Source organism: Triplophysa rosa, linkage group LG6 (genome assembly GCF_024868665.1).
Source record: "Triplophysa rosa linkage group LG6, Trosa_1v2, whole genome shotgun sequence".
Lineage (NCBI taxonomy): Eukaryota > Metazoa > Chordata > Actinopteri > Cypriniformes > Nemacheilidae > Triplophysa > Triplophysa rosa.
In genome coordinates this window covers 15951916-16024004 of record NC_079895.1, presented here as the reverse complement: position 1 = coordinate 16024004, position 72089 = coordinate 15951916, and the positions used below count along the sequence as shown (strand labels likewise).

The 72089-nt window shown below is 39.1% G+C and overlaps 1 protein-coding gene and 1 long non-coding RNA gene across 2 annotated transcripts; both read left to right on the top strand.

Moving 5' to 3' along the window:
* Window positions 1–38303: 38303 nt before the first annotated feature.
* Window positions 38304–57339, top strand: LOC130555506 (uncharacterized). Its single transcript, XR_008963128.1, has 4 exons — window positions 38304–38636; window positions 38727–38849; window positions 40378–40438; window positions 46855–57339. It is a non-coding gene; the product is annotated as an uncharacterized LOC130555506 (long non-coding RNA).
* sox1a (SRY-box transcription factor 1a) lies at window positions 41047–44362 on the top strand. Its single transcript, XM_057335771.1, has one exon. The coding sequence runs from the start codon at window positions 42306–42308 to the stop codon at window positions 43326–43328; it is 1023 nt and encodes a 340-aa protein (XP_057191754.1). The 5' UTR covers window positions 41047–42305; the 3' UTR covers window positions 43329–44362.
* Window positions 57340–72089: the final 14750 nt, after the last annotated feature.

Genomic DNA, 72089 nt, shown 5'->3' with positions numbered 1-72089 from the left:
ATTATTATACAATAAGATATCAATATGAATCTAAATGAAAAAATAGTTATATTATTAGCCACTAGCCAGACCGATCAACTAACAGACCGGAAGTTAACAACCTTATTTTCATCATATGTTCATTTTTGAACAGATCTTAAAGTACATTAGTATTGTGTTGTTTAAAAATAAATATGAACTTGTTTTCTTTGCAGTATTTGAGATCTGCAAACATGGCATCTTTTGTTATTTTGACCAGTTTGTCCTAATTCAGTTTTCTTCAAACAGCCAAATGCAAATAAAAAACAATATTTTCATTTGGAATTTGGGAGAAATGTTGTCAATAGCTCACAGAAGGAAACAAAAACGGTAATTTTACTTAAACACTTACCTATAAATATTACATTCAGAAAAACTTAAAATCGTTTTGGATTTTAAAGATGTTTTTAAGATTTAACAATTAAGCATCAATATGCACAATTTTATATTTCAGGTTTAGCTCATGTTAGATCATTGCTCAAATGCAGATTTACTTATTTGGTAGATTTATGTGCTATTCTGGAAGTGAAAACCCCACAGGATGGATGTGGCTGCAGTGCTCAGTATGCAGCCCGAGTCAGACTCTGTGGTGACTCCTCAGTAAAAAAAAACAGCCGCCTCTGTTTTTATGCAGACCTTGATTAGTTTACTGTCGCCTGATTAGAAATTAATTAAAATGATGAAACCGACTCCAGGGGGGGGATGGAGGGACACTTTTAGGGGGAGGGGGTTGATGACTTTCACAAAGCCATTGTGCCTCAGTCCGAAGGGATGCACTGTGTGTGTGTGCACAATAATCAGAATAGCACTTATGCTTGTTGGAGTAAAGAAGAAGGTCGCTTATGTTGTGTGTGGTTCCCCTCCCCCAGCTTTTTATATTCTGTATTCATTTTCTCACTCACAATCAACATTTCCTCACAGAACTCTGCTTTCAGTTTACACCATGTCTTTGCACAATCACCCACCCACTTTTCCTCATGTTTTCATGTCTAGGGCAGCCTTCAGTCTTTCTTTTATTTCATCGTTGCTTTTTTCCTCGTTTCTATAGCAGCTGTCCATCTTCATCAGTTTTTTGATGATATTGTTATTGCAGTAAATGCTAATATAATATTTTACACACACACAATTTTAAAAAGCCAGAAACACAATTTTAAACATTGGAAATAATGTTCGTAATATTTTTATCATGATATCACAATTAACTGAGCATGGAGTCAATTTTTAAATACTTCAATTTGGTTTTTAGTTTTGGTTTGAAAGGACTTTTAACAAGCAAACAACTGGCAATAGTTTTTTCCCTTAATAATAATTTAACTGTTTCAAACCAACATGTTTTAATTGTTAATTTCATATTACATTTTTTTCTCATGCTCTAAATCGTGTTTTATCTTACTGGTAATATCCCACAAAACTATTTCCTCAATGACATTATCTTATAGGAAGTGACATCATTATGGATAGAAACACCTGCACAGACATTAGTAGTAAGTGTGCATATACAGTAAATTTCAGTCAATTCTGTGATATTTTGTGGTGTTAGCTGGTTTTTAGGTGTTTTGTTGTTGTTGTTGTTGTCTTGCTCTACACATTCTAGTGACGGTTCCATCAGACACGCGTGCCTGGCCCGAAGTTAACTTCCAGCCTGTTTATTTTTCGGTCTAGATAGTGGCTAATAATGTAACTTTTTGTGTTTCATTTTATTTAATTTATTAATATTAATTTATATGATCATTTTATTGTTTAATAAATTATTGTTATTATTGTTTTTTTTCACAAAGCTCAAATTCACAACTTAACAAGAATGATGCAGTTGTTTTTTAATTCCATTATACTCTACATATGTATTTTTGCAGCTTTGTGTGTGTAGCACGTGTGGTGTGTGTGTGCGAGTGAAGATGAGTGTCTGCACTTACAACTACTGTACAGTAAAACTGCAGTCTAAACACACGTAGCCCTGAAACACAGGTAGACCTCAGATTAGACCTGCAGTTAATTATCAGAATTGCTGTAGACAACCCTGCTAACATTATGTAATGATAAACACTGTGCCATATTAAGGCCTGATAACATCAGTGTTGTGGATAGCAAGCAAATTGCCGCTCCATAAGCGATTTATACAGCTGTTGCATTTCTGCATTTCACAGATGAATGAACCTGTAATTGGAGACTAATGAAGCCCGGAGGGGCTGTGTGGCGCAGAGCGCTCGCTTCTCTATTTATTTAACTGTGGACTCTTCAGATCAAAAGGCTCCTGTGTTTACCCCATGGCTCTGTGGATCATCTTTTCAATTTGGCCTGACAACCGCTGAACAGCAATCCCTCAGAGACAGACTCGCTCGCAAATAGGTGAAGAGAGAGAGATAGAGTAGTTAGAAGCGAGCGTGAGTGTAGGAGAGGGAATAGAAAAGGTGGAGGAGACAGCCGTGGTGGGCGGAGCGAGACGGGGAGAGTATTGTTTTATGACAGGAATTTATTTGATAGAAAAACAGAGGATTTGTCTTGAATTGTTTGGTGTATTGACGTGCCTGTCATGGTGTCAGATTCTTTAGCGGTTCACTCGAAGGCTGCTGGGATTGATATTTCTCTCATTTCTGGCACCGAAACGCTCAACCGCTGGTTGCTGACTTAACGCACAAATACTGTTTTTAGGACCAAAGCAACTTTGTCTATGACAAAAAAAAGTTTAAAGATGTTTTGTGGGCATGACAATCATTAAAGGTGAATCTTTGGTGCTATTTTTTTAGGGGGGGGGGACAGGTGAAAGTCTGGCACAGTGGATATGATACACACACACATACACGCTTGTGCATACTGCTCCTTTCTCAGTGAGCTCCGGTGGTCTTTTATAAATGGGTGTGTAAAGCCTAATTGGAAAATGCTTTAAATAATTTCTAATTAGATTGAGTGTGGTTGTAATTGGTTTGGTAATCTCTGGATTAATTAGCGGTGCTGAGTAATGTGTGTGTGTTTATATGTGTGCGCGCATTTGTGCGAACGTGTATTTATGTGTGCGTGAATGGGTAAATGAATAGGCCTTGCAGGTTTCTCGCGGACCTCCAGCCACTCAAGGGGTTCTTTGGGAGGCGGAGGCCCCAACAGAGGCATCTTTGTTTGGGTTGTAATGCTGTGGGTGGCCCCACTGCGCCGAGAAAGACGCATTTATTTCCCTGCAGATAGAGCACTAAACTGAGCTTATCAAAATGCCCACAAGGCGCTCACCCACCTCGATCCACATTTTCCCTTCTCAAAAGTCCATCTAAACTCTATGTTAGTTTGAAATGGGAACGGAGTATTTTAAAACCAATCGTTTCATCGTCTTCAGTTTATGTCCTTGTGGTCTTTATTTCCACCCCTTCCCTGCTCATCGCTCTGGTTCTAATGGGCTCTCTCTCTTTCCTCTCCATTCCTTCTTTCCTGCGAACTTGGTACCCTTGTACACAGTGCTAAGTGGCCACTCATGCAATGGATGGAGGAAATGAGGTGAGCTCTGGATCTCTAGACCTCCCACCCTCTCATTACTCCGTTCTAAAAAACGCAGGAGAAGAAAAGGAGTTAGAGGCCTCTGGACACTTGATGCCTCAAGGCTCTTATTTGAAATATTGGTTTGTGAATTGATTCAAGCTCGAAATTCATGTGGAATTTAAAAATAACTCTTTACTGTGTTTTGCCTGATTTTCATTTAAATTCAAGTGGAATATAGTTGTATCCAGGGGTTAAATTGGACGTTTTTATGTGCCGGGGCTCTTTGTGGGATTTTGAGGGGTGTGTATACAAAGTTTATAATCTTATTAATTGACAAACTGTAAAGTGTAAATTGAGAGAGCCCTTTGCTATGAACAAAAAAATGCTGATCAAACTCATTCTAGATGCCAGCAGTTTACAAAGCTACATGTATAAAATCTTTCTGTAGGCCTGTGCCCTTTCCTTGTGTCGATATCAAATATCGTCATTTATTAATGTCCACAGAATTATATGTATGACCTGTGTATTTCCAGTACTTTTCTGTCAAAACTTCATACAACATTCACAATGATTGAGATCACCCACTGCTGCCGCACACACCATGAACAAACCGCTTTAAATGCTTGAATTTAATTAAAATGACATCATTTGGAAGTCGAGCCTTTCCTCACAAATAGCTCATTATGACTTGAAACTTTAAAACAACAGTGCGCGCTGGACTAGAAGCGGCGCCGCGCGTCATGTCTGCTGCAGATAGGAAACACAAGCATGCGTAGACCTGAGTGCATTCCAAACGGAATATATCTCCCTCCGAAGGGCCCTTCGGGAAGGAGACACTGTACAAAACGTCACTTAGTCCAAATAAAGAGAAAATTATGTTGTTTTTATTGCTCCTTTTGCCAAGTGAATTTTAAATGGACAATTGTGTTTTTCCTTCAGAGCTTACACATCAAGAGCTTTACTCTTCGAAGAGAGTAGGACATAGGGATGATCCCTTTAGAATGTAATGCTGGAAACGAGTTGGTCCCCGGCCCAATTTAACCACTGGTTGTATCCTTCTAGCATTCATGTTAGCACACTGGTTTCTACTGTATTATTTGTTACGTCTGTGTGGCTCGTAACATATTTCATATCATTTTTCATAATGTTCTCTTGTGTTGTCTATGCTCCTTACTGTTCTTTAGGTCTTTACTGTTCGTCAGTCTTGTGGTTCTCTTATTCGTTCACTCACACATCTACTGTGTATTTAAAGGTGGAGTGTATGAAATTTAATGGCATCTAGCGGTGAGGTTGCGAAATGCAGCCAACGCTCACTCCACCCCCTTTCGAAGCACTATGACAGCTGGCACAGCACTATATTTACGATCCCAGTCTAAATAACACGCGGGTTGCATTATCGTGAAATACGTATGCCAAAGTTCGATTTTGCGTGCATATGATACGCCTATTTTTGCGTGCATATGATACGCCAATTTAGCACGCGTGCATATTAACCGGCAATTTGTCTTATTAACCTGTCCCCAAACCCTAAACCTAATGTTAGTGTGCGTGCATATTATAACCCCTAACCCAAACCCTAAAGCTAACAGTATTATTTTAAATATTTCAGTGTTTCCTCTTCATGTACGTTTCAAAATGGTTGCTCTCCAGCGAGGTGCACGCAAACATTGGCGTATCATATGCACGCAAAATCGAACTTTGTTGTACGTTATTTATACGCAATTCATGAGACCGGGTTGATATTTACACATTTACGTTTATGGATTTGGCAGACGCTTTTATCCAAAGCGACTCAAATTGCATTATACTATACATTTGTTTCTAAGTATGTGCAATCCCTGGGATCGAACCCATGACCTTGGCGTTGCTAACACCATGCTCTAACCACAGGAAAGCACTAAGATGTCATCATGTTTTCGCTTCTTTGCCGAAAGAAATTACGTATTTACGAAACACCCTCTGTAGAGCAGTTTGTCCGTTTAGGGCTACTGTACAAACAACATAGAGAATTCCATGCAAGGGGACCCACGGTGTATGTATAGAAATAGCTCATTCTAAGGTAATAAAACGCTTCATTATGTAAGGTCTTTATACACCTCTGAAGACATAGTTATGTATATTATATTGCATTTCTGTCAGTAGATCCTCCTAAATATTACACACAGCGCCTTTAAAGGAACAGTTCACCCAAAGTGATTTACTCACACTAACGTTTCACCCTTGTAGTCATGTGATGCCGCAGCCTTTGTGTGCTGAACTGCCTGAAGTTGTAATAAATGAATGAGCAACGAATAAATACGCTTCTTAAATATGCAGTGACATAGACACCATATTTAGATATTTTAATAACATGAAACATTTTTAGAAGCTGGGAGTTTAATTATTTCAGTGCATTTTTTACTTTGACTAGTAATATGTCTGAATAATATGAGTATTCAAGTCGTTCCAGTAATAGTCATGGTCCTAAACTTTATTCATTTTCATAACTAAAGAGTATATCTAAAGGCATGTTTTGCTCTGCACTCGGCCTAACTTAATTCTGACCTCTCTGTTCTTTGTTCTAGATGTATATGTATAGATGTATATAGGGTATGGCTGCTCCCCTGGCCTTTTCCTTGACATTTATTGGGCCTGTGCAAGGACATGCCCTTTTCTCCATCTCCCCAGTTCCTCTCTGTTAATCGGAAGGGTGGTTGGGGGGGGTGGGTTTGTGGGTGGCGAAAAGCAGGCAGATAAGACCATTGTTTGGCCTGACAATGTCCTGATGATATGGCCAGAGAGGATCGCTAGCCTGCGCCTCCCTTTTCAGAGTCCGCCCGCCACCAGAGAGAACTCATTACAGCAGAGCAACCAGGTTAATTAGCTCACAGAGAAAAAAAGACAGGACAGCTGAGAGAAGGAAAGGAGGAGAGAGAGAGAGAGACCTCCGGGTATCTTAAAGGAAAATAGATTGACATCTGTATTTACTCCAGAATAAGTTTTTATAAACGGATTTCCCTTAGGTTGAAGGGTAGTGACATGAACGTATGACTGTTTTTTTTGCAAAGCATGAAGCATTGTGGCTAACATCTAGTTCTTACTGTCTGGTTGTCATACACTGCTAGCCCCCTAAATGTTTACATAAAATATGTTTTTTCTTTCAAATGTAATGTATGTCAGCACATATCATTATGCTTGTGTATTATTAGAACTGATCAACAGGGGGAGCTCTGCCACCCCTCAATTCAAAGCCCTTAGCTATAAAATACCTGCATTCAGAGGTCACACTGGATCACAGGGGGTAAAGCAGCACTTTTTATATATAGGCTGATATGCTGTCTCTTTGTGTCTGCTTGACAGTCTGTCTGACAGACTTTGTGTATGTTTGTGTGGCGTACTGTTGAATTGTGTTATGTAGTGTGTGATCCTCAGGTGTGTTAGGGAATACCTGAACTAGTAGAGCGTGAGCTAACTTCAGCGTCTGATTCAGAGCACATGCATTGTAGAGGAGAATGTTGTCACACTATATACAGTAGTTTGTCACAATAAGCGTATTTAGTAAAGTAATAGTCAGAAAAACACACAAAACAATTCACGAAGCTGCAAAAATGTAAAAGCTAATATATATGCGTGTAGCTCACTTGGTAGAGCATTGTGCTAGCAACGAAAATGCTGTAGGTTCGATCTCAGGGAACACACATTATGCACTAGATGCACTGCAAGTTGCTTTGGATAAAAGCATCTGCCAAATGCATAAATGTAAAATGTAAATGTCAAACAATTGTTTTGGCTAACAGAACTTACTTCCTATATGGGGTCATCAAATTTTGTCTGTCAGGCCAAGTGTTTCATCTAGGTCCTCTCAAAGTGCCTGTACATGTAAGCACTCACTTTTCAATATTTATGATGTCAGCTTTATTATACTTTTGCCTTCATCAGTACTCTCTGTAATTTGTATCACAGAGGGTGAGACACCTTTCAGCCAAGTCACTTTGGAACCTACATTAGAGTACATTACTGAAATAGGGCACGACAACAGGCACCTGCTCGAGTCCTCTATAATCTTTGTCAGATTGACTCTCACCTCTCTCTCTCTCCTATACAATACAATGAAGATGAGAGAGATCTAGTGGCGTTTCCCCCCTTCCTATATCATTATCCAATCATTTCCCATGTGTCTATGATCCTCCTGATGCAAACACACGCGCTCAGCAGATGTTGAAATGATAGAGTTGCAGACGGGCTAAACCACTCTCAGATGAGAGGTGTCTTGTCTTTTTTCTGAAAGTGTTTGGTCAAAATGCTTTTAATGCCGTTTAAAACGGTTTCATTTCAGATGCTGTGGGGAATTAGACATAACAGGCAGGGGTTGACGGAGACAGGTGCTTGCAAATAAAACAGGAAATGTATCTTTCCAGGGAAATAGGTGATGTACAGTATGTCATTGGCTTCATTAAATCCAAAGGCGATATGAAGCATTATTGGTTGGCTGCTAATTTTCATTTTGTCCATTGCTTTTGTACTTTTACCGTGTCAGAAAGGCAACGTTTGTCAAATGGTGGACATTATCTTCTACTATCAGACCAGAAAACCATAAACAAGACCCTGTTCAAACAGCTGATAGTAAATAATCCTCTCTGATCCCGGCATTTGCGATGTTTACGACTGTGTGTGTTTGCACGTGCCTGTAAATGAGTCTGTGTTTACTTACAACCACTGCATTGGTTCTTTACCCCGGTTAAGTTACAGGTTTGATGGACTGATTTCCTCTTTCTCTTCCTCTCTGCTTCCTTTCCCTCCTTACCCCCTCATCCTTCCCGCTCCCCCCTTCTCCTGTCTCTTCATTCTCTCTTTTCTTTAGAAGGAGCTAGAGGAGATGAGTGGAGCTGAGCGAGAGAATCCTCGTCCATTGTGTGTCAATCACAGTGTGTGTCATGGTCTCTCCCCTTTCTGGTGATTAGCTCTCTCAGAGCAGCTCCTCCGTATCTTCTCCAACAAATGCATCCAGTCTGCAGCCAGTCAGCGAGGCCTTGAGCGTGAGCGGTACACACACACACACACACAATCCAATTACTCACCCTTTTTGTCACACCCAGCTAACACCACACAACACACTAACCGTACCATAAATTATTTGACCGTGAATCGGCTGCAGTTCTCACACCATGACCGCAGAATGGGTGAGATGTTACTGCAAGAAATATCATGCGGTGTTACAGCGGATAGTGTGCTCTTTAACACTTCATGCAGTTGTTCGTACAGACGTTAGTCCATCGGATAGCTCTTGTTTTAAAAGCATGTACTGCATAGACTGTTTAATCGGATGCACACGCCTGGCCCGAAGTTAACTTCCGGTCTGTGTTTGGTTATTATATAACAATTTATTTTATATTTAATTATATGAATCATAATTTATATTACTATTTTATAGTATATTAATTGTATTAAATACATTAAAACTACTCAAGAGTTATTGAGTCTTTTGCGGAAGTTAAGTTTGGGCCATATAACATTTGCTTATGTTGTTGCCTCTGAAATCGTCTATATGACAAATGACATCGTGTCTGTAAATTCTGATTTGGGTGATGTTTAGTAAAAAGTTTTAGCTGAGTGATCAGGGCAGGCCGTCTTTAGCAGATACTGTATAGGACATCAGAAGAATTAGATGCTGGAGAGGTGATGGAGCCACTAAAATTTGTGTCTGTGGCTTCCGCTTTTATGTGGTCTGTCAGTGAAACTTTAGCGTTGGTAGGCACTTGGAACATCCGGATGAAATAGGTAGTACAGAAACACTTATCAAAATAGTGTTCTGTTGTTCTGTCATGGAGGTTTCTTGTGTTGGAAGCTGTGATGGAGAAAAGTTTAGCAGGTATTTATCTTGTCTTTTATAGTTTTACGTACATCAAGACTCAGACGAGTGTGTAAATTTTCTCCAAATGAACAACAGGCAAAATGATTTCTGTAATCGGATAAATGAACTGGCAAAAAGCCTACTTGCCCATTTAGAGAATTTGTATCTATTAAATAGGTACAAGGCTTTATTTTAGCAATTTATAATATGGCACGTCTTCTTAATTCAAGTGCCAAGGGTCAGGAACAGCTTTTTTATGTTTACAATGTCTCTTGGTTCTACATATTAACCTTTCTTTGCAGTACACATGGAAGAAACTTAACAGGGATGAGTAGGCTGTTCGAAGTGATTGTCTAAAAAATAGAATAATTTTGGAGCACCCCCTTGTATTGTTAATATAAGTTATAAAAAATACAGTTTTATTCCACATTAACTAAAGAAGAGTAAAAGCTTTTGTTTTCAGAATCTTGCAGACAAAAAAATAACTTAAAAAAAACAGGCAGGGAAAAAGTCTAATTAAATAAATATTTTCATGGTATTCCAAAACTTTTTATTGTTGTGAGCAGTTAAACATTGACGTGTACGATGATCCACTCATGTTCTCCGCTTGTGAGTTTGGCTGATGTTTTTAGGTTGAAGCTGAAATCTATACAGTAATCATGACCTGGGGCTAGAATTCCCACACCAGCTCTGGTGCCATCTTACCAATAACACAACAGCAGAAAATCTTCTTTTGTTTCCAGGTGATTTCTATCTTACATAGCAATGGGTGAAGATTATTGGAAGAACGCCACAACGAGGAGCATAAAAAAGAATTTACATAAACATTGTAATTTTAAAGTAAAAAAAGAGAAGATAAAAATGTTTTGACTATTGATGTTAGGCTACTTTGTTACAGTGCCTCTCAAATTTAGTCACCACATAGGAAATGACAATTTATTTGATTATGTAGTGAAGAAAAATGAACAAATTTTTGATATTTTGTGTGATATTTACTGTCTTATATCTTTCTCAGATGGATAATCAATTTAATAGGTATTACATTTCTTTTTATTAAATTTGCGGGAAAAATGTTTTTTCACTTTAGCTGATTTTGTCCCAATATGAAGTCCCAATATATGAAAAGAAAATATAGTCATTGAAAATTAAACATTATTTGAAAAGATAATTTATGCATTTTATATTAGTGTTTTTTATTATATTTTTATTCTCCCACAATTATTTATAAATACGATAACGAGAAGCAAGTTTTGTTTTTATCAAACTAATGCCCGATGTATTCCCTCTCCTTTATTTAATAAATTGTACTCCCTATCTTCTTTGAACTGAGTTAATAATTTAAGGATCAGAAAAAACAGCGAAAAGCGCATCATTATTCTCTCGTGAGCACCTGCATGGCAGTCAGTCACAGCTCGCGCGCGCTTGCTAATGACAGGCGCGCGGTTAAACGGGATCATGGCTCGCGCTTGCGGCGGGACGCTCGCGACGGAAGGGTTGCCGCCGCTGACACGGGAAGATTAGCCGCGAGCAGCACTTTCACTACACGCCGGTAATTTAGGTAATTTTATTGCAGGGTTTGTCTATCCTGAAATTACGGCGCCAGTGTCTTTGTGTGCGCTGTAATTTCCCTGTTTCCCTCGCCGTGATTGAAGTGAAATGGAGGCTACCGGCGCCCGTGTTTTCTCTCACGGAGAATAGCTGCCTCTCACAGCTTTCCCCTTTCCTCTCCACCTCAATCCATTCACCTCTCATCTCTTTTCAAGTGAGAAATACAGACTGAGTGCATGTGTGTTACTTCTCAGGACACCCAGACAGAGCACTGTAAACGACGAGGGGAAGGTTTGATAAACTAAACCCCTCTGAGCTTAAAATGACTTGTCTTGCTTTATTTTCAAACGATAATTAGTTATGATCTAATGATAATTAGTCATTGGGGAGGATATCTTATTTATAGATACTTAGTGCCCTATGTGAAACTATAATTAAAATATCGCAATATGTTGGCTATTTCGTGATGGTTTACAAAAATTTCTATAGTATTTTTATGTCCTTTAGGCTATCATATTGCATTAGGCCCTATTTAACAGTTTATTATAATTTTATTCAATATACTTCCATGTCATTGTTTCCAGTTTTGAGCTAAACCGGTTACTTTATTAAGAAATGGTGGTTGTGTGTGTTTGTTCTGTTTTTTTTTATTTTCGTTGCTAATTGTTTTAGTGTCATTTTCTAATCTAGTTAAATATCACATGCCCCAAAGCTCTATAGCTTTGGCCTCGGTGTAAAATCTGTTGTTGTTCAGGGACCACGAATAGTAAACCCATATGGCAGTTGTCCTATAACAAATAATGGTACAGGCCTGCATTTTGTCCTAATTGTGGCCAAACTGTTAAAGTCTGTTCAGGGTTTGAAAAGAGGTCTGTGACAAAATGTTCTGTTCTTTACCATGGAGACCTGGGTAGCACACTCTCCGTTTCTCTGGTAACCGAGGCCATTCTCCGTGGCGACGGCAGTTGAGCTCCCAGGGAGAGACAAAGGAGCGACCCGCACTGGTAATTTCTTATCTGGAAAAAACCCCATTAGTGCCTGAGTTTAACTGGAGCCCACTCAAATGTAAGGAGAAATTATTGGCATGCAGCCCTGCTGATGGGTGGGCGGAGGGATGGAGAGGCCTGTGTGTGTATGGGTGGGTGTCCTCCAATCCCTTGTCTCCTTCTTAACCATATCAAAAATGCACAGGCTCACACACAAGTTACTAACAGACTGTGCTGAAAGTGCATCTTATTTTCATTTTTTTCTAATAGGCCTCTTTGGAAAACGTGAACAATGGTGGTCCAGCGCTGGTCCAGAAGAACTTCCTGTTTGTGAACAAACATTTGAACAAAATACAACGAAAACAGACCATTTATAACCGATTCAGAATGTTAAACAAATATCTTGAAGAATTAAATATATATGTAGGCCCACAAAAAAAAAGAAAAAGAAACCGTAAGTGCTTCTGGAGCATTGTTTGCATTTGGCGAAATGGTCTATATAAATTCACTTTCCTAATCTAAGATTTTTGATTATTTGTTGTTGTCTCACAGTCATGGATGGAGATAATCTAGACTTTCATTGATATAATTTGTAATGACTGGTACCTTAGACAACTGAATGACTTTCCATAAAGCCATGATTAAGAGAGTCAAGTGGTAACTTTTCTCCCCCCTCACAGAAGTCCAGTGACCCCCTTCTGTTGAAATGGCACATTCCCCCTGCCTCTCCGCTGTGCACTGACAAAATCGTTTGGAGAATATCTCTTTCTCATTCTGGCTTCCATTCTCTCCTTCTCTCTCTCTCCCTCTCTCCATCCTTCTTCCACAACACACATATTCAGAGACAGTTATACAAACAGAGCATTTAGGATCAAGTAGCCATTAGTTGCTTTGAATGGATAGAAGGGAGGCAGGCCTGGATGGCCAGAAAACATTCTCACTCGGTTATTCTTATTTTACTCTCACACTTAATAGAGCTTTCTGAGATCGAGAACCTTTCTGTATGTGGAGAATGCTCACTTGAATGCCTCACTGTTTTTGAAGTGCAGCAAAGTGCATAAAGTTTATTTGGTTGTAGAAGTGTTTTAGAGATTGTTTGTTAAAATAGGCTTGGCATGATGCTCACTCAATGAAACTAGACTTATTTGATGTTTTATTATGGTATTTCAGATGTAATATATTTGTTTTTGTGTCAGTGTACAGTGTATAGCAGTGTTTGCTTAGTCTAATTGTTAAAAGCTACTGAAAACGTCGTACCCCTCATCTCCTCCCTGTATCCTCTGCACCCCCCTGCCACTACCCCCAAATTTCCCAAAGTGTATCATTGCCCAGCCTTATCAAAGTCCCACAACCCCTCTCATTAATATGTAGTCCAGACTGCTGACTCCAATGCATCATTGTCTAGCTGTAGAAGGCGGGCTAATCACTCAGCCCCTATCAGCAGGCGGACAGAAGGCAAGCAATCATGTCTGTCAGCCAGCAGGGAATCATGGGAGATCAGGAGAGGTTAAACAAGGCTGACAGACGTGATAATGGCGACTCGGTTATAAATTAAGATGTGACGATGATAAAGAAAGAACTGGCCAAAAACCTTGCATCATCTCTAATGCTCTCTTGGTGCGTCTGTGCACGAGTTTGTTGCAGCATCATCAATTTTCGTCCCCTCTGAACACATACTGAGAAACTGAATGAGACCGTCCCGAATCACGACAAACATCTGATGATATGTCCACAAGTTTGTGCTATCTGACGGGAGTCTCCTCTCTGACAGAATTGGAATTAGGAGAAAGCGGGGTTATGGAAAGAAAGGGTGCGGTAATGCGCTGTAATAAGTCGGGGACCATTTTGATTGCCGGTAGTCCAGTCAAGGCGCTATCTTCCTCTTAGATATAGAGGCAGGCAGCCGTGACTTCTTCCCTATGGTAGAGATGGACCGTTATCTGATGGGAAGTTTTTTTTCAGTATATCTGTGTAATTCCAGATAAAGAGGATACAGAATTGACATTTTCTTTCTGTAGCGCGAGAGATTAGCATTGCAGGACCTTTAGTAAAAGCTGACAGGGAATTAGGAAAAGCCAGGGGAAAGTAATCCATCCTTTATTTTCTTTTGTTGTGTGATAGTCTGTTTGATCATAGCTGTGAGTACATGTGAGCTATATGAGATGTTTCTCTGTAATTGATTAGCTTCCTGAGGTACAGAGGATTTCGCTCTGAGGATGATCACATCACTCAGGCTATTTCAAAGCGTTATCTCTACTCTCTCGATTTAGCTATATTTTTATACATGAAGCCTGTGTTGTCTGTGTATGTGCGTTCACAATAGTGTGTTTGTACATGTCAGGGGTTATTCCTATTTCCTATACTTCAAACCTTGTCACAACTGGGGTCAGGGGTTAAAGGGAGAGCATGGTGTTTCACGCCCCTCTCATCCTCCATTTGGCAGTAAGTACTCTCAGCTCACTCTTCCGCACCACCACACCTCTCTCACACACACTACGACTGACACAAGGGCTCTGCTACAATGCACACACAAACAAATACACATTGTTTGACCTACTCAATGGGGCTTTCTCAGGCTGAAATCAAAATAATTTGGCACTTTTCAGTCGCACCTGTCTCTTTCATGGGAATTTGTTTTACTTCACTATTTGTCTTTCTTCTTTTTACATTAGTGCTTGACTTTTTCCCCGTAAAGCTATGGTGATTGAGATGCTGTTTCGAATTAAAAGGCACAAATTCTGTGTCATGCAAGGGTTTTTTTTACTAGAGAGGAGAAAATAGATGAGGTAATCATATTTTAACAAATGAGAAATTGTCAACTTCATGTCCTCTATCCAAAGATGGGAAGTAATGAAGTACAAATACAATTCGTTACTATACTTAAGTAGATTTTTTGGTATCTGTACTTTACTTCACTATTTATTTTCTGACAACTTTTTACTTTCACTTCTTACATTTTTAAACAAATATCTGTACTTTCTACTTCTTACATTTTCAAACCAGACTCGCTACTTTATTTTAATCTGTATTATTTTTTGTCATGCGTGCCTAGCCTTCGTTTTAAACACGAAGCCCATTGGTTTATCGTTTCCCTGCATATAACGCGCCACAGTCATACGCTAGTCAGTACAAAGCTAACACGCACGGAGCAAGGCAACCGAAAGCAATGGATGAGACAGACGGAGTTAGCAGTGTCGACGTGGTCGAGGTTAGAGTCACCCATGGCCATATATTTGGGAGATGTTTGAAATTGTCTGCGTCAAAAAGGAAAAGAAGTCATTGCTTGGTCAGCTGTGAAAAAGGCGCTTGACATATGGCGTTTTTCCAGAAAAGTTTTTTGCAAACACTCTTCACTCCATAGGATTATAATGTGCTACAGATGCTGGCAGCTTCAATAAAGAAGTCAAATGTGAACATAGCCAACTTTAGTGAAGCCTCATGGAAATTAACCATGTTTTTGTGGTAGCTTTTGTTTTAATTGAAAAATAAATGAACTTAATTCACCATCAGTAGAGGATGTAAGGTCCAGTTACCAGCGTGACACTAAAGCAGGTAGTAGTAATGGCTACTTTTTACTTAAGTATATTTTAGAGCACATACTTTTTTACTTTTACTTGAGTAACAAGTTTAGTCAGTACTTCAACTTTTACCAGAGTATTTTTAAACACGAGTATCTGTACTTCTACTTGAGTAAGGGATGTGTGTACTTTTGCCATCTCTGCCTCTATCCAGTTATGGGATTTTTATTCTATTAGGTTGACTCAGTGAAAGGGATATGGATAGAGAGTGTCAGAACATCAACAGCAAATGGGATCAAGATACTTAATGCACGGCAAAACAGCACATTATTAAAAACATCTGATTATATACAGCCATTTAAGGTCATATTTTCATACATTTTTCATTTTTTATAAATAGAAATAATAGGAAACTTATGAAAACTATGGAATGACACATATGCACACTATATGAATTATGTTGAGACAAAAAAATACTTCTTTTGTAGCATCTTCAGTGTTACCCTTTGCCTATTTGCAAAAACGTACTTCTGGCATTTTATTAACCAGCTTCTTGTGGTCTCCCTGAGGTGCATTTTAAACAGTTCACATCTGTTATTGGCTCTTATTTGCTACTTTATCTTTATTATTTGGTCCTAGTCGTCTGTTTAAAACATTTTTTCATTTGTAATAAATAAATTTATGTGTTGGTACAATAACATTTTTCTCCACAATTTCAAATAGTCATAGCTTAAAGATAAAAAAAACATTTTAGTCAAGTGACCTTAAACTTTCAAGCGGTTGTGTGTTTAAATTACAAATGTCAGGAACCCAAAAGCCCCCCAAAATACCATTTCTATCCTAAAACGGACACAATAAAAGAAAGTCATAGGCTACATATATGTAACACATCTTATTTTTTTCTTCACATGTGAGAAGGTACTGTATGAGAGCCTCTATTCACCTTTACGGTACTGAAGGGTAAGGACAGTACAAAGCTTTGCGAGTCTTTACAAGACATTCATTAAACAAACTCCATGAATTCTCCATCTCAGTCAGAAATGAAAAATATTTCTTTAAATTTAAGTGTTACTTAAAGTTACAGGTTCTGAAATTTAATAGGAATGCATCTGTCCTTAACCTTAAAACATTGAAAGACTAATTTATTTTTTATTTAGTGTTCCTGTTAATTTTGAATTTACATAATAACCATAATAACACCAAAAACATTAACCTTTACATTATAATTAATGTCACAGGTATACTTAAATGACATCGGTTCATGTGTAATTTAAAATAGTTTGAATGCAGTTTTAAGCTGTGTTCATCTCAATGTAAATACTTTGGAGGAAGGAAATTGAACATTAAGTACATTCATTAATTAAAATCATATTAAACCAGTCAAGTAATAGTACTCTCATAGCCTTTGCAACCTTTTTTGTTCAGACAGTGAAATTAATTGACACTTTCAGAAACTCTGAATGCTTTTTCTGGTTCACTGAGCTGATCAGTCTAGGCCTAACTTAATGGAAGAGCTCTCTGTGAATTGGAATGTCAACTAAGCATCTTTATTGAAATAATGATTTTAACACAATAGAAGTTATGAATTTAATATAACTGAGCCCATAGCTTAATAAGCATTAAGATGTATGTATTGACCTAAAACGGCATGCTTAAAATTTTTGGACAATATGACCTACTTTTATCGTGATTTGTCCTGCCAAGCAAATCTACTTCTGGTCTTGGATAATGATTATTGATAATAAGTTACTTCAGTTTTAATGACTCCTTTGCTTCTTTTGGAAGCGAAAAAGAAGGAGGCATTAGCTAGATTTCCAGATTGCAAGGTAAAGAGAAATAGGCCAGGTTTCAACAGCTAGATTAAATTGAACTAAAAGAAAGGATAAAGGACATTTTTAAGAGCCAACTAATATTCTCATATTACTTAACAAATAGCTGTTTAGTGTCATTTTTATTTACAATATTTATTTACATTTTATTAACAGTTTTCAACCCTGTTTGACAACAGAAAAACGGAAGATAAATGTGTGATTTTTAGGAATAAACCTAGTGTACTATATACTGTATGTCTTTGTGAATAGGCAATTAATGTGGATCTTGCATTCTAAACGAGCACTTTGTATTTTGTTATATCTAAGAATTCACATTCACAAATAGCCCAGCCAGAAAAAAATCAGGATTCATAACCCAATGTCACATCTCTTGGTTTGAAAACTAAATTGTTGACAGATAAATGATCCCCTTGGAATATAGAGAAGGTCGCTACTAATGTAACAACCTTGCCAGCAAAATGCTGTTTGAAAGGGTATTGTCTATAGGGAATTCTCACTGTTAGCAAGAGTTGTTGGGACCTTGTTAGTCTGAGTGTAGCTGTGATTCATATTAGCAGGTTTCTCTTTAAATCATTTACCATGTTTCTGTTATTTATGTATTAGGTCAAACCACCCTTTTACAATTCCTAAATATTGACCAGTTCAGCCAATACAAACTTGCCAGCTGCATAAAATGTTTTAATGATAGTGTATATCCTCTAAACCTGTTTTAATGTATATCAATACACCATAAATCAACCTATTTGTTGTTACCCAATGCACACCCTATAAAAGACTTTACACCATGTTGCTTTGAAATTACAGTAGATGGATTAGGCAAATTCATCAAATTCATTCAAATTCATCCATTCACCTTAATAAATGTTAACTTGCAACAAACATTTTCCGATAGCTTAGCTTTAGATCTCTCAATCTGATACAGCCATAAAGGGTGAAAGCAATGCGAATACAGATGAATCAGGTTAATTAAGTCTCTTGCTATCTCTGAGCACAGTACAGTTAACCCTTGTGGCAGTATTGATGAGCAAGGTCTATTATTGACTATTGACTCGATGTTATTCCAATCAAGGGGTAATTACGACTCTAAATCCTGTGTGTTGGGATCAATGATTTGACCTTTGATGCATCAAACATCACTGTCTTTATTGGTTTAAGTCACAGTAGTAGGGGTGACAGATGTCCCGTCCCCTCCATGCTTAGTCTCAGACACCCTTAATCAAATTGATTGTTTTAGTTACATACGGAGAAACAACAAGAGGCAAAGGCGAACCTATCCGAGCTCAGTGAGCAGACAGAATAAGCTGTCAGTCCTAATCCTGTAAACCTGGTCTCTAGACACAGTGTATCAGAGGCAGCACCTGGGGAGCACAGCAATAGACAGCCAGTCAATAAAGTACGCTTGAGGTTAATCACAGTTTGGCTTAGAAACACTTGAAAATCTGAAGAGTAACATGAACGCCAATAAATAGATAACATTTATATTTATCTGCTTGCATTTTTTATTTTTAAACATGTGTGTTTATGCAAAAAGAGGTCGTTTTTAGAAGGCTGATATAAAAAGATGAAGGAAGTGCAGAAAGGAAAGATAAAGATAGAAAGATAAGATGGTGCAATGGGTTGAATATGGTACATACAGTACATTCTTGTGAGATAGGGAGGGTGAAAGGGGGAATAAGGAGGGGTACACATTTGAAAGAGGTCTGACAGAGGCTCCCCATCAGCAGCCCCAGGTGTCAGTTGGTGAAAAGGCAAAGATTCAAATTAGAAAAATTAATAACAGTGTGCTAGATGGGGAAGGAAAAAAACACATATTTTGGAATACAGCTGTGACAAGACCAGAGGAATTAGTACAATTTAAAGTGGTAATTGCTCTGCTAATTCCTCTGCTAATTTCTTCTTCAGTTTAACTAAGGATGATAGCATAAAAGCTTGAGGCTCAAGTTTAACCCTTTCAGAGTTCGAGTTTAACCCTCTCTTTCTCTCTCTCTCTCTCTCTCTCGCTCGCTCGCTCGCTCTCTCTGTAATTATTTCTTGGTCTTTCTAAATCCTTCAATTCCATCTATTTTATCTTGTCTTATTCTTTTTTAACCCTTCATGTTGCTTAAATTGGAAACGAATGTACTAATTATTGTAAAAAGCATGAAAATGAAAAATTCTGTCTTCATTTACCTACTCCCCCTCAAGTTGTTCCAAATCTGCGGAATTTTTTGTTCTGATGGGAAATTTTTCTTTGTAAATTTCTTTGTTCTGTTGTACACAAAATGAGATATTTTGAAGAATGTAGGAAAGCAAACAGTTCTGGGGCACATTTGACTACCATTGTAATTTTTCCTACTATGGTAGTCAATGGTGGCCAAGAACTGTTTGGTTACAAGCATTCTTCCAAATATCTTTCTGTTATTTGTGATTTGTTTGTCCTTGGTGTGAAGTTTTCATACCGTGACTGATGGCTTTCTGATCAGCCTTACGAACCATAGACTAATTGGTCTGAAAGGCTGATATGTATTGAATTTGTTTCTCATCAAGTGCTTGTGTTGCTGGGATTTGACAAGGAAACAATCAGCGAGCCTACAATGGAACACAATGGCTGTCTTTTAGGAGTCACATAATGCTTAAATTTGATTAAGAATAAGCTAAGTCACTTGGAATTCCCATTAATTTCAATATATTCTGACATGATGAAATCTGTGGTCTTTAAAAACAAATCTTTAATAATTATTACATTCAGTTTAGGTTGTTTCAAAGCATGCACAGTCCAAAAGCAATGTTTTATTAAAAGTAAAAATTGAAATGGTTTGTTTGGTGGACGACAAAAACAGTAAAAGACTGAACAAAACAAATGTAGCACTTAATACTTAAAGGGATAGTTTACCCCAAAATTTACAAACCCTCTTGTCATTTCAAACCTGTATGACTTTCTTTCTTTTGCAGAACATGAAAGAAGATATTTTGGTAACCAAACAACAGCGATACCCATTGACGTGCACTGGTTTTGTGTCCGTACAATAAAAGTGAATGAGTACCACCGTTGTTCGTTACCAACATTCTTCAAAATATCTTCTGTGTTCTGCGTAAGAAAGAAAGTCATAGAGATTTGAAATAACAAGAAGGTGAGTATTTGATGACAGAATTGTCATTTTTGGGTGAACTGTTCCTTTAAATAATCATTTTTAGCTGAGAAAATCCAAAATCACTGTTTAAATATTTAGTGTAAAAACAATCTTTTTTTTTTGCTTCGTTCACTAATGTTTTGTGCACCAAATAATGTTAAGTGAAAGACAAGTGTAGTGCTTTCCTAAATATGTTGGTTAGTCCTGATCCCATTGCTGTCATAGATTGAGATAAATGTTTGCACGAACGAAGGAAATGACTCTTGACACGGTTCCTGTGCGAGTTCAGGCAGTCACTTTAATTCCCATCTGTCATGGTTAGTTTCACAGTTGTCATCTGCTTTGCTGCTGCCCAGCGGTCTAACTGTAACCTTTAACCTGAATGCATTCTAGCTAAATCACATTAGCAGGCCGAGTGTTCTTTAGCTTCCCTTTGAACCAGCTGAGTAAGACATCTGTCCTGTTGCGTTCTACCTCAGCGGCCTCGCTTGTTTCTTCATGCTCCTTGTCTTATCTGATTTTATGCTTATTAGATGCCAGTGTGAGAGCCGGGAGCTACCGGCCAAAGTTCAGCTATACACAGTGGTGAAGTAAGATTTCGGCTGTCGCATTTCAAATGAGGCCGATTTGTTCGGTGTGACACGGCCTTTCTCTCCGACTTTATCTGTTACAAATGTCAGCGAGGAAACAACGGTCCTGATTCCTGCATGGCTAATTGTTGGGCCTTAATTAGCCTTGCAGAACAAGGTGTGCGGCACGCTGAAGATCTTCCTTTCACTGAGCTTTCAGAGTCTGTGATGCAGCCAGAGCCTAACAGCAGATGCCAATCTAAAGAACATGCTCTTCCTATTCAGGTGCATCTCTCGGAGGAGGGGGGTTATGGGTAATAGGATGGTGAATTGGTGGTGGTGGGGAGGTGTGCGTAAGTGTTAGAGGGGAAAAATAATAACATGTCCTCTAACACAAATTTCTGTCACATTGTGTTCCCGTCTTAAATCAAGGTTGTTGAGAACTCATTCAAAGCCCTCATGTTCATGGTTCAATTAATGGTATGGTTTATTTTTTTTTTTTTTCAAGTGCTCACCTTAGTCGGCTGCCTCCGACAAGGTGATTTACACGCTTCGTCTTCACTGCGCTAATATTAAAATCTCTATTTTATCTATGGCAAAAATGACTACTTTTATGCAATTATCTGTGTTCCGTATTATGTTCGACCTGCTTTCTGTGGCTGTAGTGAAATCGCTTAATGCAGACTGTTATGCGTTTAGGGAAGTTATTCATAAAGCCTCTTTCAGACGCCGTTTTATTCAGCTCCATAAATCTGCATGCGTTGAAGCTTCACCTGATTTACTCCTATATAAGAATATACTAATAGACGCAAAATTTAGCTACCTTTTCATCCGTCGCCTAGTAGCTGTTGTTGGTCGGAAAGGTAACATAGGCGGCGTTTGACGCCCAAACAATGACACGCACACACTTTGCTGTTCTGCATAGCTGGATGGCAGCTCTATTTGGTGTGGCCTGTGGCGCGTGGCAATTTTGCACTGCGTTACAGTCAATACTGATGTCTCCATCTGAAATAAACATTGTCATTATCGGTATTCACAATGGATTAAATTACCTCAAGCTTCTCTATGGCGGGGCTCAGCGCAGCGTCTTATTGTGTAGGTAACAATGGCTGCGAGATGCATTCGCCCGGCATTTATCACTACACCACTGACCTGTAGAATACCACATCTCCATTTTAACGTATAGTAGCAGTTTGTGACACACTTACAGTATGTGTGTATTAAGCCTTAAAAATGTTGCTCCTCAGGACTCAAACCAAGGAGCTTGTGTTGTTTATGTATTTGTACATATTGATACACACAAAGGTCTATGATAAGTTGCCCGGCGAAGCCCTGCACCTCTGACCCACAGTTTCACTTGTTCAAACGCACATCTTATCTTTTTTAGATTCATGCATTCCTGAATGAGAACATAATTCCTTGCTTTGGACTCTGGAGGGACCTGTGGAAACCGTGGCTTTCTCAGCCTGACTGTGTTCAGGAGCACAATGGTGCAGCGGTGCATATTCCACTCAAGGCCAGGGCACCGAACTCATTACGGGGTCACGCCGGCACATAATGGAAGTTTAGTCAAGGCCACATGACTGAGAGAGCGTGTGGGTTGAAACCGTCAACCTGAGGACGTTTACAGACGCAGCCTTCCACAGCCCTCCTCTCTCTTCTGAAGCTGAACCCAAGGACAGACGCCATTCAAACGGTGTTCTCAGAATTCACATTCAAACCGCCGGAGCTCTCAATTAGTGTTTAGCTCATGAGGGCCACCTTGAGCTAGCATGAGAGGAGAGGTGGGTTTCAATGTGTCCCGGCCGCACAATAGCCGGGTGAAAGCGGGGGCTGATGAAGTTGTGGCGTAGCAGAGGTGGGCTCAGAGACATCATATTCGCCCCTGCTTTGTTTTTTCCTTCTTTTCTTTCTTTGTTTTCTTCGTAGTTTGTAGTTGTTTCTCTGTCATTCATTATCACCATCTTTTACGTTCCAACCATGCTGTCAGCAAATCAATGTTGTTTGAGTGAATGTTGAATGATTGTCTTGGATATAGCAGTTATAGTATTACAGCAATGTGTAATGTAAAAGAAACAGGATGAAAATGTTCAAGTTTTAACCTTTTTTGTCAGTCAACTAGTTTTGTATCAGGATGCAGGTTTCGTGTAGATATCAATGCGTCTCTCAGAAAATCCAACAGTGACATTTTTAAAGCTCTACAGAACTGCGCTCTAAAAAGTCCTTTGTAGTGTAAGCTTAATATTATTGAAGGTCAAACCAAATTATTAACAACAACAAAAAAAGATCAGACTTCTTACTCTTTTCTTTACAAAAATATATCGCTGCTGTCCTTCTGAAAATCTCCATATTTTGTGATTTTTATTTTTTGCCTTAAATCCTTATTATTACTCACCCTTTATGTTCGTCACTGGGTTTTGTGAATATCTAACCAATAAAAAGTATTAAAAAGGGCTTATCAACATTGACAACAATCACTTCAAACGTACAGTGTTTATTCCATTCCCTGAAAAACCAACGTGATCTCATGAGAATTTGTATGTATTTTTCATAAAATGTGGTTCTACAAATGTATATTTACTTACGTTTGTACAAACAATAAAACACAAAACACTCGTATTTACACGTATTTACAGCATCTAAACGCACAATACTGACGTATTGATGACACATAAGACGTTAGTTATTTACATATCAACAACTTTACAGACTTAATCGCTGCATTAACATTTATTATATTGTATTTATTTGTCATAGGCCTATCGGAAGGACGGTGACGATGTCTGTTTATTTTACTATCCTGTCAATGTACAGTTTATTAGTTAAATGCTGTTTATTATCGTAGTTTTTTTTTCCTTTTTCATCTCCATCAGCATAGTCCTGCTAACCGTTTTTGGGTCATGACCCACCAGCTGATAACCAATGGTGCTGGCCATTCAAATAGGCATTCATTCCAGGTACTGAATTTTTGCCATTTACCAACAGAATTGGAGGAAAAAATCCGGAGAGAAACTGTGAAAAATGCAAATCTTATAAAGTAATGCAATTACATGTGGAGAGAGCCACATATGGTTTCCTCTATATTTATACTGTTCACCTCTCTTTCTCTGAATTAAAGGTATAGGCAAAAGCCAAGGCTTTCATCTTTCATCTTGTTTGTGTGTGTATATGGGATTGTGTAATAGTGCACGTACATTTATGTGTCTGCGTGTGTGTCAAGGAACCAATAAGTGACGGCTAATAAGCAGGCCTCTTGCTCTCTTCACCTCAAGCACCAGAACCATCCGCAGCTTTTCCCTTCTCGTCTCTCTCCGGCTTTCTCTCCATCCGTCTCTCGCTCACTCTCTCTCTAGCACCTGGCAAATATTATTCATGGCTACAAGGGCAGCATTTTTGAAAGGAGCAGTTCAAAGGCTTTGCCGCTGAGAGCAAAGTGAAGGTGTTTTTGAAAGACTGGAGTGCACTTTTGCGCATGCTGCAGCGCACGGGCCATTTCCGCTGATGAAATGGTGGGGGGGAGGGTTTGGGGTGCGAGCGGGCATGCGTCCGAGTGTCACGGAATGGACGATGGCCATGTAATAATAAGATGAAACTGAAGAGACAAAAGAAAACTTGGTTTTGAGAAGCCTGTAACTGTGTATGCCTGCTGGAGGCGGCGTTATTCTTCAGCTGCACGACCGCCCATCTAAGCTTATTGTTTGGAATTGTGACCGGGCCACTTTGGGAGTGAAACCAATCCTGCGCTGGGTTAACAAGCCAGCAACCTGCTGCTCATCAGGCCAGCTAATGAGTTCTCTCACGCAGCCCTATCACATGACCTTTAGGGTCACATGACCCATCAAGCCCTGTCTGCCTTTCCCTGAATCAACTGAATATTTCATTTAGCTGCAGATTAACACCAATCAATTAGTCATCAGAGCACGGGCCAGAATCAGTCACCTGGAATACCACGCTCATAAAAAAGTTCAAGGGTGAACCAGAGTGAAACAAGTCTGAGCTACAGCCTCTAAACCTCTGCACAAGTAATGTTGAATATATTAAACTAAAGTATAGAGCTGCATTCAGTGAAATGGTAAATCTAGTTTATATAAGTGATATTTGAGGTGGATATCTTTGTAAAGGATGTTTGACTGAGCAAAAGCGTACACATTTCCCCGCTAGTTCCCTCTCATATGGTTCTCCCCACTTATTAGTTAAGTTTGGTTACATAAGATGTGTGTATGCAAGCATTCATCAACTATTTATGTTGAATTAGCGAGGTGACTGCTAAGGGTCAACAGCCTGACTTCAGGATTAAGTGTCACCTTTTGCTGCTGGGCTGATCAGGTATCAGCGCTGTTTTCTCTGTTGCCCACACGTTCGCAAATCTGCTGCGTCTGCGGATGAGAACGAGAACGAGAATGAAAGGACAAAGGCAGAATTAGGGGGAAAACAAATGTTTCCTCACCTCTCCGAGTGTAGTGGGGGTGTGAATATGTGATTTGATGGGATTATGTGGATTTTTAAAATGAGAGGGGGTGGACTCAAGCCTCCCCGAAATCTTTGTGCATGTGCGCGCGTGTTTATTTTTTAACCTTGTCGCGTGGCACGTATATCCTGTGGTTTAACAAAGGATATGACATGTCTTAAACCAAAACATAAGAATGATAGCGTTGCAGAAAGCCCCAGAGATGGATTCTTCACAGCGAGAGAAATGCCTTTTCGAATTGAACCCTCTGCCAGCTGTATTGATTTTAGTCTGTTTTTTTTCTAATCCAGAAGCACTTTTGAAAGATTTTTGTACACTATTGAAAACAATCTCTGGTTGGAGATATATAACGGAAACACGGAAACATTAGTGAATTGTAGAGACCTTTTGCTTGAAATTAATGATGAAATACTGCTGTAAGATCTTTAATAGACTTGCAAATGTTGAGACTGCATTATTTCCATTTTTCATTATTTTTATCGTGATTTTTTTCCAATAAAAAGTATTGTAAAGAGCTTGTTAACAACACAGTGTTTAATTATTGGTAACATGTATTTTTATTTCCTGTAAAGTGCAGGTTTTGGAGATATTCAGGTGCATGGACATAATGTAAATATTGAGTTGAATTCAATTCAATTTTATTTATAGAGCGCTTTTTACAATCTCGCATTGTTTCTAAGCAGCTTTACAGGAAGAAAACCAAACAAAAAGAAAAACACAGAAAACAGTATATATAGTATACAGTATAGAAAGAGTAAGACCATTCTAATAAAGCAATATTTATGGAATTTACAGAACCCTGAGCTAATAATAATCTAATATCAGCGGTCACCCGGTGAGCAAGCCAACATGGCCCAGTGGCAAAGTAGAGAAAAAAACATAGAAAGAAACCAGTCTCAGGGGAGGGCCATGACTCCTCTGACATGTTACAGCTGCACTTTAAATAAAATAAATCAATGGTATTGACAGTCATGGATAAGACAATGATGTTCTCCTATGTTTGATTTCTCAGTGAAAGGCTGTTTGTATCTGTGATTCAGGTTGATTTATTGTTCTGTGTTTCTCGACGTTTCCTCATGGATGATAGAAGTGGTGTTGAGTGTCCCATTCCCAGGCTGTTGTAGGGTGATTACTGTCTTTCTGAACAATAACGTGGGAACCCGCTCTGAAATCTATCAGATAATGACCCATCTCTGTTAGAAGAGAAATTGCCAAGGAGTTTGCCTGCTCTTTGCAAATCTTTCTAATTTTTGGTCCTCTCGCCTCCTCTCTTCTCCTCTCTTGCTAATTTCATGTCCTTTATCCAGGTGTGCTGTAACGTACCTCCAAATAGTCCTTCTTTTCCACTGGGCTGGAAGCTCCCTGGGGAGGTGATCAGGTTATTAAATATGAATGGGAGAAGGGAAGGGGAGGCATATATTCCCTTTAATTTTTGTGTATTATTAAGCAGGTGGCTGAATATGATAGTGCTGGCTGTCATGTCTTTAATTAGGGGCTATTTTCCATCAGCTCAGCTTACAGTGGAGCTCTGCTGTTCATCTGGAGTTCACACGGCCTCTAGCCACCGCTCACCCATTTCATCCAGTTATTCCCACCATGGCTCCACCGCGTCCGTGAACATCTCCCCATCAAACTAATATATCACTTTACATACTGGTGCTCACTAATAGCCTACCAATTTTTAATGTTTTGTATCTGGTTTTATTTTGCTGAGCACTTCATTTAGGTTTTAATAGAAGGACAGTCATTTGGTGTAGTTACATGGTGGTTCACTCCCACCCATGATGAACTCGACTTGCTTAGGTCTGCTAGCTGTCAAAACAAATCAAAGCTAATAAAACGCTCATTGATCTCACTGAGGCCGTTCGGATGTTGCGTGTTCCCACCTGTTATCTTTTTGTCTTAGGAATATCACAGGGCCGATTCTCCGAGAGTGCCATGGGGGTGGCTGCTTAACTCTTGCTCGCAGGTTGTCACAACAGTCGTGAGTGATGGTGTTATTTTGTGGCTCTTGCTGTTGTTTATTGCTCGGTTTGGGGCATTTCTAATGATTGTTGTTATTCGGCTAAATGAGGCAGCAATAATTAGCGTGCGACTGATAATTAGACTCCACAGGGCTGTAAAAGAGAAGATGTTCAGAGATGGCGAAATACAGGTGGACTAGGCCGACTAGAGTCTTTGACAAGATCATTATTACCTTGTTATTTTTATGATGAACATATGTATCTGTGAAGTCTCCAATACTTGATGCTGACTAATGTGGGCAACAGGGAATTGTCTTCTGAAATCTGTCTTTCCGTATTTTCAAGGTGCCGCATCCATTGGGTAAAATTATAACTTCAATTTAAAGTATTTACAGGAGCACAGTTTGTAAGATTTATAGAAAAAATGTGTAGGATATTTTCTTTTATTAAAAAGAAACAAACAGCTTCAAACAGCAACGTGCATTTTTAACCAATGACAGCTATGCCAAAAAGAGATATTCTCAGCAAACAAAGCCTTGCGTGTTTTGTGCAATGTATTTTAAGTCATTTTTGGATTAAATTATATTGTGACATTTATGTGCTTGTTATGGCAACACATTGCTTTGTTTCGGATACAATGCTATTGTATGTGTTTGGAAGACTGGGAATGTAAGATAAGAGCAATATTTTAAAGGGGGATAGTTAAAATCAATATCCATCCGAAATATTTGAGGCAGTAAAACTTTAGTACTCATCATGCTGATTTCCTGCAACATCTTGCTGCCTTAAAGGAACAGTTCACTCAAAAAGGAAAATTTACTACATTTACTCACTCTCATGTTGTTCCGAATCTGTATACATTTCTTTGTTCTGATGAACACAGTGAAAGATACTTGGAAGAATGCGTGTAACCAAACAGTCCTTGGCCACCATTGACTACCATAGTAGGAAAATGTATTTATTCGGTTGAACACAAAAGAAGATATTTTGAAGAATGTAGGAAAGCAGACAATTATGGGGCACTTTTGACTACCATTGTCATTTTTCTCTCTATGGTAGTCAATGGTGGCCAAGAACTGTTTGGTTACAAGCATCCTTCCAAATATCTTTCTCTGTGTTCATCAGAACAAAGACATTGATACAGATTTGGATGGAGTGCTTGTCACACCAGGGAAGGTTTTGTGCTAAAGTCCATCACAACATTTCCTGACAGCTAAAAACGTCCCCTGATATACTGGAATAACAGCACTGAACTCTCCCCCTCTACTGTGTGGTTTATATTGGCTTCAGCATTGCAGTAAAAGATTTAAAATCTAACATAATGAAATGAGAGGATGGTAGCAAAATGACTCATTTACTTCTCATCTCATCTTCTTTCCTCTCCACCATGCCTCTCCTCTCTTCTCCCTGCTTCTCTTCTCCCCGTGTCTCGTCTCTCCTCTCCTCCCTCCTGCTCTCAACATTGTGTTGGTCTATCTGATCCTGGGCTCTTTTGTTGCTCTTTGAAAGGCCCGACCCGACACTCATTATTTTGTCCTTTATCTTCCTCTCTGACGCTCTGATTAGGGTGGTCGGGTTTGACAGTCGCCTCCACAGAGATCCTATCCATTACGCTGTCACCAAGGGTAGGGTGTGTGTGTGTCTGTGTGTGTATGCATTGGTTTGTGAGTGATAGTATCTGTGTGTGTGTGTGTGTGTGTAAAGTGTTAGTGAGAGAAAGCATGTTGCACAGGATTAAAGAGGTATATGTTTTTTATATGACTAGATATGCCTTCATCAGGGCAAAGATGGATAGAATAACGCTTGAGAAAATAGCTCAAGTAAATAATTGCATGCAGATGCGTATGTATGCGTATAAGGGGTGTTTTGCAGGCTAAGTGTGTACGATGTCAACAAAAAGTGTTGTGTGAGCATCAGCAGCCCATCTCCAACTAATTATGCCAACCTCCTTGTTAATTAAATCCTTGTTAGAGGTGGAAGCAGAGAAGCTAATTAAACTGCTCTCTCCTTTCAGAATTGCTGGATGATATAGAATCCACGCGCATGACTCGGGGAAACACACAGCGTTTGTGTTATGAGTCTGATGTGAACGTGTTTGCTCTGCAAGTGTTCTGGACTGAAGCAGAGCAGACTGTGTGTTTTTGTTCCCGCATCTCTTTCTCACACGCTCTGCATCTCTCTATTGCTCTCTCTCTCTGGAGGCTTCTGCTCGCTCTATTGTGTCAGTTAGTGGAAAAGGCAATGCGAGCCCACTGCAGTTTGCTGATGCAGCCAAACTATTTTGGGCTATCCTCTTGGTTGTTATTTGTTGTCAAATGACCTGGTCCTGGATCTTTTGTGTTCTCGTGCTAACTGTGTGCATGTTTGTGTGTTTTTTGGGAGCGACAGGGAGCGAAAGATAAAGATTTATTAATTAGAGATGTGTAACAGAGGCCGTTTTGAATTGTATGCAGTGTCATTTGGTGTATTGTAAATATTGTTTGTTTTTATGTAAATATTTGTCCTAGGGGGTTTATGGTAATTGGCCAGTGATGTGTTTACTGTCACCATTTATTGAGAATGAAGTTACTCAGTGTGTATTTTAAATGCGTGTCTGTTCATTCTTGCTAACTACACTGTAGAAGGTCCTTAAAAATGACCTTTAATGATGTAACTTAGTGCATTTGGAGTGGTACTGTCAATTTAAATAATATTTTGGACTTGCTTGGGAGACTAGCTAATTTAGATTACATGTAGTCACATTTATGTTACATAAAAAAACCTTTTAAAGTATAGGATGCCTATAGACGGTTTCAGACGCACACGCCTGGCCCAAAGTTACCTTCCGGTCTGTGTTTGTTGATCGGTCTGGCTAGTGGCTAATATTTTTAAATATTTATATTTTATTTAATTTATAACAATATACATTTTTTAAACGCATTTAAGTTTAGCCAAGTAACAGTTCTTCTACTTGTAACCCAAAATAATACGGCCTAGACATGCATTTAACTTGCTAGCTAATGTAATTTACTTATTTCTTTTGCTTGTTATATGAAATAATTTACAGGGACAGGGATTCTTTGCGGATGTGTACCGGAAGTTAAGTTCGGGCCACAAAGCATGCACAGTCACGTTTGTTTTGTTGTTTTTGCTTTGAAACCGCCTATACAGACATTTTCATGTTTGTAAAATGTATGTGGCTTTTCAGTAAGAATTTGTTTGGGTGTGTGTCTAACTGTTTGTAACTGAATCAGAATGTTAAATTAATATTTTTACGAGCTAACTATATAAAATAATTTATATATTTTTTTTAATGAAACCGGTAGTGGTTCTGGGCCAGTGTTTAGCCTACATCTTGCAAAGTGGTCTATAGTTACAAACACAAAGCTTTAGTAGTGTGCCTTGTGTTATTTCAATTTGTATTAATACTCTGGATCTTTATAACTTAGCTACACAATACTTTACCGGTGGTTGACACAAGCGTGTCCATTTTGAGTGACTAATGATTTTACGGAAAAAGACATCTGACTTCATGTCATAAACAGTAAATAAAAGCTGATGCATCTGTTTCTGCAGTCATTTTCAAACAAAACTTGCTATTATGAACAGCTTTTCCGTGTGGGTTGTTTTCAAGATTTAACATTGTTCTTATATCGGTTGTTAAAGCCATCTAACGGATGGACCGTACGGTACAATAATACAGAAGTAGACAGTGGAGATTTTATTGAAGGCATTAAAGTTGTGGCTTTATCTCTGTCTTTAGGTGCAGTTGTAAATAATAAGGGTCTTACGGAATTCAAAGACGTAGAAACAAATTAGTGCAAGCATTTCACAACCCAGCATGCTCATTTGTATAGCTATACTTTTATTTACTTTAACACCGGATTTGTGGCTTTTTACATTTATTTTCTCATCATGTGTAATGGTCTGAATGCCATTTCACTCTTAAATTGCATTATCATAATCAAACAAAACCAAATATAATAAACAATGTTCACCTGAGTTAATGGAATATGCAGTTTGTAGCAAAGTAATTATCTGGGTTTGCAGGAAATAAATGTGTTCTTCTACTGGATAGGACTGAAATAAATTTAAACATTAATGGGTCCCTCGATTTGCATCAAAATAGTGTGTTATTGTCCCTCAGTGTGGGCTGATATTGGATGTGCATTTCTGTAGTTCCAAACCCTCGTGATTTTAAAACGCATTGCAAGTTAATATGGTGATTAGAGGCCTTATCTGCAACATGGCCCATCTCATCACTTCTGTCAATGCCTGGTTCATTTAAAAAAAAAAGCATTTTAAAAACCCGGAGTGGGTAATCGAATGTAAGTGAATTAGTGGGTGGCTTTTTTCTCTCACAATTTTTACCTCTGCCAGTTGGTGGAAAATATAGCCGTAAGCAATATTTAGTGGGAGCTTTTTAGAGGACCAGGCATCTCGGGGCATCAGGGGGATTCTTAGAAGCTACTAGTCAATAGGAAACTTCAAGACATAAATGAGAAGCGAGAGAAAAGAGAGAGCGCAAGCACGGAAGAAAAGGGCAGGTGTAGGTAGGGGGCTTTGATCCACTCAGACCTCCTTTACAATGATGACCTCATTTCAAACGCTGGGAGTCGGAGAGGAGAGAGGAGGTGCTCACAGCTCACCCGCTGGACTGTTACGCACACACAACAGCACATTCACGCACGCTGAAATTGGTGGGGTACCGCATTGACCCTTTTTTCCAAAAATGGGGCAGAAAGGACCAAAGAGCATTAATTTGGCTCTGGGGAGGCCCCTGCTAGGTGACGGGTTACTCCCCGCTATCCTCGGGCAAAAATTGTGCCGCCACCCCGGGGAGAGCAGGGGTTTGGGGCAGAGCGCGAATAAGCGTGCTAGGTCATTGGCTGGTGTTGACTTTTTCGCTGAGAGGCTTTTCGGTGTGTGTTGTTAGCGTGTCGGCTCTAATTAGTGTTGTGTAGTGAGGGTTAAATGAGATTACACAGTCTTCAGACCCCGCTGCTCAGCTCATGGGCATGTTAAATAGCCATTTCACACACACACACACACATACATACATGCACACACACACACACACACACACACACACACACACACACACAGAGTCACAATTCCATCGTATCCCAGCCACTCACTAACGGTTTCTCCAGAGTTTGATTGTGACTAATTAGGTGCTCTTTAAGAGGACACTTTTGTTCCTTGGTGTGATTTCATTGCCAGTGGCGCAAACATTCGTTAAAAAACTTTTTCAAAATGTTGGATTAAAATAATTACATTTTAACAAAATGAGATTAATTTAATAAACCAATACAGTTGTTCCATTTCCAGCAGGTCAAAAATCTGAGAACAGTGGACTGGCTGGGTTTTTATGTATTCCATACATAGTTAGTTACAGTATTAGAATAATTAAAAACAAAGGTTCATGTTTTTAAGGATATCTCACTGTTAGATTTCATTTAACTCAGCAGAGTAATGAATGCATTACAAGCCGCATTAGTCTCATGCTGAAAATCCTCGGGATAACTTTGTTCTGCCTGTGTGTAATAAGATTAAGGTTATTAGAAGAGGTGTGAGCCATGACCCCATGAAGAGATGAGATGAGGGATTATGCCCCCTCCCTATTTTAAAATGAACTTTATTTCCGGCACTTACACACGATCACTGAGATCCCATTTTATAAAGATGGCAAATACACTTGACTGTGTAGAGCTCTGGTCTGCTTGGGTTCTTATTCAAACTCTGTACCTGCTGTACTCTCGAATAATAATTCAAGTGACACATTTTGTAATGTTTTGTGTTCTGTTCCAAAATAACCTCATAACAGATTAAAATGTTTCATAAAAATGTTTGACATTTTCCGAGGCTAATAATAATGACTCAAAGAATTGGTAGATACCCACATTATTTTGTTACAGAATGTTGTGTAATCTGGCATTAACGGCAAGTGTAATTAGCTGGTACAAAATGACACTTATCAAATAAAACAATTAAATAAATTCACATTACTCTAAGCACCTCAAATAGTTTGCAATGGACCCCCAAGGGATCCTTGGGTCAGCCTGCTTAAATTTCCTGACATTGACCATATTTACAGTAGACAGGTTTGGAATGATTTTAAGCAAAAATATTATATTTCTCAAAAAAGTATATAAAAACCTTTCATCCTTGAACAACAATTACTTGATTATAATTAATTATATAGCCTATAGAAATAGTTGTACACTTTTGATACATGTTAGAAATATAATGATATACTGTATTACCTTTGTAAGGAATACAATTATGTGAGCTATATGTTGAAAATGTTGAAAAGTTTACTATATCTTAACACCGGAGTTATGTAGAGGATCTTTAATGATGTCTAACTTGTTTTACATGACTCGGTAAGAGCTCTGAAGGCCGACGTGGCCTTATCCCCTGGAACAGTGTGAATGTGTGTAATTCTCAGAAAGTCAAGCATAGCATCCGTGGCCAATAATAGCTACAGCTGAGAGCACTGGTGCTAACAAGGCCTAAGTGGGAAAGTGGTTAACAAGGAAACCAACGCTCCATCTCTCTAATGCCAGCTCTGCCTTCCCCTTTTCCTTCCTCCCCCAACGCTCACCCTCCAGGAGCCCCTTATCCAGTCCATAGCAACCATTGTGCCTTTACCTCGTACTGAAAATGACACGTTTACTCTTGACCAATAGGAGTGGTGTAGTGTATTAAAAAGGCAAAGCATTGAAATACATTATCGCTCTAAGTTCATTTTTCACTCTTTTTCTGTGCCATGATTTTTTTGTTATTTCTCTTCACTTACATTTTCTTCTCTCTCGCTGTCTGTCTCTCAGCCGCTTTGCCTGTTAACGTGCCCCTCGTCTTCTTCCCCCACCTCTCTCTGCCTTTCTCTAGTGTTTGGGGGTCTTGCCTGATACCCATTAGCGTTAGGGCTTATTACCTGTGTAATGAGCGACACAGTGTCTAATTAGCCAGGGCTTGGAGAAACTGACATCACTCCAGCCCTGGAGCTGCCACTGCCATTAGCAGAGCTCCTCTAAGTGATCTGTCTGTGGTCTGTTAAAACCATTACATTCATTATGGATCAATCAAAGGAAAAGGTGTTGCGGCTAATTGAGGAGTGGAACAATGCTTAAAATCTTGCGGTAATTGATGGGTAAAAATGAAAATAAGAAAAACACCCCATCGATGTCGGGATAATGGGTATATACGCTCTCTGTGTGATGGATAGATTTTCTTGCATAATGGATGATTGGTTTCTGAGTGAACATCCTGTGTCTTTTAATGAAATTATCTTTCGCAATACCTTAACATGTTCAGTGAGAAGAGCTTTAGCTTTATTTTAAGGTTAGCTTAGTTAAGTTTTCCTTGTATAGCCTATATTCCTACAGTCTGTGGTGTTGTCTATAATTTATATTAGGCGTAACCTGTAATCCAGAGTTTCAAAATCATTGCATTTCTTATTATCTTTCTCATTTCAAATCCATGAATTTCTCTGGTCAATGAAACACAAAATGAGAATTGTTTCACTGAGAAAATAAAACAATGTTTTCAGGGATTTTTTTCAATTGTGTTTCAAGTCTGTCAGTCACTAACATTCCACCTATCATCTTTTTTTGTGTTCCAAAACAACCCCTGGGTGGACAAATGAACCCAGAAAATGTTCATATTTGACCCCACCATGGGATAAATCAACCCAGCATTTGGGGATGAAACAACCCATGTAAAAGGAACACTTAAAAAAAAAGTGGTTCTTGGCTCGTGATCATATGGGAACCACTTTTAGTGCTATATAGAACAATATTTTGGTGCTTCAGTGGTTCTTCAGCGGTTCTTTGAGATGACTGAGGTGCTATATAGAACCACTGAAGAACCATACAGGGGCTTAACAGGTTCTTTATACAGAAACGGTTCTATATAGCACCTCGATCACGCCAAAGAACCTCTGAAGAACCTCTGAAGAACCACTAAAGCCCCAAGATATATGGTGCTATATAGCACTAAATGTGATTATCCTATGATTACGAGCAAAGAACCACTTTCAGTGCTATATAGCACCATTTTTTTTGAGTGAATAGTTCACCTTCAAAATGAAAATTCTGATATCATTTATTCACCCTGTTGTCATTTAAAACCTGTGTGATTTTCTTTCTTCTGCAAAACACAAAAGAAGATATTTAGAAAAAATTTGGTAACCAAAAACCACTGGTCCCCATTGACTTCTATTGTATGGACATAAAACCACTCAATGGGAACCAACGGTTTTCTGTTGCCAACATTTTTCAAAATATCTTCTTTTGTGTTCTGCCGAAGAAAGAAAGTCATACAGGTTTAAAATGACAAGAGGGCATGTAAACAATGTCAGAATTTTCATTTTCATTTTGATTGTAAACTATTCCTTTAATTCATAACCCGGTTGGGTTTGTCCCTTTTTAACACAAATTAAGTGTTACATTTTCTTACCTGTCATTTGGTATTGAAGAGCAAGGCAAGATTTGGAAGGTTAAGGAAAGATTTGAAAGTATTGCATATAACCCTTTGAAACAGTGAGACATTGAAACACTTCACCAAGTGTCCAAAATGTATCAGCTCGCAGTGAGAAATCTGTCGTTTGGGACATCCGGCTCCTCTCTGCCACATTTTCTCTTTAATTTAAGAGATTTGGTAAGTTAGCAGAACCAAGGCTGCTGAAGTTGATATATTGATGGCAGGCTTGGAGAGGGTAGGAGGACCTCTTTGGACTTAAAAGCCCCCACACGCTTTTATATTTGACCCTACAATTTTTCTTCCCTTTTGGTCTCATGGCCTCATCTCTGTTTTTGTGTGTTAAAACTACAAGGCAGCAGACAGCTCTGGACAGAGATATGGGGAGCCATCAAAGCAGTGTTGTGACTGCTGTTTCATCTCAGTACAAAGGGTTATGCCGAAATGTGTTCCGCCTTTCAATATTTTTTGCATTTATGCTAATGATGCATAAATCAGCATGGTGCAAGAGAGCTTTTCTCAGCACCGCCATATGAGTCTGCAAACAGATGAAGAAAGTTATGGCATCAAAAGTAATTTCACATTTCACTGCGTCTATGCATGAATCTTTTTGACACTCAAAAAGTGTTGACTAAGTTCCAACCCATGAATATATTTTTTCAAATATTTCATATATGTACTTTTTCACATTTTTATCAGAGTTGGAAGGATGGCTAATGGATTCAGCATAACCTTGAAATACTTTAAATTAAAAGGAAAAAGAAGTAAAACCTTCTAGTTAACATTGAGTTAATTTCAAAAGTGTGATTGCTTAAAACAAGCGAATAATTCTATCCAGCTGAGCGATATCAACAAACTAATGAGGCCTGCTAGTGAAGAGTTGCTGTGTTTATTTACACAGTAGATGGAGATAGGGAGCCTGGGAAGAGCTGTGGCAGTGGGGAAAAAGGCAGGATTATTTGTAATTATGTCTGCCAAGTGTTTAATGCAACAGATTGGACACAATAGCGGTGGCAGAATCAGCTGTATATGAAGCCTCCATTATCCCGCAGTGGCGAAGTTGGGAGACAGATTGCCAGTGTAAGCAACACAGACAGGCTTGACACCTGCTCGCGGCTCTCGCGTCCGTGCCACCGCTGGGGAGAGGAAACCTGATTAACCGCGCTGTGCTAATAGAGAGAGGAAATTAACACAGCGGTATCCCAGTGAAGGAGAGCTATACTCAGAGAGGGGTGTTTAACCAGCGGCAGCCAGAAAAGCCATGGTGAGAGATTAATGAACTGTGCAGTGATGGAGCTCAAAGTCGTGCTGTTGATGGGGCTCAACAAGTCTCTGTTTGGGGCTAATGATTCTGTGAAGACGCTCCACTGACTCTGGTGTTGGATGGCATCGGGCTCCGCCGTGGAGAACATTTTTAGAACGGTTAGGTGTGGATAAACCTAATCACTGCCTGTTACCATATAATTACTTGGCATAACACTATTCATTATAATAGAGTGTATAGCTATTCACACTCGACCATAATGTTATGCATTTAACATATATAGTTTCCATTTTACATTTTTAGGTTATTTCAGTGTTTAATATAGAACTTTAAGTCTACTGAATGTGCAGAATCAGGATGACTATAGAAAAAATTACTGTGTGACTCTGTCTTTCTAATGCACTCTTTAGGTTGCTTGTAGGTATTTAAAAGTGACCTTTTTTTCTTTTTTTAATGATCAGGTATAAAATGTAGGTATCAAGCATTCTATAATGACAAAGACCCCCCCCCCACCCCAAATCACTGATAACCTTAAAGAGGTCATAACAGCGCCACACTCAATTTAACTTGGAGATTGAGAAGAACCTTGGAAAAGATGCTATTGCATATTTCCTGCAGATAGAAATCCCACAGACTTCCATGGATGATGTTTGCAGTCAAGTAAAGTGGGTTTGTGGAACAGCAATTTAAATGTTATCTTGCACATGCAGCCTGCACATATGTTAAGTGTTAGCCTCACTCCTCCTTCGTCCTTTATTTCCTACATTAAATAGCTTTGCAATGGTAATTTTAAGAATTTTGAGGGCTCGGAGTGACTGAATAGATGTCTATTGAGGTGGTCCAAGGCATCACAAGAGCAAATGCAATGTAAATATGTGCCCTCAGGTGGCAATGATGTTTTTTTTCTAAACTGCAACACAACAACTTTCCATTCCCTAAAAACCTGTCAGAACCATGTGGCGGCAACTAAGCTGTGTTAAATCTCAAAACTTTCACTCCAAGACATTTAATGTCATTGTTTTAAACTTGCTTGTGGATATCACAAAATAATAAGTGCACATTTGTTTAGTGAAATATTTTACTTTATAGTTTAACTATTAGTAAAAAAAACATTTGACTAGATTTTAAAATCTGCACGATTTACATGTGTAGTTCATGTTTTGCTCTTCAGATATCTAGTTTTTAATATTCATGCCGTGAGTCTGCTTGTGCCAGCAATAAGCCAGTATACAATCCTTCCTTGTATTTCCAGATGACGTCTATTTAGGTAGCGTGACAATGACCTGGGTAATGAAAGTTATTTAGTGTAATGCTCATTGAAGCAATGCAGGAGGAGACTGGGGGCAGACTTTTCACGTTGATGTCTGAGTGAAAGCTGCAGACCGTTTGTTCTGTGATTCGGTCGGGTCCGTTCTTCAAGTTCGTTTCTAAGGAGGAGAGACGCCTCGCGCCAGGGCTCCGCCCCCTCCTCCTGAATGCGCGAGCAGCTGCTTTCAAACCCAACTGCTCAATCCCATTCATCCTCGAGAGGGAACAAAAAAGTGGCTATTTATTAGAATACTTGTTTTGTATTGTTCCGCGTCACACAAAAGGGGCTTTATTATGTAAGAAGGAACCCTTTCGCCGGGAGAAACAATAACTTGAAATTGTCTTTAGAGTCTATAATAAATTTATTTTCTTGTCTCTCTCCTCAGTGTGTAGTGAGTGGTGGGACTGGGAGCTGGGTATGGCTGGCCTTGGCACATTAAGTGTAGATTTTTAGCAGGGATGGCGAACTGGCGAGTGGCTTTGTCTGGGTTAGGACAGCGATAGAACGGGTAAGGACGATTTTACATCAATGCAAACGAGGGACATTAGAATGTATATGCAGCATTAAAAGGATTTAGATTTTGCATTCTGTTTTGCGGGAAGCTTTATTTGTGGATATATTAATCGTTAATAAATTCGTGTTCTTATCTCGAAACTTGTAAGAGACGATGTCGTATGAGAAATTGATTATTGGAAGGAAAGAAGTGAGAGACGCTGGGGCACACGCGTCTTAAAGCCTGTTGAGGAAAAGCTGTGATTGTCATCAGTTTGATCTGTTACTTTGATCCGCTTTATGAAATCGGATAAGACAAAATAACGTGAAAATCGGTTGTTCAGCCACAAGTCCTAGGGTATTGCGATAGCTTTCGAACGACCGGTGTGGCGTGGATTTATTGGGAAGTAAGGGTCCGAAGTCGATAACACGCGTTCGTGTTTACAAGATTAAGCGCTCATGTTTGTCAGCTCAGCGGCTACGCTAGTTAAATCCGTTTTACATATTAAACTTTGAGAGACCAACTGCAAGGACAAATCTGCGCTCCGATCACTAATGTTAGACTCAACTGTATTTTAAAGAAAGTCCCAACGCGTTTACAACGATATGCCATTTGTGTAAATATATAAAACATCTAAATCACATGGACATTCCAATTAAATTTAGCATGAATTTAGTGTATTTGCTATTTGACAAATTCAGGAAAGAAACGATTTTCAACAAATTATCCATATCATTTATTTATTATAATATAATTTGGAAGCTTCTAAGACACTAACAGCAGCGCTTGTTTACCAGTTCACAAGAATCACATATAGGTCTTGACTAAATTAGGCGAAACAACTATATGACAACTATACAAAAATGAAAAAAATTGGAAGGCTTTCAGTGAAATAATTTTGTTAAGCACAGATTGCAGGCACATTTAATTAAAATGGTTCAAGGCCTGTACTACAAACACCGTTAATGATCATTTGTTTTTTACGTAATAAAATTAATAATCAATAACCCATTGGGGCTATTAAGACCCGAAAATAAACAGAATACATTACAATGTTGTTTCATTTCTTTCCACATCCTTACTAGGCTACAACAAAATTGTTTTGTGAACTAAACGATCAAACACTTGTCAGATGTCTACAAAAGACTTTAACAGACTCAAGTTTTACTCAAGCTTTACTCTATATGAGTGAAAATAGGAATATAAATCTTTTATTGTTGTGGAGTAGTGAATCTGTTAAATACTGTTAATTTTAAAATCACCCACATTTATTATGCAGTAATATTTATTCATTTAGATTACGAAAACGTTTCAACATAATTATTACTGCAATTAGTGCCCTTGTAAACCCAAATCTTATTTTGCTTTGTACATTACACTAATAAACAATTAAAACTCGGATCTTTTTTTGCTTTACACGTAATTTCCACATTTTACGTCTATTTAGTCATCCTTTAAACATTTTTTAGTATATTGTGTGTTTTGGATAACTGCTGTAACCCCAGCTCTTGCACGTGCGCTAACAGTGCCCTTTTGCCCCCAGCGCGCGCAAAACAAAGACTCTTAGAGGAGCGCGGCACTGATGCAAAATGAGAACTGACAAGGTAAGTTGTTCCAGGCAGATCACAATGTGGTTTAAGACTCTAATTCGAATGACAATTTAAAATGTATAGAATTAAAACCTTTATTTTAAATCCACCCTAAATAAATCGACAAAAAATGAAATTAGCAGAATGGTGTACAGTGTTTGATGTACAGCCTCTATAGCATAACATTTATTAACAAAAACAAAATAATGTATATTTTTATTATTTGTAGTATATTATTTTTCTTGTTCGTGGTACTCATGGTGTCTGCTTTTAATAAAAATGATTACATTTAGCGAATCATTTATTTGTAATGTAGATGTAAAGTATAATGCAATTTTTAATGTGACAGAGAATATAAGAAATGAACGTTTAGTAACGTTGTAAAGAAAATAGCCTATATAACACTAATGTAGGCTACTGTATACATATATATATAACGTTGCACAGTACAGATAATAAAAAAACTATGTTTAAGATTGTCTGGTCCATCTGGTCTTTTGATTTGTTGTATGTTTTCGTTTTATTGTTCTTGTCAGATCTATAGCTGTCCAGCCATTTCAAACGTTTAACAACATATTCCATTCTTCTATTCATGAAAGCAAATCTAAATTGTTGGCGGCGTGGTGCAAATATATGTATCTTGTCCGTATACAACTGATGCTGTAGTATTCTTTCTCTAGTTATAGTTCAATTAAAAGTTTCATCCATTTGTCATTCACCATAATTGTTTTTATTTTAATATAAGCGCTTCATTGAAGCTGCAGCGTTGTCACCATTTTTCAACTGCTTAGCTAATTACGCGCAACAAAATCCTAGCAGTGCGCCACCAGACGGCAGTATTTAAGAAGGTTACAGTATTGGTTACTTTGCCATTTGTTATTTAATATTTTTCAGAATACTTGATTTCTAGAAACTACTTACTACCTCACAAACGCCGACGTGTTGGTCAGTTTGTTTACCCTGTTGTTGTTTTCTGGGGCAATGTGAACATTTTCATGTCAGCATTAAAATGTTTGCTATGTTTAGGCATTGTACCACCCTTCACAGCACGTATATTTCATATGATTCAATACAGTATGACGTGAAACACCTAAACGATAAGCTGGCAGACTGTTATGTGCAATTTTTTAAAACAAAATGGATATGTGAAAAATTAATTTCGACGTTTCGCCGACAAAGCTTTACATTAGCACAAAGATAAAGGACACAGTAAACTATCAACACAGCTGACAAGTGGTTGGTTCCTCTAAACGTTTATTTTCCTACTCTCAAAGATTTGGCTAAAGACGTCCCGAGGGAGTAGTGAAGCTATTACAGTTATTATAAAGAATTAGATCGTATCTTGTAATGTCATCTAAATGGATAAAATCTACCATTTGTCCCGTTGTTCGTTTATGGCAACCATTGGAGAGCTACAAACTGCTATCTCAGTATTTACTCCACTTTAGAGGGGGCGGTGTTGACCCTTCGCGCACCCCGCCTACTAGTTCTTTCCTCGTTGTCTACGTCACTCGACCGAACTCCATGCAAATCGCTCCTCACTGGAACGCCATTGGCCGCTCGCTCGTTTTAATCGCTGTCAAAACGCATCACATGGCCGCCGCTTTAACTAACTCTTCAACTCCACTAGGAAAAGTAACTCAAATGCACGTTCAATTAACGTGGATGTGAAACGGCAGGCGGAGAGGACACTACAGGAGCAAACAGAACGCCCGAAACTAACTACAGAACGCCCGAAACTAACTGCAGACGGTTTGGATTAACTGAATTGCACATTATACCGGAGCTCCACTGCCTTGTGAAGCACCTGCTTCAAGCGGACTACGGAACGCTGAAAGTTCATGCTTTTTCTCTGTTAGCTGTGAAGTTTTAAGCCACTTGAATGTATAGCATGATGATGGAAACGGACCTTCATTCCCCGGGACCCCAAACCAACACAAATCCGGGACAAACGGGTCCAAATTCGGGGAGCAAAGCCAACCAAGACCGCGTAAAAAGACCCATGAACGCTTTTATGGTGTGGTCCCGGGGCCAGCGCAGAAAAATGGCTCAGGAGAATCCTAAAATGCATAACTCTGAAATTAGCAAAAGACTCGGTGCTGAGTGGAAGGTGATGTCAGAGGCTGAAAAGCGGCCCTTTATCGATGAGGCAAAGCGGTTGCGAGCCATGCACATGAAGGAGCATCCGGATTACAAATACAGACCGAGGCGCAAAACCAAGACCCTGCTTAAAAAGGACAAGTACTCGTTGGCCGGCGGCTTGCTCGGCAGTGCGGGTCCTGGGGCAGGCGTGGGTCTTGGGATGAGTCCTGTAGGGGTCGGCCAGAGGTTGGAGAGTCCTGGGGGTCACGGAGGCTCGACCAGCGCCGGTTACGCACACATGAACGGCTGGGCGAATGGCACTTACTCTGGCCAGGTGGCCGCCGCCGCAGCAGCGGCTGCGATGATGCAGGAGGCGCAGCTCGCTTATAGCCAGCACCCAGGTAGTGGGTCACATCATCACCACGCGCATCACCATCACCCGCATAACCCGCAGCCCATGCACCGCTACGACATGACTGCCCTTCAGTACAGCCCCATCTCCAACTCCCAGAGCTACATGAGCGCCTCTCCGTCTGGCTACGGTGGGATATCGTACACGCAGCATCAAAACTCCAGCGTCGCTTCTTCTGCCGCTATCGGTGCGCTGAGCTCACTCGTGAAGTCCGAACCGAATATAAGCCCTCCGGTTACCACACATTCCCGAGGACCCTGCCCCGGAGACTTGAGAGAAATGATAAGCATGTATTTACCGACCGGGGAGTCCGGTGATCCGTCTGTTCAGAGCAGACTGCATGCCTTACCGCAGCACTATCAGAGCACAACTGCCGGAGTAAACGGAACTGTCCCATTGACGCATATTTGAAACAGCTAAAGGGAAGCGATGGGTAAAGCGCATTCAGAAACACTCCACCAAAAATATTTACCTCTTTTTTAGATTGTCATTTAACTACTTTTGTACAGAATGTTTTATGATGTACTTGTAAATTAAAAAGGTAAATATTGTTTCGATTGCAGTTCGGAGGAAAGGAAAAACTTATAAAATATGTCACTTTTAGTGAAACATTGTTTAAATATGAAATCTGAAATCTGACATTGTTTCTGGCCACGCCAAGAAATATGCGACATACTGTTATTCTTTAAATATTTAATTTTCTGTGCAAATTGACTTTTGAGTTGATAATAATCAAAAGTCTAGCGTGAATAACTCAATGAATGCTTTTGAAAGCCCATAAAGAGTTTCCTGCTTATTACATTTACCAAAACGTTTGTATACGTGAATTAATGTACCAGGTTTATGTTTGTAATATTTCTTGTAAATTGTGAATAAGTTTTAATATTTCAAAAGACTGGCACGTCACTGCTGCTGTACATAATTTATGACATGCATTCCTGCCAGTTCAAATCTTAACCTTGCGTTGATTCATGGTCTAAATAAAATTGAAGAAGTTACTCTGTTCCAAATTGGTGTTAGTTTTGTTACCCAATTGTTCATTTTTAATGACTTTGTCCTTAATGTGTTTGACTATATCTAGTGGGCCTTATCTCTCTTGTTTAAAAACAAACAATAATCTGCAAAGATTTTAGTATAGCCTATATTTTATATTGCATTTATTCTTTATAATGTCTGTAACATTATAAAGTATAATGTTAATTGGTCGGTTCAACTGAAGCTGAGTTTCAAAACAGGGCAAAGTCCTTTCTGGATCACACCTGATTTTATTCGAACGTTAATAATTTCTTACAATAAATACGCATGAAAAATTGTGGGGAAATAATTCTACACTTAGGCCTATAGGCCTTTTAAAGTTGGTATAGCTAATGTCTGCTCAATATATGACATCTCTTGGGTGTCATAACACGTTGTCTTGTAGTTTATAATTAGTGTAAATCTATTTTTAATTAAGCACGATGTCTTTGTGAAATTGTCTTCATTAAAATATAATCATAATAATAATAATACATGTTTTATCATCAACCATTTAAATAAACTTGAAATCACTTTTCAGAATATGCATTGTTAAATTCATAATTAGGTATTTGCTATTTAGTCAGTCGTTCGTTTCTCGTTTCTCAATTTTTGGACTTCAAAGGGTACGCAAAGTGATTCATTTTTTACTTGAAATTAACTCAAACAATCATTCTTTGTGTGTTGCATATTACAAGTGAGGGGCAATTCTTGCTTCATTTTCCATGTCCTAAAACCGGAATGAAAACTTTTTTTTGTCCAACGCCTAACATGTATAATGAAAGTTATTCTAATATTTTTTAAGAGATCAGTTTATGTTTTTCAGCAATTTACCTCCAACATTTTTCCAAGTAGTTGATTTTGATAGTAATCAATCAATCAATCAATCGTGTAAAACATATAGATTTAAAAATGCGTGCTATAAAAGTAATATGTAGGCAATTTAGGGTAAATCGAAATAAAAACAATTTAAGATAATAAGCAGCATTTACATTAATCGTCTCGATGAATACAGCCGTTTTTAAGCAGATTTGATTCGATTCACTTAATATTTTGGTTTAAAGAGGCCCGCTGATTAATGAACACAACATCTCTCGTTTTTTTACAGTTGGTCCTGCATTAACACCGTGTAAATGTGTTATTGCGTGTGTTATTAATTTGTGTAGGCTACTTATTTCATTTGTTTCCCCGCAAGGAAATGGTTTTATTATGAGAACTGGTTGGCTGCACATGTGATTTAAATGAGAGACATCGGAGGGATGCTTAACCAGGGTGAACCAGCAGATACGCTGACCCCTAGGTTCACAGAAAGTCAACGTTTCTTTATTTCAGTTACTTTCTGTGTCCCCTGGGGTAGTTTAGCAACAAGTGTTAAGAGTGCAAACCGAAAAGTCTTCATAGAACCAGACATTTTCTTATGAGGATGCGCACGTGATGCCTTTAATTGTGCATGCGCTGCTTCACACACGTAAAATAAAAATTAAACAGAGCAGTAATAAAAAATGAATAATAAAGCGTATAATCTTAATAGCATGACCGTAAATTATAAAATAAAATGGATTAGCTCTTAACTTAATATATGCAGTACATTTGCATTTACCCAGTTAATTATTTTACTTTCTCAGTTGTTTTCCCAGTTACAAAACTGACACACTTTCCTTCACTATTGGTCTATTGACATGTCCACTCCGAGGCAGTCTGTTTGCAGATGAAAAATACACGGATTAGCCTTGAACTATAGAGAGGCGGAGGACCAAGTCACGGCACTTGCTAGGTCAAAGAGAAGCGTTCTGGTAAATTTAACCAAAATAATTTACTACCCCGCCAAAGGAGGGAAGAGCACGCGGGGTGGGATGGGTTAAAAGCATGGGATGGGAGGGGTGTTGGAGGACTCGAACCAATAAATCGTCTCAACCTGCGATACCCTTATCTTGTAGCCACCGATATATTCTGTGCTGGGAAGCCATCAACAGCGCTGGCTCGTACGAAAACTCCCGATCTCTTGCACTCGCTGTCCTAAATGGGGATAATTAGCATCACTTTATCACGCCTCTGCATATTTTCTCCCTTCTCCAAAAAACCCGGTATGCTGCTATTGGTCGCTGCTCTGTCACAGAAGATTACGGAGACAGATTGCACGGAACGAATGTGCTGAACGAGATTAGGGGGGAATAGAAATAGCAACTGGGCCAATAAATTCCTCGCGAGGGCCTTATCGTGCAATTACACGTTGACATGTTTAACAATCTTGCTGCCTCTTAATCCTGCGCCCTTGCAAGAGGCGAGATGCTGCGCCGTAATTTCTGCAGCCTTCAATTCCAGAGCGGTAATTTAAGCATGTATGCAGAACGCAACGAAAAAAGCAACTTTGTTCAAACTTTTATTCACCAAATTTTTGCTGTCTTTCGGCTAATTATAATTTAGTTCTTTCACACCATGCACGACCGGCGGTCTTTTTAGCCACGTACCTAACGCCATGAGGGGCCCGTTTTCCCATTGTCGCATGTAAATCACTTAGCACCGTAAGTTTCAGTACGATTTGTTGTCTGAATTGCGTCATTATTGCTCGGAAGACACGGTCGCAGCAAACACTAGACCGATTCACCGGACTAATTTAGTGATGCACCCATGGGATTGCATTTCACACACCTTCTCTCATGTTGTCGTGCATCACTGACAATCCAATTACCATCATAAAACAACTGCTCGAGGCGGCTTTATTTAGAATAAATGTCCGCCGTTGCCATAGCTGTCCAACACAAGGCCATATGCATTTTCAAGACGCTCAACTGGAAGCAAAATAGTTTTGTAATAAACTGGCTTTTGATTATTACCCTTTCGTCCCTAACCTGGTCTCTGTTTTTGTATTTCTCTCTCTCTCTCTGTCCCTCTCTCTCCTTCTCTCGCCCTCGTGTTCGGCAAGGGGGTCTGTGTAAGGATGATTGTGAGAGACTCTGCTGGAATTTGGCAGGCCCGATGCTTGGAGAGGCGCCCCACGCTGTGACTCCCATTCAGCGGTCCAGCGCGTTGTGAGGTTGGGAAGTTTCACTGAGCCGTGCACTCAATGGCTCCACAAAGCTGATTACAAGCCCCAGCGAATTCCTGAAGGGACCGGGCAGCCACGCAGGTGTGCGGGAAACCGGGGCAACCCATCACAGTATTGTGACAGCGCCCGGAGACCACACAAAGCGCAAAAGCATCCCGGGAAGCGGCCAGGCATTCGGTGGGAAATGAACACCTTCGAGGCCTTGCATGTGCTCTCCCTTAATTGTGAGCGAAAGAGAAGGGAGGAGAAACTTTCCGGTGGTCTATTAAAATGTTGCCCAATCTCATCAAGACTGTAAACTAAATGCCAAAGACTAGGCTCGCGTATTTATGCAACGCCGTGATAATTTTTGCCATATGCATCCTGATTTTTCACATCCTCTTGTGTCTCGTGTTAACGATATAAGATTGGGGTTCGGGGTTAACGACGATTCATAAAACGCAAAGGCCCGCTCTCCCTCACTGTGCCCAATTCATTTTCCCTGGTGCGAAAAATCTACATCAATGAAGCAGACAGCGTATTTAATTAGAGCGGAGTCTAACTATCAATTACTCAGGAAAAACACAGGATCCCCAAGGACCGGTAATCAGCGCGCCAACAGTCGGCCGAGCGCTCATTACAGCAAAGCGACAGGCGGGAATAATCAGGGCGCGGCGACGCATCTGCCTATTTCCACGGCTTCCTGTTGCCTCTCTGAAGTTTAATAACTCGTTCTTTGCAGTTTTGCATCGCGACATTTTTTCTTGGTGTCCAACGCGGCATTTTTCAGTTAGATATGAACATAAAATAATAAACATGCCTACTGTGTTATGCGCTCCTCCAACATTTAGGCGCAATTTGAACAAGGGCTCAGTTCTATTTTACGCGGCTAATTTAATCCACCGCAGAGTCAACAAGGGCTAATTGAGATCAATGGGGCGCAGAAACCCTTTCACAATCAATTTCTCCCGTGTCCTGGATTGTCCCTTTAAGTCGTGGTGCTTGGCTTTTGGGACTTCGAAGTAAAAGTAACCATATTCCGGGAGTCTATAGATCAAGACTTTAAATCCTGAAATACACACATGGCAAAGGTCTTTGAGATGGCATGAAACGTGTTTCAGTTCCCATGCCTTGCCTAATAAATATGCTATAAATCTATTCCAGTCTTGGCCTCACCTGTGTCCTGTCACCCCTGCTGTCCTCGTGTGATTAGGGCACAAAAGCACTTACCCGGCCCGGCTATGGTAGTCAATCAACCACAACGGACTATGCTAATTGAGGGGAAAGGCGAAAGGAAGACGAACAGTGATCCCAATTGTTCTGCGAATTTCACAGCTCAGCGCAGCTGCAATGCTACTGTTCTCCCAATACACTCTCCCTTCACGTCTAACACAGCGCTACTGTAAGACCTATGCGAACAGAAAAGGAATTTTAAATGTTCACAAATTTCCCACAGAAGTTGATGTTTTAGATCAATAGCTGTAAACTGTCGCACAGTTTTCCACTTGGGGGATAAAATGACGTTTCGTCGTTTCGCAAAAGTTTTTGAGGAGCTGTCCAGGTCCTGAAATGCACGGGCAATGTGGGCTCGTGCAGGAATAACGAAAATGTCCGTTTATGTTCCCTGTAAGGCTAGTTTTATCCTTTTCTCCCTTTCTCTGATTCTTTATTCTTATATTTCCATGGATGTACATAAAGACAATGTGGTCGAATTTAAAACTGGACACATTTTTTCAATTGATATATTAAGTGATTTTGTATAATGTCTTTTAAAGATTTATACAAATTATAATTATGTTTTAGCAAGAAGGCATAATTTGTGCATTTGAGTGATTCATTTCTTATTTATTTTCATAGATATTTCAATAAGCCCAGACATATATTCATGATCAGCCATTGTTTTCGTTGTTTGGCTGTCTCTTTTTATCTGAGATCGTTTACCACCAAAACAACTTGCAACACATATACAAAAAGAATGGCAACTTTAACTGTAAATTACTTTTTCCTCGCATCTAGTTTGACCCATCTCAGAAGGTGCCCTTCTTCTCAGCAGGGGTCAGAAAATGGGCCTGAGAATTGTTTGTGTTTTACCGTTGCTGGAGTCCCACTGTGCTTCTGTATTTTGTGATGGGATAAACTTTAACTGTGTCTGATTGTGTTGCTTTTACATTTGAAAGAGGGAGAGAGAGAGACAGAAAAAACAACAATAAAAGAAGTTGATGTTTATGGATTGGTCATTGATTTTGTTGGTCTTGGTTGTATGGGCCATTTTTTTAAAATAAAGACAGGCAAAGCTGTGGAAGCGTGTACAGGAGCGCAGTCGGGAGGTGGATGAAGTCCGCGTGGACAGTCAGTGACAGTTGGAGTAGCTGCCCTGGGGAGTGCGTGACGGATTGGGGGCAGCGGGGTTATGGGTGATAATGACACACCCCACTGAGTGTTATTACATAAAGACTGTGTCGGGCTGAAATAACATTGTAATAGAATGGGGGCTTTTTGCCACGTTTTTCACAGCATTGGCAACTCTCACTCAGTAACGTACTTCCCGCTTATGTGTTCTCTTTTGTTTGGATAGAAATGCTTCTTTGCCCCTCCACACACACACATAGACATACTCTTTTTCTTTCTGTCTTTCCTGTTCTTACTCTCCTCTATTCTTTACAGTGTTTGATTATGCATTACAGAGACTTACTTTTATGCATGCATAGGTTTCTGGCAGAACACGCAAAAATTTGGTGCATAATTTTTTTGGTTCTTTCTCAGACACTGGAAAAGCTGATGTGTGCCGTATGAGCTTCAGTGCATCGTTCTTGCTTACTGCAGAACACATGGCCTGTCGGGCTCAGAGTAAAGCTCTAATGAGATCTCTGAGCTCATATCTTATTTTTTTAATCAAAACCTATTCCATTAGTTTTGAAATGTAGGGCTTCAAGGTTACACGGTGTGGTGGTGTTGTATATGTATATATTTAGAGCCGGGAAAAAAACAAGAGGCCATTGCAAATTTCCATTTAAGCAGCATTTCTAGATGTATTGTGGTCATTCCAGTCCAGTGTCTGTTGAATTTCAACAAAATCAAACCAACAGCAATGTGAAAGACTGACAGCATAACAAGACACATGAAAAGTAAACTGTAATAAAAATTGAGGTATCACATACAAATAATATTTTTTAACTTTCCCTAAACACATACAAATGAAGAGTTTGGTTACAAAATGAGATAACGTTTTTAAAAAATGTCAAAAATCATGTTTTTTATTTTGTTATCATGTTTTTTTGTGTGTTTTATTGTGTTAGTTAGCTGTATTTTTGGAGTTATTATGGCTTTAATCAAAACAAACCAATTGCAGTTTGATTCATATTAATTGGAATGCACAATAAAAAACATGATTTTTGAAAAGTTATCTCATTTTGGAACCAAACTCTTCAAATATTATTGTTGTATTGCTTAAAAGTGAATATGAACTTGTGTTCAGTGCAGTATTTGAGGTCTGTTGCACGGTTTCTGTTATTTGGACCTGTTTCATTTTCTGCAAATAAAAACAATATTTTTATTAGAAATTTGCGAGAAATATTTAGTTCACAGAATGAAACGATCATTTTACTTAAACACATACCAATATACAGTACATTTTATCATCAGAAAAACTGATTTTATAGACTCTTAATTTATATAGTCTTCGTGCAAAAGTTTTAGGCGTAAGTGTTTTCACCCCCAAAAAATGGTTTTATGCCAGTTATATCTTTTTGAAATATCACTTTACATCTCCAAATCTTCCTTTTCCCATTATTTGTAATAATCTAGTTAGATTTTTCTATGCACAGAGTCTGTCAACAGCCAGTGTGCCAGTATCACCATCATCGAGTCTGTTATTATTACGAACAACATCTTGTGGTGCCATCCCAAAAAGGTAAAAAATCGCTCTCTCGTACCTTCTCTGGATTGGTTCCACATCTGTGGAATGATCTGCCCGCTGCTACAAGATCAGCAGATTCTGTGGACATCTTTAAGAATCGGTTGAAAACACATCTTTTCCGTCAGCATCAGTTCTGACTTCTATCTCTTTTCTACTCTTTCTAAAAAAAAAAAAACTTAGCTCTGTGTACTGTGGTAGGCTATATGAAACCAGTTTTATTGTACTTATGCTTTTTGTTGTCCTTATGTTGTTCCAATTGCTTCCATAGTTTACCTCATTTGTAAGTCGATTTGGATAAAAGCGTCTGCTAAATGACTAAATGTATATGTAATGTAAATGTATTACACGAAGAAAGACAAAAAACTGAGACAGACTAAATCCAGAAGAACTTTGGCAATGTCTCCAAGACACTTGAAGAAACCAACCTGCAAAGCTTTCTGATAAACTATACACAAGTGTACCTGGGACAAAAGCTTATTTAAACACAAAGGGTCGTCACAGTAAATATTTGATTTTGATAAATAAAATTGATTTATGACATTATTTCTGAAAGCATTCCCACTTTACAGAATTTAAAGAGTACATAACTAGGGATTTTTAAGGTCCTACTTTGGTTCATGGAGTGTCCAACAACAAGTTTATGTACATAGAAAGTGTAAAAATGCTATTATTTCTTAATAATAGGTGGTTATTCTTACCTTACTTCTTGACTGACTCTCAAATGATTCGTTCCGTGATTCGTCTGTCTAATCCCCTCCTTTCCGCTAGCCTAGTCTGATGTGATTGGTCAGATGGTATAGTCTGCTGTGATTGGTCTACCGCGAATGAAGCTCACGAGCTACAGTGTTTGGGGGAGAAGAGTGACGTTTTCGCGGGCAGTCATAGCAAAACGTAGGCGGGGACTATAGTAGTGACGTAAATCCGCGGCGGTTCGTGAATCAGACTAGGGCATGACTCGTTTGCGTGATTCAGAGTCGACTCCCTTTTTTCTAAGACAACAACTTTGTTATTCATTCACCTTCGGATTTACAACTTGGCAGACTGCTTACTTTCAAACATTATACACAGCATGAAATGTGATTTTCATGATCTCATGTTATGTACTCTTTAACACAAGTGCCTAAAACTTTTCACAATACTGCTTTGCAGGTACAATAGGTTAAGCATCTCGGAGACATTGACAGTTTTTCTGGAACTCAGTTCTCTGCTTTCCTGATTTTGCCAAGTGAGAGATGTCCTTGGGTCAACACCACGTTGACCCTGGAACAACATTGTAAAGAACATCATCAGATTTGAGGGATTCGTTTACAATTCATGTTAAGGGATAATTAAGTACGTTGCCCCAAGTTCATCTCTCACATGGCAAAATCAGTTCGAGCCATGGTTCTCAGTACTTCTCCCTCCTCATGTACTGCATATGTTTGTGTGTCTTTAAATGGATTTGTGGTTAGCCTGTGGTCTGCAAGGTTGCACTCAAATTGAGAATAATACGCTGCTTTCTCTCTGTAATCTTATGTATGGAAGTACACCCTGTGTTCATATACAACGGATTTTTAGACCTGCGGTTATTTACCTCTTGTACTTGAAAATGCATTTAGAAAGAACTCAGACTGAAGGCAATGCCAGCCTGTCTGTGTGTATTTGATTTATTTAGCTACGAAACATTTCTGCACATTTATCTGTAAGGAAATATCAACCTTGTCACCTAAAACTTTCCTGTCTCAAAATTTCTCAAGATGAATCATTTATTAAAAATAGTGTGTACACTGGTCACCCTATATTAACAGTGACACTGAACAATATGAAGTTCACCAGGGAATTCAAGCTGTTTTTAGACCAAAAGTAAATAATGACAATTGCAACAGCAGATGTTTTCTTCAAATTATTTTGGAACAGACATTACCAATTTACCCTTTCAGTCTTTCCTCACCTGCACCGTTTACTTAAAACCATAGTGCCTGAGAAATGATTAAACTCACCTCATCTTGACTTATTTGCCATACCCCTTCACACCAGTATCATACACGCACTATGGCCAAACTCTTAGTGAGTGTAAGAGCGGCATATTATGGACCATTACTATGATTCATGCACTTGCTGGTCTCTCATTCAGTGAGCTCCTTATGAGTATGTTTATTACCCTGATCCTGCGTCACTAATGCATCTGGAGCAAAAATGAGAGTAATGCAGTTTGTGTGAAGTGTGACCTTCGATAAACACAATGATGACTTTATGGCCGATGGACTTAATACACTGAGAAGTGCATCTGTTTCAAACTGGTATCTCTGCTTTGGTTTTGCTGTTACTAATGTGGCAGAATTTCTCTGCAGAGCTGTGGAAAAGCTATTATTTAGGCGCAGAGCCAATACCTGAGACAGCTGCCAAAAAAGCCAATCCTTTTAGAGTGTTGGGCGAGAAATCATTTAGTGTGCGTGATACAAACAAAACCCCACAAAAAAATCCATTGGCATTTCTCTCTTTCAATCAAGAGGACAGGCAAACGTAGACGCGCGTTTGGTTCGGCGATATGCTGGCAGGTGATTGTTTTATGTAGAGGAGATTAGGTTAATGAGGGGTCAGGGGGTGACTGTAAGAAACAACGACTCGATTTCCTCTGGATGTCACTGATAGCTCCTTCTTCTGTTGACCTTTGACACCCCTTACAGTGAGTGAGCAACAGACACAGCCATTTAGATGGGCTAGATTACAACATCAATGTGAAAGACCAGATCCGTTCTACCAGGATAACTAAATTACAAGCAAAATTGTAGCTAAAGAGAGCCCGTTTGTAACAATGACCTATAGATACTGACACAATTGAGAAAAATATGGGAATCCAGTTACTGCTGGTCAGTTTGGTCAGAAAATGATCACCTCACCTTTTACAGCTTTTTGACTTTATACTTTAATAGTACACTGTAAAAAAATCCCATAATTAGTAATTTTCTGGCAGCTGGGGCAACAGTAAAATATGGTAACAGTAATAACAGTTTTTATGTTAAAAAAGACCAAAATTAACATTTGACACAACATTTGTAAAAATAATTGATGTTCAATCACCATTTCAAAGGTTGTTTGTGAAATTAGAGCTGTCGAGAGAGAACAACGCAAATTCAAATTATTCGCGTGTCACATGATTCATGGAGCCTTCAGATAGTTCCGGGAAGTTATGTTTTGTCTTTGAATTCTTTATTTCATTTTTTATTAATTAAACGTCTTTAAATGGGTTAAAAGTTCACCTCAGTCTGTCTGTTTTACTGCAGCTCCATGCGCAACTTCTGGGAACTATTGAGAGGCTTTATGAACCGCCATTTCTGTGAAAAAACAGTTCACTTGGAGTCTACGGAGTTGACGCGACTCTCGCTCTCAATGGCTCTGGGTGAAACATGGTGAAACGGGTGAATTGACAAATCAGCTGGTCCTAAAGAAAGATTACATTGCTCACAGGTTGCTCTTTCGTGTCTTTAGATTTAGAGTTCTCAGTTATATTTCATTCTCAGTTATGTTGCTTAAGAGAAGTCAAAATAGATACAAAGGATTTGTTGAGCTACATTAAGTAGCAGTGATGTAAATTGTAGAGATAATCAAATCTGGTTTAGAGTCATTTTGATGAGAAATGTTTAAAGCTGTATTGAGCACAATATATTGAAATCTAAAACTTTGCTGTAATTTTGCAGCAGTTTTGCCAGTAACTTACTGTAGATTTGATTACTACTTAATATTTTTCAATTAGTACTGTTTTTAATTTGAGTTAAACTTTACTTTAATCAGAATAAAAAGACTTTGACTTTTGATATTCCAATTGAGCAAGAAGAGACTGGTCTCAATACTGGCATTACACTGCAAAAAATGACATTCTTCCTGAGCATTTTTGTTTTGTTTTCTAGTAAAAATATTTAAAACTTCATAAATTACGATACATTTACATAACAAGACAAGTAACTCAAGATATTTAGTCTATTTAGTAAATATAAGAACTAGGTAACTTTATGTTTAGAAGAAAATAGTAAATTAAATCTACAGTAAGTTACTGGAAAACCTGCTGCAAAACTACAGCAAAGTTTTACAGTGTAGGAAACTCCATTGGAGACCTACAGAATGTTCGATTTCTGGGTCTTTTTCTCTAGAAAAATATCTGACACGCCGGAGGCTTGAAGCGAAATGTATAAATTAATACAAATGTTTAAAACCTTTATATTAGACTATTCTCTGTTTTATCTATTCTCCCCACCTCCTAGACTTTGAAGATACAGCTGCAGGGACTTTCTGGCACTTGATAAACTTTCCCCAACATTAGACCGCTTCATGAGAAAACCTTGAGCGTGCAGTTATATTAACATTTCCATAGACATTCCATTCCAATACTCCAGTAACCTAACTTGAATGGCACACACAAATAAACCTGCCACAGCAGCAGAATCATTCAGTTTATACATAAACATAATAAACTACACGTGTGCTTCTTAAGTTTCCGAGTGTCACAACCCTGACCTTCCGTTCTAAAGGTGAATCAAAGAAGGTTTGACTGTGAGCATGAATGCATGAGACCGAGCTGCGATCGTGTCATGTTCGTACAAGTTTTCGAAGTCTTCTGGCTCCCGCGCGAGTTGAAAAGAGTAGATCAATTTCTAATAAACTTCTTCAATAGGCCAATTTTGCCTTTCAGTGGCTGCTTTGAAAGGCTCCAGTTAGTATTTAAAGAAAGAGATGGAGACTGAAGGATGATTACAGAGGACTACAGTACTGCCACTGAAGGTCATCACTCAAGGATAATGAGCGCTGTATTGAAACTACACCTGTTCCCACCATCCCTTTCCCCAGCCCATCTACATGAGTGAAAGTTCACTAAATCGTATTGATCTCAAAACAGCACGACCGATTGATGGTTACATTTCAGGCCATGAAAAATCCTACGTGCTTTCAAAGCGATGAAAAAATATTTAGGTGAAGAAAAATTAGGCGTTTAAGGGGCATTTGATCACATTAAAATCCCTCGTCTTAGCATCTTTACTTCAGTACGCGGGGTCCTTTTTGAGAGCCAATTGATTTCTTCATGTTACCAACATCATAAACTGTTAGATAAATCTATTTCAGAGAATTGAGTTAAAAGAGACAGCGTTTTGGGATTGAAACATGTATACTAAATATTTTTCTAAGTATAAAACAGCAGTAGTGGAGGGAGCTGAATTTAGAGGCAATCTTTCACATCACTGAGCTCATGTTATGTATTTTTTTGTGCTTTGCCGTGACTGACAGTTATGATTGCAATTGCAAAGATTTCTTTAGAACTACTTGAAGCAAAAGCACCTGTACAATAATAAGATTGTACGATTTCGCTCATTCTAATCCAGCCCCACTTTTACAATAAGAGACAGAAAGATAGATAGAAAGCAGACATCACAATTCAAAACAAATCTTTTCACAGACACGGCGGTTTGACACTTCTGGTCAATTATTGCTATTGAAACATCTTATTTCCCCCGGCCTTCTGTATTTCCCTTATTTATTTTAAGTAATCTCAGGTGAACAATGGTAATGGGATTAGAGGCGGCGCTACTGAACCCAGCGTGGCCCCTCCACCAGCTCACTCAAGAGAAACACACAGTTATCACACAACAGCAGATTGTTTTGAACTACTTAGGAAAAAACCGAGCATCTGAAGACACAGGCGCTCTTGCCAGCGTGAGCTGGTGTTAAGTGCATGGTTGTTCCCGTCGTTTTATTTAGCATCTGCAGAATTCCCAGCATAGTTAAGGTGCTTTGGAAAAGGATTAACTGTTGCTGGCACCGGCGAACAAGCCTCGCAGATTTTCCCCTAGCAAGAAAATACAAAGAAGAGGAGGAACGGGGAGAGGGAAAAGAGTGAGAAAAGGCAAAGGGAAGCCACAATAACAAGTTGTATAAACACAACCTGAGACTGAGACACGGGTAAAAGTATATCTAAACAACAATTATCCCTGAAGGAGGGAAAGGAGGTGGCTTTCACTTGCCTACTCGCAGTGTCCCATTACATCAGATGCTTCAGTTCCGACGCTGCCTTGTTCTCTCATTCGTGCTCTCAACCTCTCTCTCACCTTCTCATCTCATCGCTAGATTTTCCTTCATCATCTTCTACCCCCAACATTTGGGTCCTGCTCTGGGTCCTATCTCATCAACTCAAAAAAGAAACATACCCCATAAAGAAATGCTGGTAACACTTTACAATAAGGGCATTAAAGGGATAGTTCACCCAAAAATGAAAATTCTGTCATCGTTTACTCACCCTTTTGCCATTTCAAACCTGTATGACTTTCTTTCTTCGACAGAACACAAAATATATTTTGAAGAAAGTTGGTATCCGAAAAGTGTCAGCACCCATTCACTTCTATTGTATGGACACAAAACCAATGCAAGTAAATGGGGCCAGTTAACAACATTCTTCAAAATATCTTCTTTTGTGTTCTGCGGAAGAAAGAAAGTCATACAGGTTTGAAATTACACGAGGGTGAGTAAACGATGACAGAATTTTATTTTTTGGGTCAACTATCACTTTAAGTAACATGAGGAATAAGCAATATACTTTTTCAGCATTTATAAAATACAGTTATTCATGTTTGTTCACTGTGCATTAAGTATGTTAACAGATACATTTGATCTAAAAAATGTATTAGTAAATGCTAAAATTAAAATGAATTAAGATTAATAAATGCTGTGGAAGTAGTTTATTCTTAGTTCATTTTAACTATTGTATTAACTAATGTTAACAAATACAACCTTATTGTAAAGTGTAACCGATATGTTTTGTGTTTGTTTTATTGTTAGATCAGTCTCTACTCTCTCAGCTACATTAGCTTTACATGAAACATAAAACGATTCCTTCCTCAGGAATTGCTGAATCTAAAAATGTTATTTATTAAAGTCTTTTTTTAAAGCACGTCTACTGGCCTGAGGTAAGCCAAACCACTATTACCCAAACAGACATTTTTGTAATATTTTCTCTATTGTGTAGAGCAGTGCACAAAATGCCAGAAAACTGTAATATCTCCATTCCATCCTTCATTATCATTGCAGTGATGTTTTAATTTGTGTAATGGCGACGTGTAATTGAATTTCACCTAATCATAAACTGGTGGCTGAGAAGCAGAATAAAACGATGCTGACCTTGACGCCGGCACGATAATTTCTGACATTTTTAACCAATTTATTCAAATTGCAGAGAAAGGTCTATTCAGTCCTGACAAATCTGGGAAATTTGCAGTGTGACTTGTATTGATATTATGAGAGTTGCTCAGCTCAGAGCCTGTTGTTTTTTAGGTTCCCTGTTTCTGGAGCAGAGAAACCAGATCCGGCCTGTTCGTAGAACTGCAAACAAAAGCGCTTGACTGACGGCCAGATTTCTTCTCGTGGCGGCGCTCGGGTTTCCACGCTCCCAGTATGACGCTTGAGAGACGGCAGGTAACGGAATCTCAGGTGTGCTCGGGGGCGTGGCTGCCCTTTTCTCCTTCCTCACCTTGATCACCCGCAGCGCAGCGACAAACACGGCTCCGTTTCAACCACTTATCCTTCTCCACTGAAATAATCATCTGATCAGCTTCTTGCTCACTCTCTCTCTCCCTTGCGCGTTCCCGTCTCTGTTTCTCTCTGTCTCTCGCTCATTTCCATCCTTTGTTGCATAGAAATACAGTCAGCATTTTCATTCTCTGGGTGCAGTTGTGGGGAAAAAGAATGAATAAATAAGGCTCTAAATGATACTGCATGGGAAATGGAGCTGCACCTCTCTGTGCTTGCATGACAGTGAAAATGCCCTAAAGAATTCCAATTTTAAAGTGTGATTTTTTATACTATAGTATCTGTATACAGATACATAATATTATAGATGTTAATAAAGCACAGCATGACTTCCAGGAATATTGAATGAAGAGTTAAAATGTTATATTATATTATGTATATTACTTTTCAGTAATAATTTGTTTGCTCAAGTGTTCTTGGTAAACGCGCAGTGGGATGTAACACAACTGTTGACAAACAAACACATATGATACACAAGCGAGAATGAGGCCGTGCTATTACGCATAATGTATAAATGTCATTTTTGCGATTAAATATGAAAGCTTTAAATCTATCTTTTCTGCTCACTAGGTATACTGTATATTTTTTGAGAGGGCCAACTCCCCGGCGTGCAGTATTTTAGAGTGCCCATTTAGCCGGGCCCCCCGCTCTCCTGACAGCTGATGGAAAAGGCAGTGTAACAATGAGCCCCCACCGTGCCTCTCTGCCTGCCCCCAACCACCAGGGGAAGAGGAAGCAGCGGCAGCCGTGTGACACATTATTCTGTCCCCCCGGAACCTGCAGCCAGGCCAAGCCCCCCTCCCGGGTTCTCTTGGACCTCTAAGTGCCGAGCCACGGACTGAGTGACATTTCCAGAGTCCTGACCTTTGTTTTTCCATTGACTGGGAAGACGTTTGAAGGAGGTACAGTGCACGCTGGTCGACTCTCAGCAAACGACACGCTCTTGCAATCGCTGAAACGATTTTGAAGCAGCTCGCACAAAGAGAGAAATGAGAAACATTGTTATGTACATAGTTGGCCATTAAAGAGCTTATTTCACATGTACATGTACTGAAAAACAAACATGCATCTCATGTTTGCATTTGATTTTACTAAATCGCACAAACGATTGCTCACTAAACAAAAACATCTCAACTTAACTAGGGTCATAAAATGTCATTTTGATACACTAAACTTTAGGAACAGGATTTAACCTTAAAAAATGACCACTGGAGACCACGGCAAAGGCACCCTCAATGAAATAAGAATATTCCACTGTTCGGAATTAAAAGCAGAAAAGTCCACAGCACAATTAATTCAGGAGGCATGTTGGTTTGAAGCACGGGTTCTCTTAGGACTATATTTAAAAGCAAAACAGGAGAAAGGAAAGCCTCACGCAGGGAAAATGGCATAAAATGGAGTGTACTGCAGTGTTGATAGGTTGAGTCCTGGGCTTTATTAATGATATAAGCCGCTGGCCAGTGCTTTGGTCAAATCAGACACCTGCTACGGCTGCCACACTCCAAGATCCGTGACATCACAGGGAACAGCACAAGTCAGATCCGCCGTTAATCGGTTGCCTTAATTGAGTGCTCCGCTGAGCTCCAAATTGCTCAGTACAATCAAGACTCATTTAAGAGACCCACCATGTGCTCTTAGGCCATGATGAGATATTGCCTCCGTGGCCTGTTGTTTCTGAATATTAGCCTTCCTTTCAATACTCCCCCTACACATTTGCCATTTTAACTTGCGCCCTTTGGGTTGTTGTTTTTACTGGCTGCTGTTTTCTTTATTTTTCCCGAAATCCAGGTGGGGGATGAGGGTATTATTCTCGAACGTCCTGGAGCTCCTTTGCATGTGCTATTCGCTAAATCCACGAAAAGTAGTACAAGAGGAATGGGGTATCGACCGGTTGCCACGACCAGTAATAACGCAAAGTATTGCTGCCACACACCCCTGCTGGTGCCGCACAGTCCCATCTGCTTAGACTTTCTGTGGGTGCCTGTGCTGCAACAGAAAGTCATCCCCGGACCACTGCACAAACCACTTAAAGTGAAAGTTTACCCAACAATGAAAATTCTGTCATTATTTACACGCCCTCTTGTCATTTTAAACCTGTATGACTTTCTTCCTTCCGCAGAACACAAAAAATATATATTTTGTAAAATGTTGTTGTTGACTTGGATTGGTTTTGTGTCCATACATTAGAATGGCAGTGAATGGGTGGCGCTGCTGTTTGGTTACCAACTTTCTAAGTAAATGATGACAGAATTTTCATTTTCGGGTGAACTCTCACCTTAATATGGTAAATATAAACCAAGAAGAAGCAATAGTCTGTTGAATATTTATGAGTATGGCAAGTGTGGCATATGTGTAAAAAATCTCTCGCAGGTGTAATCTGACATGCCCGTCATGAAATTATAATGTTGACTGAAGTTTATTTTTGTTTGCTGTGCTTCTGGCATCTTGAAAAATAGGCCCAACGGGTGCTCTCACAACATGCATGGCGACATAAAATAAGACAATGTTTCAATGTATGCATACTTTTCAAAATAGCATTTTAGGACATTTACTGTAGATCAAAAACACTTTAAAGGTGCGCTAAGTGATGTTTTGTTTATGGGGTGCTGGTCGATGTAATCTTGAACATATACGGATAACTCCTATGTAGTGTCAGTCAAAAGCATTGTCGAAATAGTCAGCCATGATTTATTTATTTTAAGCAGTGAAAGTGTCCAATAACAGGGGATTATGAAAAAAACACTAGTGTTTAGTTGGTCATATGATCTCATGTCCACCCATGTGAGGCGACTTGCTCCATGTCAAAATAATTCATAATGTTTGATGTTCAAGTTACGAATATGACTAGTTATCAACTTTGGCGGGTAAACAGTCAATTTTAAATTGTTAAGTGCACTTTGTAATTGCATTTGTTAACATTTGTAAATGCATAAACTAACACAAACTGATTGTAAGCAATATAGTTTTTAAGCTTTTATTAATCTTTGTTAATGTTAATTAATGCCAATATTTTTGTTAGTTTATTGTGCATTAGCTAATGTTAACAGTTAATTTTTCATTTTAATATGTGTTAGTAAATTCTAAAATCTGCATGAACTAGAAGTATTGTTAATTGTTAGTTCATGTTGGCTAAGGCATTAACTAATGTTAACAAATATAACCCCAATTCAAACATTTCATTGGCCCCAGTAGGCCAGGGATTGTAACTACTGAATTAAAATTCAGTAACTTATGTTAGATTTTAAAATTACAGTATGATCGTGGTGGTCTCACCACTACTGTCCGCATGACTCAGCAGATCTTATTACTTGTGCAAAAGTATCTCAGGACTATATCGAACTGAACTGCAGTAAGAGAGAGTAAAAGAAGAAGAGTCTTGTTTTGAAAGAGGACTCCTGCGTGTTTCACGATGCCCGGCTATCACAGTGTCACCCAGTTAATCTTGTGTTCAACACAGCATGTCACAGATCACACGAAGCTTCAAGCGCACACACAAACACACACACACGCACACACACATACACACACACACACACACACACACACACAGTGTATTAAATGTGACCACTCCCATCGCAGTGAAACTGCTCAGGCAATCCACACCACTGCCGCAATGTAATTTATTACTGTCTGACCGCACAGTCGCATGGCATCTGAATAGCCTTACCTGAGACAAACTCAAGCTAAACTGAACCAACTGCAATAATTATATGAAAGAACGCAGACAGCATCCTGACACATTAAAGTGTTCTGTATTTTATTCAATCTAAGACCATAATAAACCATACCACCCCCTCACGATATCAAAATGCTTAGGGGACTTTATGTGGCGAAGTCGAATGACATTTAAGCTCAAGGATAATTTCACAAGAGCATTTAGATCATAGTTTTAATTTTCCATTTGCTGAACTATCCGAGGCCAGTGTCATTTCTCACAAGCATTAACAGCCCATTAGCGCGGGTCGCTCGGGGTGAACGGCCATGTAGGAACATCGCTGATCACAGCCATTGTGTGTTGTCATGGTGGTACGGCGAGAGTGGAAACCGAGTCCCAGAGCCCTCACCTGATCTGTGCTGGTCCGATCTGTCCCCTGCTTGCTGAGGCCGTGACTGCGCTATTGAGAGAGTGCTGAACGCTGACCTTAATTGCTTGACGGACAGCTCAGATAAACTCATATCAAACATGCCCGCTGAAACCGTAGACGCGGTGTAATTAGTGAACTCCAGGGAAACAGATAAGGCCGCAAATCAAAAAGGGAAGGGGCCTGTGCGCGCTACTTATTCATTTATAAGGGCGCTGAAAAGAATTACTCCAAAAAGGCCTGTGTGCCAGTCAGACCCGATGTGTGAATGCCCGACTCCACAGAACAAAGTGTGTTTGTTTCATTCTTTTCCTGCGCGCACACACGAGAACACACATCTAGAGGCGCAGGGGACATGAGAACACGCATGTATGTCACAAGCGTTTCCTGTCCAGCTATTCCGACGGTGCAACAAACCGGGGAGCGGGCCAACCCTGTCATTTAGCAGTAAGTTTATCCCGCGGCGGAATAGAGAAACTGTGGGGATAAAGGCCGTAGACCTATCCCATGACTGGCCTGGTGGAGGGGGGTGGAAAGCCACACCACAGCTGGGACAGGCCAGGTAAGGATCATTTACAAGCTGCAGGGTTGGGAGCATCAATGTGGCACAAAACTGCCCAGAGTATTTACAGACCCCCATACACACTTCAACAGTCTCAGGTTCAGCCTGCTGTGATGGAGGAGATAATATGCCTCCAGAGGAACCATCTGGAAAACCGAGCCGCCACTCTCCTGTTGCCGCCTCAACGTAAATTCTCATCCACCTGTCTGCGCGCCATACGCTTCTCTCTTTCGCTCTGGATATTTATCTTTTCAGTGTGGATTCTGCCCTACAAAGGCTGAATGCGGTTACTACGCCAGCGCTAAAATGGACCAAATGGCCTTAATATCACATACTGTATAGTCCTATATTACATACCAAATTTTTTTATAGTTATATAGCTTTTTATATAGAAGAAGTTATATAGAAGTTACTGCAATTTTCACACTTTTTTCTCACTTGAATATATAGTAGCCAAATGTGATGTCCAACTTTGGACAATTGTCATCTTTGCTATTTAAGTATTTCATTAAAAATGCTTTAAAATATTTTGTATGAATATTGCATTGAGAAGAATTCAAGTAGGCTTGGCAAAAATGACACACAACACATGTGCAAAGTTCCTAAAGACATGTAGGAGAATTATTATATTACCGTAAGAGAGCATCAATAAATATTAACAAGAGATAAGATTATGTTTTAAATCATATTTAATTGTTTCAATATATGTTTTATTTCCTGAGAGCTTTTAGAATAAAATGGTGTAGTTCAGCGGTTCTCAAACTGGGGACCCCAATATGGGGTGCATATGTCATAGCATTGTATAAGTGCATGAATATGTTTTTGGTTTGATACATTTTTTACGTTTAGGATTATAAGTCTTACACAAAGGGGGCCTTACCATGAAGAAGTTTGAGAACCACTGGTGTAGTTTGCCTTTTTGACAATAGTTTATCCAATAAAAGTTTAATGTATATTTTGTACCACACACCTCATATGTGACACAGTCTATGAAAACCCAGCTAAAGTCATTTTTTGTGATATAGGCTTACTGTTTTCTACATAAAATCATCATACATAATGTAAAGAACATTCTCTAAGAATATATCTTTGATACCTTTAATATTGACTGAGTAAGACTATGCTTAAAGATTAAAATCGTATTGAAATTAATGGTTGAAATCAAACTTTATCTCATACTTTGATTTTGATACTTTAGCCTGGATTTCACAGATTGGGTCGCATATTTTGATGTTCTAATCTAAGTTGAAAGTGCATAAAAAATGAATATTGTATACAATATGCCCAACCGTCACTTACACTACTGTACTGCCAATCTTAAAAGACCTTATTTCAGTCATAACTTACTGTTATTTATTGCATTTCATCTTTGAATTATTGACATTGAACATAGCGACAAATTTTGTATTGCCAAAATTGTAAGTGAGACAGCAGTTATACAACAAAAACACCTTTCTGTTTTCCCTCATACACAACCACACGGGTGAATGGACAAACACACAGACACTACAGGTGATGTACACACATACAACAAAAATGTGTGAGATATTTGCGAATCATTTTGAGCAGAATTGCTACTTGGTGCGAGTAGAAATGTCAGCCTCTTATCATCATGCTATATGGACACAGCAGGTCTCAGTGATGATAGTTTTACAGTGACAGCTCTGACTAAAGGGTCCAGAGCTTAGACATCATAATTATACACATGGAGACACACAGAGAGTTGGCCTATACCTTTCAGACTAATGTCCCAATAGAGAAATGACCTAATTATCTCATTCATGTATTGATAATATTAATAAGACAAGGTACAGAAAAAATTATAGAGGCCAACAGTGACTCTCCACATTTGGTTCTGGATTCTAGAAATATTTTTCCAATTTATTTTCTTTATATGTATCTAAGATCAATTACTACGTTACAGTATTTTAACATGTCAATTATAAAACCACGTTTATCAACCGAAGAACATTTCTGTTTCACAAAAGATGCTTCATAGTGGCAAAGTATCTTAAGATTATAAAAAAGGAAAAAAGAAAAACATCTTATAGCAACCTGTGAGTAAATGGTTCTTCTATGGCAGGGGTATTCAATTAAAGTTCCAAGAGGTCCGGTCTTTATATTTTCTTCTAAACGGAGGTCCGGACAATATACATTTTTAAATAAATAAATATTCAATCAATTCAGCCCATATATATATATATATATATATATATATATATATATATATTAGGGATGCACCGATATGTACATTGACCGATAACGATAACTGATAATTATTTAACACTGGAAGCCAATAATCGATATATTGGCCGATATATAGCATCTAAATATTAATATAACATTTTCTGAGACCAAAACAAAAGGCAGAGTGGACAACTGCTTTTATTTGAAAACATTCACTGCAGGGGTTACCAAAACAAGGTTACCATAGTTCTCTTTTTCCCTGAAAATCATGTACCATTTTACACTAGTTAAAGATTCTTTAACTATTAAACTTTTCTGGTATGTTTATTTAATAAACTAATTATAGATGTTCTTCCAGAGCAACCCAGAAAAGTTCTTAATAGCCACATGTCTAACTGGTGTCAAGAAAGCATTCAGACAGCAATCGGCTTTAAAAAAATTGCTTTGTTCCTATAATTTACACATTCATAAATATCTACACACTGTACCTACATTAACAATGTTTTGCTAATAACAGTAAGTGAATGATCATGACAGAAAGACAGTACTGTATTGGATTTTACTGTGAGCAGCGTGCAGCTGAAGTGGTTTAACCAGAGAAAATGATTCATAATTTATCGGCCTAAATTTTATTATATATATATATATATATATAGATGATATGATCTTTTATCAGGCCATTTATTTTATATTTTGATATCCACAGTATGTGTGTATGTGTATGGATATATTGTATGCATTGTAGGCTCTGTGGCTATAGGGGAATGCACTCTAAATAGAAGTCTGTTGTAAATAAAAAAAACTGCCGACACCATACAAACAACAAATGTAATGTAACAATTAAAATGCTCTCATCATAAATAGCAAACAAATTGACTTACCAAATTAGCCTTTCCATGCCATTCATACAAGAACTAATTTCCCAGTTAGAATGTTGTTCATTACAAAATGTGACCCTGCTTGTGAAAACCCAGCAAAAGTCTTTTTACTCTTTTCTAAATAAAATCATCCTACAGAACATTCTGTGAAAATATAACAACAATATCTTCAATATTGACTGAATAATGCCATTTTAAAGATTGAAATCTTTGAAATTAATGCTTGAAATTAATATTTCATGCTTGATGCTAATAATTAATTAGATTATGAGACTTTAGCCTGGGTTTTCACAGGGTCACAAATGTTTACATGCTGATCAATAATGCTATCGTCGCTGTCGGGCGGAAACCTCCTATGTCCAAATTTGGTCAATTTCATATTTTTTCACAAATCGATGCTATTGGTCAGTCCCCATGTGGGTCTGTTATTTTTACAAATTATTAACCAATCTAAAGTGTTGAAAATAGCTTGAGAGCAAATCTCTTGACTCCACTGGACACTTCAACTGTCTGAGAAGTCTCGTAACTCCACCTCTTCTTCACTCCACGGGAGCTTCTCGGCATTATGTCTCCTGATTGAAAGTTTTTTAGACAATAACGAGTGAAAATAGTTAGGTTAGATACATTTGAGTAGGTCTGTTTTGTTAAAAATCGATAGCTGTAATGCTTCGGTGCAGAAGGAAGCCCGTGAGCCACGAAGGTAAGTTTGCGAGCAGATTCGGCTAATTTCCGCCTATTAGACAGCCTAGTCAGCTCACGTTTTTTTGTATTACATCACTTATAGTTCTTAAACCTTTAAAATAGAGTTTAGGAAGATGTATGTAACCACAGTCGTTAGCTTTGGTTAACTATTGAAGAGTTTTCTCTTGTCAAGAGGCTCAACGCGACCGCCGACTTTATTTGCGTGCAGATTAATTTCCGCCTATATTAGACAGCCTGTTTAACGTTTTATTTTGGTATTGCATCACTCATAGCTCTAACGTTTAAAATAGAGTTTAGGAAGATGTATGTAACCACAATCATTAGCTTTCATTAGCTCTTAAAGCCTCGTCTCTTGTCAAAAGGCTCAACGCGACCGCAGACTTTGATGAACACTGCTGGCAGCAGCGACGTCTGTGTCCGTACCATTCTTATCAATGACAGCGTAATCTCGTATCTCCCTGCTCCCAAGTCATAAACCTTGTATCTCCGATTAAACATGGTTTTGGGGAAATGTTGTGTTAATGTTGGTACACAACAGTAAATGATAGCAATATAAGGTATAATACCAACTTTAACGATACAATGTTTAATAACGTGGAATAATGTGGAAATACGAGCAAACTGTAAACAGGCAGTCGTAGCCTAATGGTTAGAGAGTCGGACTCGTGACCAGAAGGTTGCCGGTTCGATTCCCAGGCCGGCAGGTAACGACTGAGGTGCCCTCGAGCAAGGCACCAACCCCCACTTGCTCCCCGGGCGCTGCAGTGATAGCTGCCCACTGTTCCGGGTGTACGTGTGTTCACCACTTGTTGTACGTGTGTTCACTACTCTCTGGATGGGTTAAATGCAGAGGTCACATTTCGGGTATGGGTCATCATACTTGACAAACAGGTCACTTCACTTCACTTCATTCGGCGTCTTTTGCGGGAGAGAAGCAGCACGCGGAGCGGAAAGGGTTAAAACGAAGCGCATTTGGCGGCTTTGCGCTTGATGGAGATATTCGAGGATATAGCGGCAAAAGATAAATTAAATAAATGTTCCTGAGAGCGCGAGTGATGTGATTCACCGTTGTGTAGACGCGCGGCTTAATTTAAACAATCGAAACTGTTTTAAATGGTTTATTAGGCTATGTCTTGTGGTCTGGATGAAACGAAGCAAGGATCCGGATCCGGCCCGCCAATTGAGGATGACGGTTCTATGGCATCGTTGTGAAGAACCTTTTATATACATAAGAGTGTATGTTACTTCATGTTTGTGCCCATCTGCACGTGCATGCATGTGCTTGTGTGTGGGGGGTACATCAGGTACCCCCTAGTAAGAAGCGTGTGTATACCTTGCAAAACCCTCCCTTTCTCATTCTCGTCAGAAGCCTGCAACACACTTTCATCCCAGATCAGATCATTTATTTCAAAACCACAGAGATTTATGGGGAGGATGGATGTGGTTATGCAGGTAAAGGACATGAATGTCTCTTGACACAAGTCTTGTCCTATGACAATGACTCCCTGTACTGCTACAGATACAAGTGGATCATGACCCAAACTTCCTCTCCTCCTGGCTTAAACCCATGCATTGGTCATTTGTGTGTGCACCTGTCACCTCTGGTAATGTTAGGTCAATGTGTGAATGATCGAGAGGGAACATCAGTTACACAGCCTCTCTTAAGTGTCACATATCTTCCTCATCACCTGCTATCCGCACGCACGCGAGTATTGTTTGTTAAAAATGTTTGATTCTTCTGACCTACTATATTGAGCTGTGGTTCTTATGGTAGTCAGGGTTTGAGTCTGGTTTGGGTTCCTATACTTTACTTTTTAAAATTTGTACGATCTCATTCGTACGTTTCAGTACAATTGAAGAGTTTGGTTCCAAAATGAGTTAAATCCATTAAAAAAAAAAAAGAAAATCATGTTTTTTTATTGTGCATTCCAATTAATATCAGTCAGACTGCAGTTGGTTTGTTTTGATTTAAGCCATAATAACTCAAAAAATACAGCTAACTAACACAATAAAACATAATAAAAACACGATAACATAATAAAAAACATGATTTTTAAAAAAGTTTAAAAACAGAGTTATCTCATTTTGGAACCAAACTCTTCAATTTGTCTTCACGCCACTGATGTTAGGTTTGGGGTGGAGTTAGGGGAGGGGCTTCAGTATGGCATTTTTCTAATATTCGTACGTTTTTTATGATTTAAATATTTCTACGAATTAGCCACATTGTAAAATAGTTAAACATTTTCTTGAGATCAGGGTGGCCTGTCTCTTTCTACTATGCCTATATCAATAAAATGTCCAGTGTATGAAAATTAGCGGCTTCTAGTGGTGAGCTTGCGAATTGCAACCAACCCCCCACTCCTAGGAATTCGGCTTACTCCCCTCCTACCCCCTCCCTTTCGAAGCACTATGGTGGCTGACACAGGACTAAGATGTTATCACGTTTTTACTTTATTGCCGAACGAGATAACGAAACACACTCTGTAAAGCAGTTTGTCCGTTGAGGGCTACTGTAGAAACAACATGGCGAATTCCATCTAAGGGGACCTGCGGTGTGTGTAGATAGTATGTAAATAGCTCATTCTAAGGAAATAAAAACATAACAATTCATTATGTACCGTATTTATACAACTCTGAACACATAGTTATGTATAATATATTATATTTATTTCAATAGATCCTCCAAAAAATTAAACACAGCCCCTTTAAAAAAACATTATCAGCTTTCATAAAGGGCACATCATTTCATGACTTTAGAAAAAGTAATTAAGTTTGCTTTACAAACTCACAAGACTCTCACAAACTGCATTGTGGCCCTACACAAACTCATTTCAGAGGACATAATCAATGCATAAAGAAAATCTTTCTTTTTCTCATTAGAAGCTGATGGTGTAGTTAATTGATTTGGAAGCTCCAAAAAAAGATGCGGGTTTAACGGCTTATCTCTCGCTGATCTTGATAACAGTGTGGTCCGATACCTAATGAGGTGCTGCATTAATTGTCACCCACTGTTGACAGCGTTCTTGTGCTGTTTAACTGGAGATTGATGTATTGATTGAATGAGCGTAGCAGCCTGGGAATGAAGCTGAGCTCGTGTTCTCAGTCTCGAGTCTGACGGACCTCGGCTATGAGAGCGTCTTCCGTGCTGACACGGAGGCTGCTGGGACTGTCAACTTGTACGAGGGAGGTCTGTTCCGAATCTGACTGCTAATAAAGCTCTCTCATTCAAGAAGTCATCAGCTGTCGCTGGAATTCTTGGCCGCTTTTCTTACGAGGAAGGCTGTGCTCCTCGCTCCTGCCAGGACTGGGAAGGAGGCGTTGGACGAGGTGGGGGAGAGTTGTAAACCGCGAGCAATAGGGGGTCGATCTCCCCAATAGATGTCACGGATTTTAACGAGCAGTTTCAGCCCATCTCAAAAGACACGGAGCACAGCGGGGTGAACAAAGATGGTCTTTGTCTGGGTGTATGGATGGGTAGGTGGGTGAGATATGTGTGTGTGCACACTTAAGGGGAAAGTGGGGTGTGTGTTCAACTACACTTGCCCTCCGGGGGTTCTTAACAGTGGGGTATTTTGGATTTTGAGAACGACAAGGGTCACACCAGCATACGGGTTCAAGATTTGTGCAGAATTTGTCACTAACCGCTTACACTGTATGGTTATTTTACCCTAGCCGACCGCCAAATGGAAGGCTGGTGTGAGAAAGTAAAAAGTTGCAATCGATTGCCAGCGAACGTGTGTTCCACCACATGCTGTGTCCATTTCATGACCGCTGTTTACCCACTACCTGGGTTTAATAAAAATCACCTGGAGATTTTTATAATGGCACTGAAAAACAAGCAACCACATTAATGTAAAAAGAAATAAAAATAGTTTGAATGACTTGTTCTGCGTTGTCCATGCTGTTTGTGTCAACACAATTCAGAATTCGTAACTATTTTACGAGGTGGCTAATTTGTATGATCTTCTTTGTACGTTTAAGTATGATGTGCTTTCACGCTGGTTACGGTTAGGTTTAGGGGTGGGGTTAGTGGAGGGGCTTTAGTACTGCTATTTTTAATAATCGTAATTTTTTTGTACGATTCACATCGTACAAATTCATACGAATTAGCCTCCTTGTACAATACTGTAGTTACGAATTCCCGTGACATTTGGTTGGTTTGTAAAAGTACAGCAAAACATCTAAGGTGCAGGTCTTCACACCATCATCCAATATTTCATATAACACAAACATTATCTGTTGTATATTATGCACCGATATGTCTCTAGTTCAGGTTAGGAATGGACGTGTTTTAATGGAGATATTTTTTCTCTTAGCAGTCCTTGGATCCCACTATTTAAGTCTTTAGGAAATGCATGTAGGCATGGCTTTTTCTTCAATCTGTATTGAAGCTGTATTTTTTGTGCTTTTAAGTTCAGTTTTTAACAGCTCTATAGACGCTGGAATAAAATGGACCTCTGTTTATTGTGTAGAATAATTGGATGAGTGCTGAGGCTGAACAGAAGCATATGGGTATTTCATTCATTCAAGAGTCCTATCAGACCAAAGACCCAGACCTTGTGATCAATGAGTGGATACTGAACATACTGTCCAAGGTTTAGCCGATCAATGGCCATGTGTTTGTTTGCAGTAGAGACAAGAGGACAGTCGGAGAGAGAGGGTGGCGAGCAAGCCTGCGGGAGTGCGTGTGTGGCTTTGAAACTTTCGAGCGAAAGAAATGCTTCACTCTTTCAAGTGTTCCGATTGGGCCTTGGGCGGGCAGTGAGAATCTGTCTTCTTTTGTTTTGGCAGAATGTGCAGGCTGGATTCAGCCCTTATTTATCTAGTGGCCCAGGTTGGGATAAAATGGCCTGTGCATTGAAGAGTCTGCTAATAAAATTGAAACAATAAAGGGAGACAAGCAAGGTCAGAGTGCACAGAGGCAGGGGAGGTTTTATCAGTCCTTTTGACTCAGCTCTCAATCAATTATATTATTAACATCTTCAATTTTTTAGTTTCGTAGTGAGGATGAAAATTATGGATTGTTGGAATGCGTGCTGCTTTGTTGAAAATTATAAAGAGGAATATTCAGGGTTACCAGCCCTGCAAGTTTTAAGTTTGTGCAGAGGTACTGTATGGTAACTTGGCAAACTTTTCTCTGAATCTCTCCCTGTCAATGTTCTGAAGAATAGTGATTGGGTCTGACAAACTGTTTTGTTCCCTTCATTTTTTTCATTTTATGTATTGAGAACCTTCTCTTTAAGTGGTTTATTGTTTAC

Bases quoted from the DNA above. Each gene is read 5' to 3' on its own strand.
- sox1a (XM_057335771.1), top strand. From the start codon at position 42,306: ATGTATAGCATGATGATGGAAACGGACCTTCATTCCCCGGGACCCCAA.